The sequence below is a fragment of the Manacus candei genome, unplaced genomic scaffold (genome assembly GCF_025592945.1).
Source record: "Manacus candei isolate 608988 ecotype Guabito, Panama unplaced genomic scaffold, ASM2559294v1 h1tg000081l, whole genome shotgun sequence".
Lineage (NCBI taxonomy): Eukaryota > Metazoa > Chordata > Aves > Passeriformes > Pipridae > Manacus > Manacus candei.
Window position 1 is genome coordinate 2,021,774 of NW_026138129.1, and position 68,318 is coordinate 2,090,091.

The 68,318-nt window shown below is 41.1% G+C and overlaps 1 protein-coding gene and 1 long non-coding RNA gene across 7 annotated transcripts; both read left to right on the plus strand.

Moving 5' to 3' along the window:
* The first annotated feature begins 394 nt into the window (after window positions 1-394).
* LOC127481665 (uncharacterized) lies at window positions 395-2,985 on the plus strand. The gene is made up of 3 exons (XR_007908281.1): window positions 395-565; window positions 1,370-1,469; window positions 1,974-2,985. It is a non-coding gene; the product is annotated as an uncharacterized LOC127481665 (long non-coding RNA).
* Window positions 2,986-18,833: 15,848 nt separating this feature from the next.
* On the plus strand, window positions 18,834-27,643 carry TBXT (T-box transcription factor T). 6 transcript variants are annotated; one of them, XM_051811167.1, is made up of 8 exons: window positions 18,834-19,119; window positions 19,253-19,517; window positions 20,080-20,214; window positions 20,960-21,021; window positions 21,115-21,176; window positions 21,980-22,156; window positions 23,692-23,824; window positions 25,659-27,643. In XM_051811167.1, the coding sequence occupies exons 1-8, from the start codon at window positions 18,914-18,916 to the stop codon at window positions 25,924-25,926; spliced, it is 1,308 nt and encodes a 435-aa protein (XP_051667127.1). In that variant the 5' UTR covers window positions 18,834-18,913; the 3' UTR covers window positions 25,927-27,643. The 6 variants fall into 6 exon arrangements, with proteins under 6 accessions (XP_051667127.1, XP_051667128.1, XP_051667130.1 ...); XM_051811168.1 differs by having other exon boundaries at window positions 23,695-23,824; XM_051811170.1 differs by having other exon boundaries at window positions 21,983-22,156.
* Window positions 27,644-68,318: the final 40,675 nt, after the last annotated feature.

Consider the following 68,318-nt stretch of genomic DNA (forward strand, 5'->3'; position numbering starts at 1 on the left):
TAATAGTTAATTTTGACAGCATTTTTCTTACTTGTTTTTAAGTACCTACTTTAAACATCTAACCTTCTCCCTATCTCAGCTGTCCTCTGTCACTCATGAAGAAGCAGAATTTCACCAAATTTGAGTTAGCCATGAACCTCACTCCCCATGCTAAGTGGCAGAAATACACTTTCTTATTCTTTCAAAAATTCAGTCTAAAACTGTTGTCAAGGCTCAAAGGTAATAAATAGTTCTAGTTACTAACAGAAGTGATCAAAAGCTAGAAAGATGCATTAGTTTCTGAGCATCATCATATTTGATGGCTTTTAGCTGTATTCAGTATTCTGCTGTGAGGGTACAGAATGGTTTTTTGTTACTTAAAATAATTTTGTGTTTCTTTTATTCCAAGGTGGATTATTTATTTCCAAGAGAACATCATAAATCACCAGGTGTCACTGAGAAAGTGATGGAGAATACACAATTCCAGTTTTGGACAGAAAGAATCTGTCCAACACTGCAAGAGATCTTTCAAAGCATGCAAAGTTTTCTGTGAATTGAGAAATGAAGACAATGGGGTCACAGAAATGTGAGTGTATTTTCTCTGCATAATGATTGGAATCAGCATATTTCCTAGATCGCAGTCACTCTTGCAGGAAGTTCTATTTAACTTTATTTCTACAAGAGGAATAGTAGTTCCTGTGAGTAAAATGCCTATGTTCTTTCATTCTCTGACTGAAAGCAGAAACCTGATTTATAATAAACAGTAAGGTCTCCAAAGCCTTTTTCTTTTTGTAACTGTGATTCAGAACAATGCAGTTCTGAAAGTAATCACACATTCAAATACAAGTAGGTGTGAGCTTTCAAATATACTGAAAGTGAATATTCAGAACATCACATCCTGGTGTTTGCTTCTGATGTTAAAAACCTGCTGTGCCAACCAGGATGCATGTTTTCAAAAGTCTATAACTGTGTTATTTTGAAGCCAGATTTCTTCAAACAGAACAAGGCACATATTTACCTTCCAGGGATTTGTGCCATTTGTGCCAACTTTGGCACCTTTAAAAGAAACTGATTCTGAGTTTCCTTGAATGCAGAAGTACATGCAAATAAAATTTTCACAGCTCATTTTTAGATAAATTTAGGTGTTCTGAGTAACATTTTACTAATGGTTTCTTTTCAGTGGAGGACGGAAAGGTTCGATATAGTCCTACCAGAGAAGAGATGTTCCAAATAAATGAAGAGACAGAAATTAATTTATTACTATAGAAAATGTATATCTAACCTAATTATTTTGCAAATATAGCACTATGCCATAAACATTTAAATTAGGTCTATGAAATTAATTGTTTATAGCAAGCCTTTTCAGAAGAGTTTTTCTTGTATCTTGCAGTCCAGGGCATCAGAAATCCAGTGCCAGAGCAGTAGCCCCACAAGAAATAAATCCTGTGCTTCTGACTCTTCAAGACATGGCTCTGAAGCATCTAGTGCTGGTACGTTGCTCCTCACTTATTCTACAACATCAGTTCCATAAGTCTGTTGTACCAACTTGGGAGGCTTTGTCTAATTTGAAGGCAGATCTGGGTTTCATTTTGCACTCAATTCTGAATGCAGCAACACAGAGAGACTTCAACTCTACTGCTCTAATAGGCATGCATATGTTGTTATTAATACTTTCCCCCTAAAATATAGTGTTAGGAACTTTAAAAGTAGAGTTTTTAGGGATCTGAAAGAGTAGATCTAATGAAAAATGAGAATACATGAGTTTTAAAACACGTTCTCCTTCCTAAACAAAGAAAAGTAAAATTTCGTACCACCCAAAGAGGAAATCTCAAGATTTCTGGCAATAGAAAAGCTGCATTTTGACTTCAAAACTAAAAAAAGTCCCTTGACTAAAATGCTGATGTTCTTGGCTCAGTTTTCATTATTTGCTTTCCTTGTAATGACACCAAGTGTTCTGGGTCAGCTTAGTGTTAACCTGTATTCTTCTGACACAGAGGTGCTGTAACTCACATGGAAAGAGAAGCATGGACTACCTCTGTCAGGGTCCCACATCAACCCAGCCTCCTGAGCTACACTCACTCATGAATTCTCCAGTCACCAGAGGAGAGACCTCCTTGCATCACACGTAAATACAGTATGTGAGGTCCAGCCAAGGGAGCCCCATTAGAAATAAGCCACCATCCTTCTGTGGAATCTGGCTCAAAGGTGACCAGGTGTTGTACTTGGCTCCAAATATTTAGACTCTTTTAACAAACAGTACTATTTGGACTCAGATTTGACTTAAAACCATATAATTTTTGCATCAGTTTTTCCAATTGAAATTATACATGTTCTATGAAAATGCTTTCTTCTGTAAATACTGCATTTTTCTCCCTCCTTAAGTAGCAAAGTACTAAAGTATTTTTCAAGAAGCTGATATAACTACAGTGATGATATATCTCTCATTAAGAACTGATACTATTAATTTACATGGCTTCATTTTTCTGTGTAATGGTGAACATTTGTTTGGGGTTTTTTTAACTCTAAGTAGCTAAATAAAGACTTACTTCTTGGACTAATGCAGATAAAGAAGAAGTCTCTTAATCTGGAAAGGAATTACTAGAATGTAGAAGCAAGAAATTACCTTTGTATAATTTCTCAAAAAGCTACATAGGTACAGATTATGTATAAATACTTGGAAGTTTTGGTATTAACAACCATTAATTCATTGCATGAAGACAAGAATTTTTGCCACTGTTTTTCTTCCTCTTCTGTAACAAATCTGTGAAGTAATTTTTCAGAATGGTTGGTATTACTGCAACTCAAAGCTTAAAGATACTATAATGAAACTTGAATTTCTCCATTTGTGCTAATACACTTACAGTAGTGAAAACCACAACCAGCAATTTTTGCTTTATTTTGTACTACAATTAAGTTGGATGAAAATGTTTTCCAATGTAAGACCTTCCAAGTGCCAGTATGTACAAGTAACTAAACTGAATATGAATCAATAAATTGAGCTTCCCAGGAAACAGTATAATAAGTGTATTCAGAATTCTGTTCATATTCTTGGTTTTTGAAGAAAATTGGTTTTCAGTTTCGTTTTATGGAAGTCTTCATATCTCACACTCTCAGTAACTGCTCAGAGAACTAAAGACACCACAGATTAATGTAGCAGAGACAAGACCCTCAGCTGTATGAGAGAACACAATTCTTGCAATGGAAGAGGTGTGAACACTTTAAAGAATCACAGATGGTCAGTGAAGAAGAAAAAACCTCTCATAGATGGATCACTAACTATTTTAAACTAGAAATGTTGACTGAAAGCTTGGAGTTTCAACAAAATGAGAAACTTAATCATTCACGATGGAGAAAGAAATATGTAAACATCAGAAAGTTGTGCAAGATAAAACACCCAAATTTTATATATGTAAAAATTGGTTCCCTCGCTCTTTAGAACATGAAAGGGACAGGCAAAATATTTTTCCTGTCACAACTGAAAATTGCAAGACAAATGTATCCAGATATGTAAACTGCTTTCCTAATCGGTGAGAACTGACTGGCCAACTTTGTTTGTTTACACATGGATGAAGTCAAAGTGCCAGCAACTTACCCACAACTGGTGGAAGAAATACCCTACAGAAGTTATTCCAAGACCATGTATTAGTGGCCACTGCTAAGCAAGCAAGCTTTTGGAGGGTATTTATCACACTGCAACCATGCAGAAGAGATTGGTTTTAAGGCTTGAACACCCTATTTACTAGCAGGGACAGGGATAATTATGTAACTTCATTGCAGAAAAAGGAATCTAGAGAACAAGTTTGTTTCTTACCTCCAGAACTGGCTGCTGGTTTTGTATATCTTGCACAGAAGACAACATGCCTTAAAACAGAGCAACTGAAACGGTAAATGTGTGAAAAGTAAAGTGAGCGATGAGACTTCACAAAAAGGAAAAAAGGGAACTGGTCAGCCTGCTTTGCAAGAACATGACTATTCCAATAAGCAATTCATGTTCACAAGAGGAATCTTCCTGAATTTGATACTGTTCTTTTTTTTTTTCCAGACTCAATCAATAAATTGATGTTTAATCCATTTTTATAACTGAAAATTCAGAGTTTAACCCCATTCACACCAAGATAGCTTCATTTCCAGCTACCAATTTCAGAGTTCCAAGTACAGCAGATAAAGAACTGAAGAAAAAGTTCATCTATGACCAGTGAAGAAAGTTTTCCAACCTTCACTAACCTCTTAAAATAAACTTAAAAAAGAAACCAAAAGTTTTAGCAAAATAAGGTGTCCTGTTTCTTTGCCTTATTCTCCAGGCAATAAGCCAGGGGATAAAAGTGCTATTTACAACAGACATGCAAACTTACAAAAGAAATTAGTAAAGACACATTTTGTTGAAGGCACCTAAAATCCAGAACAAAGGTTGTAAGATTTTTAAATGGTATATTTCTGCACTTAACTGGTAATAAAACTGGCTACTAATTGTTAGGCCCAAGAATTATATGAGAGGGACCATTAACATGTTGTTCTGTTTTTGAAGTATCTGTCTGCATTAACATAGGGCATTGTAGTGCAGATTACATTGAAATGCTGACTACTCTGCTGTAATATTGCTAGGAGGAAAACATTCAGTCCTACAGCAAAGAACTGATATTAGTTAACTTAGAAAAGATGAGTATTGCTCTGTTTCTGATATTTTAGATGGTCTGGTGGATAACTGAAGATATATATTAATTTCCCATGACAATTTGGCATTCTTTTTTCCACAGATAAATGGTTTACACTAGGAGTTGTTAACCTAAAACAAAGCAGTTAGGTATACAAACAATACAAAAGCTGTGACATTAATGCCAACTTCTTCCTGCTAAGTCTTTCAGGATATGTAACAAATTTAAGTTTTAGATTTAGAGAAAAACCAAATCACTTGTAGGTCAGATTAGTTTTCTTTGCAGCAGTCAGCCCTGTCTAAGAGAAGCCAGTACTTCTGAGCTGCTAAAAAATACGTTTAGATCAGTGTGTCAAGATCAACGAAGTCAGCATCTTCTATAGCCTTGCCATATTAGATTTTCTGCTTTACATTTTCATAACTAATACTTTTTAAACAAAGTGCCAAATGAAGAGAGAAACAGGGGAAAAAAGATAGTCACAATCGGAGCAAAAGAAGTACAGTTTGTTTGCATATGCTAATCAGTTTCCTCTGTGTGTTTTAGTTTTCCCCTTGGTAGGTGCAGACTGAGAGTGGATAGGAATAACGAACAACTAACCCAACAGCTATGCTGCTTCTACTATCTCTGCTTCCTTTTTGTTCTCTCATCCAAACAAAGAAGTTTCTCCTACTGGACTTCTCCTCCTTACCAGATCTGTCTCCTTTCTGCTCCCATTCCCCCCACTGCCCCATGGCCCCTTCCCCCACTGCCTTGCCTGTCTCCTGCCTGTTCCCACTGATTTTCCATTCTCCCTCCCGTCAGTCCTGGCTCTTTGTTCCCACAGGGCTCTGCAGATGTGCAGCAGGAGTTCAACTGTCTCTTTTTAATTTTTTTTCCACTTTTTCTCAGGGAGAAAACATGGAACATTTGAAATCCCATTGACAGCAGACAAGAAGATAGAGAAAAGAAGGAACCTGTGAAGGAAAGTGAAGAGAAATTAAACTAAATAGTCAATTTGGGGTGAAGTTGCCTCATGAGGTTTTCAGAGAGCTTTTACACATAGAAATAATGAGTATATTTTCAAATCCATATAAGGATGTTTAGCAAGGAACTAGCTTTCTGCAGTAGAGTACTGAAAGGCCTCAAGTGCATAGTACTAACCTGCTAGTGTAATGGTGGTCCAGATAAGACAGTTACAGTATCTTTAAAGAGGAAGAGAAAGCATAGCTATCATTTTCCAAGCTTTGGAAAGGCGTATGATGAATCTTCCATTAAAACCACAAAAACCAATTTTCGCTGCCACCATAGTGTGATTGGGAAAATAACTGCCCAAATGAGTTTAAGCAATTAAGAAAAAATGTTTACAAAGTGGTGTGTCTCTCTTACCTATTTAAAAATTAACACTATCCCAGCCGAATCCAGGACATAAAGAAAGACTGGAAATGAAGAACCTTTCTAATCAGGTTCTTCAAACAGTTTTTAAAGTCCTGCCTGTTTCTAGACTCTGCTTTAGATAATCATAATGTGTTACTTAAAACTGAGTTAGTGGAACAAGCAGCAGTCAGACCAGTCCAGCTTAGATTGCATGGCAGTGCTGAGGAAGATGAAGGTGCCTACAAATCTGTTATCCCTAATATCAAAGATCAAAAGAGTCAAGTGTTGCTCTGCAGCACAGCACATAAATTACTTTATAAGGGAATTCTCATGCCTCCTGATGGATCTATGAAAACTAGCAGACACTAATAGGCAGTAAAATAATTTCTCTAGAAGTTCACTTCTGCTGTTTGTTTGCATACCTCTCTGAGACAGAGGTGAAATTTGCTAGTATTTCCCCCTGAATCCTCCTCCCACATATTGAAAACAATGAAATTCTACTTGAATTAGGACAACAGGAGAGGCAATTTAAAGGGGCCCTAAAGATTTAGTCTCTTAATCACAACAGTAACAAAATGCTGTTATCCTTGCTGGCAATTCCCTAGCAATTTACAGTACACTAGTGTAAACGGAGAAGACCTTGCATTGCAAAGAAACCTGACTAGATAACCAGGTTTCTGTTTCTGGAAATCTTCTGTTTCCCCTGTCACTGCACTGTTACACAAATCCTAGTGATCACCAGTTGCTCTGCCATCCTGAAGCCACTCGAGAGCTACATTTCGACCCTGACATTGAATCTAAAGTTATTTAGAAACTGAAGTCAGTGCAGACGTTGGCTTCTGAATAACCCATGTAATGAGGAGGGCATTTCAGTAGGACTGTGTGAATGCACACCAGCAGCCCTATTAGGCTGCAATAGCAACTTAAGACTTTTTACTATGGGGGAAACCTAAAATCGCTCTGGCTGAACTGTAGTTTGGGTTGCTACACAAAAGAGACTTCCTTCCTGCGATAAGACAGAAGTTAAATTGTTGGGCAGGTTTTCCCTCCAAGGCCCTGGAACCCAAGGCTGCCCCAAGTCTAGCAGTGGTTTTAGTGTATAAGAAAAGGAATATATAATTAGGAACTTGGGAAAGAGCTGAGGGACTTTAAAGAGAACTTTCCAAAGAAAGAAGACCTAAAGAAAGGGTTAGATTTTTTTCTTTTATGTCATTGCTGGGCTGATTTCCTGCTAAACAATTGCTCAAATATAAAAAGATTTTGTTGGACTGTCAATGGTAGGTTAAATAGAGTCAAATAAAGGTGTATTTTTATTATCTGCATATAAATGAAGGTAATTTCAAATGTAGGGTATAAACAGCTAGTGTAAAGGGCAAGAAAATACCCCAAGGACCAATCTGGTCTTCAAAAGATTGTGAAGTTTCTAACAACTTGTTAATTGCTGGTTTATCAGTAAATCCCAAACCCAAATCAGTGTTCCAAACCAAAAACCATAGAAATGCCAATCTCTGTTAAATACCATAAAGAAAACAAACCTCACATACTTGTGGATGATTTTTGAATTATTGTAATTCTTATGACTCCCATAGTCATAAGAATAGGTTGTATTTACTCTCTCTCAAATCAATCCCTACTTAGCCATTACCACTGCTGTTTTCAAACCTTGAATATCTGAATCTTAGTGTCCTTTCTAAGAGATGCTTAAATAGTTGGAAACTGCTAAAAAAATTTGGTTTTTAGTCTTTAATCTTTTAGCCAGATAAATCTTTTTAAAATGACAGTAGCTGTTAAGGCAAGACTCTTAAGGCATCTATTTCCATATTCCTTTAGGGTAAAAGCATTCTCAAAGAGGATTATCTATTTATTTTTCCTCTCTCTTCATGATCAGTTGATGGGAAAAGGCAGAAGAAATGTTAAGTGTAATTAGTTTATTTTAAAGCATATTGCTAAGTCAGCATGACTTTCCAGAATACCATATTTCTGCTGACAGCCTTTTTTACACAAGATCTTCAGCCAGTCCTACATGAAAAGTTCAGCTTTTAGCAACCTGTAAAGAGAAAGTCTTCCAGAGCTATTAATTTATGTAAAATTAAGAAAGCAATTTCAAAACAGATATGAAACAAACAATTGTCTTTCCCTTCATGAGGTTTCCATGTGTTTGTTCTCTTGAAGGATTTTCTCACCAGAACTTGCAGCAACAGGAGTTTTGCTAGTGCTATGCACGAAGCTCTTCAGCTCTTCAGCTATGGAAGGGAAGTTAGTGCTTTTGCAACCACTTCAGGATTTCTACTTGGAAGCCTAGTACCAAAACACTGAAGTAAAAATATTAGAAGTATTTGGGATTGAATGTCAAACTTAACTGGGACATCTCAGATATATCCACTGAAAACCCACCGTCCTACCTCTTGTTGTTACTGTTCAGTTGCTGTTCAGGATTGTGTTCAAATATTATATTAGTTGGTTTAAAGCTGTGGAAACACCAGTTCTAATAGTTCATACCATCCTTTATATATGATTAGTTTTCTGTAGAATTTCATATTGCTTTGTTAACTCTGAAATAATTTGTAGAAATTTTTGTCTTTTTAAAAAATATTTTAGAACTGTGGTTCCTGTTTTGAATAATGATTGAAGCTTAAACCACATTTTTACAGAGACAGATACAAGTTATGTCCACAAATACTTTAAATATATTGATTTATATTTAAATATGGAGATCACTATTTTCCTCTGATGTTTCTCTGAGTCAGACCATTGACAATATTAAGAAAACTAAGTTTTGCTAAAGTCTTTGGGAAAGACTGAAGAGTAAAATTTTATTCTATATTCATCCTTCAGATGGCTTTTGCAAAGTGCTGTGAAGCATGAAGCCTGGGGCGTCAGTTATGTCATTCCTCTGTCTCTCACGACAGCTGGTTGATATCCATAAGGCTTTCTGGGGCTGTGCTTCCTCTTGGAAGGTGTCACAGTCAGATGAGACTGGACTGTTTGCTAAAGAGGATGAGTTATGAGGTAAACCAAACTCCTCTCTCTCTGCAATTGTAATGTCAAATTAAGGGGCTTTACTCGAGGAAAATGCGGGAAAAAACCAGAAGAAATAACAACCCTTTATTAAAAGATATATTTGTGTTGGCAAAAACAGTAACAAAAACAAACAAACAAAACAACAACAACAACAAGAAGTCTAAATGAGTACTTCTCTGCCCTTTAGCACAGTCCTAATTATGGGGGCGTTGTGGGACCGCTGGAAGGTGCAGGGTCTGCAGTACCCTGTCGTGGTCGGCAGGGGCGCTGTGGGCTCCGGCAGTCACCCGCGGGGAGGGGGGCCGGAGAGAGCGGTCCCGGACCGCGTGGGGAAGCTGAGAAGGAGATGGGGAGGTCCTTCCCTCCGTGGGGACGAAAAGGAAGGCAGGCAGCACACTCCCACGGGAACTCACCGCTGTCTCAAGTGGCGAGGACTCACCGCAGTCTCAGGCGGTGGTGTCTCAAAAAACTCCCCCTCCTCTCCCGCGGGCAAGCACACTCTCCGACGAAGCACAGCAGATCCGGGGAGCGGGACAGTCAGGCAGGTCGAAGCCAGCAGGATGAGAAGTCAAGCTCACCAGGATGAACAGCCAAAAGAAAAACTAGACCTGTCTGCACCCAGGGAGCCAGCCACGCCGTCTGCCCCTCACCTCCCCGAACAAAACCAGCCCCCTCTCTCCTCTCTCCAAAATGGGCCATTAACCTATGCAGGCTACATCTTTTGTAACGCTAATAACCTCCCTTCCTCCGCTCACTCCGTTTTGTTTTTTTCCCTTGGAGTGGGTCAGGGGAAGAAAAATTCCCCTGATTTCCTAATCTATAACAGAAGGAAATCTGTGATTCTGTGTATCTATCTAGTTGTCTTCTTCTATCTTCTTGTTTTCTTTTCCTGTTATGTTTAAGTTAAAAATGTATCAAACTTCTGTGGCTAATTTTAGGCATGAGAATCCAAATCAATAACTTAATTTCTGCAATTGCTTTATCCAGTGTCATTGAGCCTAACACAGTTAGTTTGGTGAGTAAAGCTAGGAATGTGCATACTTCTGTGTCTGAGGGCAGGTGGGAAATGGAAGTTGTGGGGTCTGAATTAATCCTAGTTTTCTACAGTTCTTGACTTCGGTAGGAATCGTAAGTATTTAGCATCACAAATTAACAGGTGACTTATGTAGGTGTTTGATTTTAGGCACCTAGATAGGTTGAATTTTGAGTTGTTTTTCTTTCTTGGGTTTGGATATAAGTGAGGAAAAAGTGGCATTGTATATCTTGTAAGATGTAAAAATATGGAGGGAGAGAACTGGTTCGAGGTTACATATGAGGGCATGTCTAGAAGGAACAGGATTAAAGCCAAGCAGAGTAAAATGTGTGCACCACATGAGAAAAGAAATAGCTTGCAAGCAAGATACATTTGTCTGCAAGAGTGTTTTCCAAGACAAGCAAAGGAAATCTTAGCATGCACAGACATTTGAAAGGAATCTGGGAAAAAAAGAGGCATTTGCTGGACCCTGGTTAGAAATGGTTTTCATGTCTGATATTGTCTCTGGGTATTTGGCATGAAACACAGTGATTTTGCTTGAAAATACATGGGGCAACCAAAAGCTTGTAGCCACTTGTGCCTTGCTGAGAGATCAACTTCCATAAAACTGAGTTCCTTTAAAGAAGGTGCCATGCTGTCAGCACATCTGTCTTGAGAAAGGGAAGGAAGCACTGAAGGTGGAGGATTGCTTTTCATTAATTGCATCATATTGAGCTTCCAGGCAGACAAGTACTTGAGATGGCCAAAAGGTGGAGATTTTTAGGTTCCTCCCCCTGTTTTTTATCTCCTCCCCCCTCCCCAAAAGAAACATTTTGCCAAAACCTCCTTGTGGCAAAGCAAGGGTTTTAAAAGTAAAGCCATGATCAAAGCAAAATTTTTGGAGACTTGGTTAATTCCAATCCTTTATTTTCTCAAAGGAAGACTTGTGATGTGTATACTTTATCAAGTTATACTTCTTTTTCACTGTTATTCAGGGTTCAAATCCCCAACAAAATTAAAAATATAAGCAAAAATGAAATAGGATCACAAGTCATTACCCAGTCTTGTAAATACAGGAGTCTTCAGCTGCCAGCTGTTGCACTGAGAAGAAAAATTGTAAGAACTGGGGAGGTATTCATCCTTCATTTAGTTTTTTTCTTGTATGGATCACTCAGGGAAAAACTTCTTATGCTTTCAGCAGAAATATTTCTGAGGTAAAATCTATAGAAATTAGCTGATGATTAAAAACTTTTTTAGCATAAACGTTCATTAATAAAATGAGTTTGTGGATTTTCTAATTTCTTTGTCAGAAATGTATACCTGACTTATTAACTTAGTATTGTTTCGGTGTTACACACTGTAACCTTGTATTTCTAGATGTAAAATGGGGTGAAAACTTTTCAGTGCATCACGGCAGTTGCTTTTTGAATAGAAACATATTTATCATAAGTGTACACAAATTAACATGTGACACAAGGCATCTTCCAAAGATAAAGTCTTGAATTAAATCTTATTTTTGTCAAAGCTGTCAATGTGTTGAGGCTTGAAGTGAAGGGTTTTCTTCCTAAAGGAAGGTGCCTTGAAATTCTTTTCCTGTGGTTCAGATTGACCCTGTCCTTGACATCTAGACAGACAGGAACAGGAAATTAATTCCTGGGGATACATGGCATCTGCCACAAGATTCTTGAAGTGAAATGCACCTTAAATTACTAACTTGGACAATATTGAAATCCTCCCTTTGGTTTCTTAAGAAAATTTTTGCAAAGCCAGTGTTAAACACAAATAACATGCTGTCAAAGGGATAGAATTCGAGAAGGCTTCAATTGGTGGTGTTTGTGGGGTTTTTACTAGTATAAAACAACAATGAATATAACATGATTGTGCTTTGTTTTAATTCAACTTGTTTTTAAAAAAGCTGAAGAAGGCAAATAAATGCTTGCAATGTGCCTGCAAGGTTATTAGTGAGTTCGGGTATTCCCAGCTTTATTAGTGTTAACACATGCAAGTGTTCCAAAAACATCCAGCAGGAAAAATGCACCCCTGTTAGAAAATCAGACTGAATTTGCATTACCAGAGATCAAAGGTTGTGAATTTTTGTTTTAACATGTAATTACTTTTCATTATGCATTATTAGCTTGTTGGATACTTTCTTGCATTACAAGTGGTTCTAGAGAAAATAAGGATGGGTATTAGCAATGAAAATTTCTGTATAATATTCTCACCCTGACAGTTACCAAAATAGAGGTCCTGAAGACTTGTCCAAAGTGAGACAGTGAGTCAGGAGAGCCCAGAATCAGCTGTGCTGGCATCCAGAATCTTGTGCTGTACATTAGTCAACCATCTTCCCATAGTTAAACTTGTTAGATTGCATAAGGTGAAAAAATATGGTCAAGACCCAATTAACATTTGCTGAATTCAAAACAGGAAACCGAAGGAAACATTTGTGTTTGTCAGAGCTTGATGGGTATGTTTAATGCAGAGAGATTGAAGTTTGCAAAACATTTTACACTCCTGGTCATGAAACCACAAGTAGAGGACACAAGCATGTCTGTAGGTTCCAGAAGGTGCTCTTCAGGTCTGAGGCCTGTATAGCAGGCAGAAGCTGGCATTCATTTTGCCCGTTGTCTCCCTGAGATGACCAACAGGAACTTCCTTAAGGAGCTGTTGTGTCAGCAGTTTCTCATTTCTCTGCAATTTCCACTTTCCAATGAGTGTTACTTTCTTAATTCCTTGTCCAGATTTATGAGTGGTTGTCACAGTCCTGCTCTTCTTCTCTATGTGGTCCTTATTCCATGTGTTTTCCTCTGAACAGACCTGTCCATGATGGGAGCAACATAAATGTTGTATACATAATGGGGAATAGATTTACAGGAAAATATGGTGGTGACTCGATTAGTTTGTGAGTTTTTCACTTTCTTAAAACTAATAATACAAAAATATTTATATCAGATGTGGGGAAGACTCTGTTGGTGAAGGAAATATGGGTAAGATGAAGAATTGGTTGTAAGAGTACAGATAGGTCACATACAGCTTGGAAGAAAGAAGTTAATTGAGTCAGTGGAGGTTAACTCAAATGAAGTAAAGAAGAAAAGAGTTTTCTATCCGAGAGCTTCCTTGCTGATAAGAGGCAAAGAATTTGCTTTCAGTACCCCCGCAGTGCTGAAGGTGTCCAAGTGCTTTTATTTTATCTGGATGAGGGAGTTACCTAGAGCAAGAAATCAGAAAATAATCTTGGGTTCAGAAGGGTCTGTAAGGTTTGAGGCTACATTCAAATCAATTACTAATTCCAAAACATAAGATAATCTAGATTTAGGCACGAGTTGCCAGGTGAATACTAAAAATGTTATCCTTATTTATAAAATATAAATTAGTGCTCGTTAGCACTGTATATTTGCCTTTCCTGTGGACCAATGAGGAGGAGGAAGAAAAGCTCTAAAACAGTAAAGGAGGGGAAAAAACTCCTCACAAAACAATGGAAAAGAGTTTGATTTGGTTTTAAAAATTCTGCAGTTACAAATTAGGACTTACATCTCTTTTTCTAGAGGTGTTAACATTGTCTATCCGTGAAGCACCCAATTTGTCTTATGCCTTATAGTAATTTTCATGAAATGCTCAAAGGAGAGAGAAAGGAAGAATTATGGATTTTCAACTGCCTTAAATCTTTCATTGATGGTGAAAGTTTGATTCTTAGCACTGCATAATTTTATAAGGATAGATAATGCTTAGGGCAAAGATGAATATTCCCAGTAAAAGTCTGTTCTTTTGGTTCTTAATGCCAGAAAATCTGAGGACTTCTGTATTTGAGACCTCAACATTAGCTTTTTAACTTACCCCAACCTATCTCAACAAGAAAGGTTGAGTTCACATTATTGCCCTTTGGGAACTATATGGATTGAACTATAAGAAAAGGTGGTGTTTATGGTAGAGTCTCCCAACAGGACTCCTGCTAGGTCATTTATAACAATGCTAGTGCTTTCTGTCATCAGATTCCTATGGTCCCTGTTTGAAGCAGAATATGTCTTCATTGTGGGGTTGGGTATTTTTATTTTGGTTTGTTGTTTTGTTCTTGTTTGATTGGGGTTTTTTTTAGAGTTATCCTTTAGACCAGGATAATGCAGTAAACAGTATCTATTATTCCACTACTTCTCTGCATCCCCTGTAGTCCCTGTGGTGCCTGTCTCTCTTTGCAGCTTTTAACGAAATAACTTGTTAAGAATGGTGGGTGGCTCTTGTTTGTGTCATCACTTGTTCCCAGCAGTTCACTCAGGATAATTTGGTTTAAATAACACTAGTCATCTAAGCAATACTGTTAAGATATTGAAAAAGATATTCTAGCTCAAAATTTTGAGTTTGGATCAAAAAAACTCTGCTCTCAAGTTTGCTGTTTTCATCTATCTTTGTTCCGGACTCAGCCTTATGGGCTTTTGTGGGAGCTTCAGTTTGTTTTGCTGTTTTTCCTGTTGGTGCAGAAGTCGCTGAAGTCATTGGAAGTTTGATCATTGATTTGATCATTGACTTTCATGAGGGAAACCTCAGGATCTGAGCATTTGAGCTGGAGAGGGTGCTTAGCAGTACTCAAGCAAAGATCTGACTAAGTCAACGAGAGTTTTGCCACCTTCCCAAAATGCAGGATGGCACTCTGCCTTGCTCTCCCAAATCCTAAAGGGGGAAAGCAAAACAAACCAAAATCAACATGTTGTGCTCTGCTCAGACTACTTGAAAAGAAAATGTTTTTTAAAAATATGTATGCATCTAAACCTGTGGAGAAAATCATCCTATTAAATACTAAAAGCAGAGAACATGAAGCATACTTATTCCACAGGCTTAATGCTCACAATGTATGAACTTAAAATGGATAAAACCACTGTGTGTTTTCCCAGGTTATCATGTCTTGTGTGGGTATATGTTAGCACAATGGGGTTACAAAATGGTGAGTTCTTATATAAAGCTCTTCCAGCATGACATTTAGGCTTTTTCTTGTTTAAGCCTTGTATATAAGGAAAAATGATATGCCAGATTAAATGAAGTCCAGAAGCTTCCCAGGAAAATGGCATTTACATCCACATTAATGCCTCAATAGTAGTAGTATCAGTAGGAGATTCCTTCCCGGTGTCCAGGAAAAAGCAACTGACAAGTAGAGATATACATCTGTTACATATGTATCATAATCAATGTATTAGTTTTTATTAGTGTGGTGGTGGGGGAAGCAAAAAGCTAAGCAGTGGGAAAGAAGGTGTTTATTCTTCAGGGGTGGGAAGTTTTGACTTTTGGAAGGTGGGTTTCATTCCCAGGCGCAGTGGGTGCCGGCCCTGCCCACGGCTGCTGCCCGGGGCAGGATGGGATGGGGTTGGAGTGCTGCAAAGACGCAGGTCTGGCACCAAGGGCAGTGTTAATGGCATGTGTCTCCCCCCAGAACTGCAAGTTGAAGGATAAAACAAATACCTCCAATACTTAAACACGCTCTCACATTTTCTCACGGCATCCCCAGGCGGTTAAAGCTGCACGGGGGCAGCTGGTACCCGAGGGCTGTGGGACCTCGGGTACGGACGGGTTCCCGCTGAGAAGGTGTCTGGGGGTTTGCGATGTCCCGGGGAATAAGGTAGAGAATGACTGACAGGCCTTCTGAACCCGAAGTAACAGCTGGAGGCTACTGTTCTTCCCATGCAAGAGGAAAAGTATTGCTATAAATCGGGAATCTTTATAGCTGTTCAGCTGAAGGAAGTTTTTTGGCTGTAAACTGTCATGCACTGCAGCTCCCGGTGAAAAGACTGTGGAACTGGGGAGTCCTCTCTCCTGAGAACCAAAGAACAATTAAGATCAGAAAGAGGGGAAAGGAAACAAAATAAAAGAAAGACAACAGAAATCTAAATTGGGGGGAAACTTTAGGGTTTGGGCTTGTTGGATATTTTGGGCTGGTTGTTAGGTTGGTCTTGGTTTTTTCCCCGTTCAAAAGATTATGTATAAACTCCTGGAAATGGGTGTTTTCTTCATGGTCATTTTAAAATTGATAGCTGGAGAAGCTTCATTTTTGAAAGACCAACTAAATTTGAGAGCATACATCATTTGTCTGGGATGAGTGGCTCGCTCATTTGCTAAGTATTAAATAAAACATGAAATATATCAAATCAAATTGAACTTCAACTCTCCTCCCTTTGTCTAAAGAGAGCGATCAGTGCAAAAAGTATCAACTGTGTGGATAAGTGTCTGCTGCCGAAGGGTTTCCCATTCCTTGAGTGCATATATGTATATATGTGTAAGGAATTAGTCCTTCCTTGGAGCATCGATCTGGAAGAATTAAATGGTGTTTTAAAAACTCACATCACCTAAACTCACATTTAGATCGTCTCTAATTATTTTATTTCTTCATTTTCGGCATGGTTCATTTTTCCACCGAAACCGCTCTGTCGCTTTCAATTCCAGCTGTTCCCGCTGCTTTCGGCTCTTAAACACGTCCATTGTCAGGTGGGGTAGAGCTGAGGAAGAGCTGAGGCTGAAGTTTGCCTACACGGGACCCACCATCACCAACCCCACCACTCTCGTCCCCTTTCCCCTCCGCGGACCATACCCTAAAAGCGATGCGACTTCTGCAAGAGTTGAAAAGTCTCTCCCTGTCACCTGTACGGAGCGAGCGACTGTCTGTGCGAGTCCTTCTTCGGGGTTAGCCTGTCCTGGTGCTCAGCTTTTTGTTTAAGGATTAAGATGTTTGAAATGTCGCCTTCAAAGCAACAACCCCAAAGATAGGGCTGCCGGCCCACTCGAAAGACAGCGTGCCGTGCCCTGGCGGGGCTTAAGTGCTCGTGGCTTTTGTTAGGTCGTGTTTGCTTGTTTTGAGTGGAGCGCCTTCAGTGAAATAAATACTTGATAGTCGAAAAGATCATTTCCAACTACCGCTAGCAGTGACTACGTATCAACTTAGTAAACTTTGTCCATAATTTCTTTGCAAATGCTGCTTTCCCCTTCCAAAGAGGACAAAAAGCAGGCGGTGGTCAGGCAGAAAGAACTTTAAGATTTAACACAGGTATTACTCTGAAGGGTTAACATTTTTTTCGCGTGTTTCTGCACAGTGGTTGAAGAGAGATGGCTTGCGGAATTCGGCACATCAGGTTGAAAGGGAAAAAAAAAGCTCTGCGGAGTTAAGTTAATGATATATGAGCCCGATGGTGCTGTGTAATGAAAATACAGCCCAAAGCCGTAGCTCCTAAACCAAAAAGAAACCGAAAGTAATAGCGGGGCATTATTTGAAGTTTGACGAGGGCAGATACGCTCAGGCTGCTGCTCCGCTGGGTGCTGAGCGTGGAATGGCAGGACGTGGAGGCAGGGGGTGTCTCTCTTCAGAAAGAGCCGGTGCCCGGATTGAACCACCGTCTGCATCCCGCAAAAAGGACCTTCAGTGTGCCTTCCCCTGGCAGCCCTGACTTCCAGCTCCTTCTGCTGCCAGACAGCTCGACAGTGTAACAGGGGTACTTTCTCCTAAAATGTGAAAAATCCCGGCAGAGATGATGCGCGGTGTTTGGAGGAGATGCCTATTTTAGAAACAACTCTGATTTTTACACCGCTCCCCTTCTTTTTCCCTCTCCTTTGCTCCCGTTTAAAGGACTCGTTATTGTTTAAAGAGACCCCATTGAACTATTTCCTGCTCATTGTCACCTCTCTCCCCCTCACCCTCTATCCAGGGATTCTCACGGAAAGGTAATAAACTGTTTCCCTCACACCACAGACCGCCACAGCCCTGGAGAATGCAAACTATTACAACACCGGCGGGCGGGAGTGCTTCAGAGCATCTCTTCTCTCCCTCATCCCGGCTCTTGTTTTTGTGTCAAATAACTTTACAAGAAATTCAGCCCGTTGCAAAGTTTCACCCGTGAGGCTCAGCCTCCACTCTTGACCGCCGGAACTCCCGGGGGTTTCTCCTTGTTACACGAAATGAAGCCTTTAGCTGTCGATCTGTTTTTTCAGAAGTATGTTTTTATTTAGGTGGGATGGCAGGTAACCATCGATATGATTTTTAGATTTTTTTTTTTTAAATGTTTTATTTAGGTAGGGAGGCTCGAAACTATCGCTGTCGAGCGCGCTGCCCGTGCTGGTGGTGCTATGTGGCAAACTGCGACTTTTCTCACGGGTGGGCTCCTAGGCTCACTTAAAATCGGGGAGCTGCTGGCGGGGAGTGCCCGTGCTGTGCCAGGTTCGTGGTCAGCCGCTTAACAGTGCTGTTTCGGCTCTTTGGCTAAATTTTACTGCAAGGGTTGTCGTTGCCAACTGCATTCTTCACTGCAGCAGAAGTTTCTGTCAAGGGGGCAGGGGCAGCGCGGGAACGGGGGTGGGTGTGGGTGCTGACAGCCTGCGGCTGCTTGTGGAGAAGGACTTCCCGTTTTTTCCCCTAAACATGGATCAGCGGAGGAGGTGTCTCCCGCCGAGGACTGACTGCCTAAAAGCGGACCGGGGGGCTCGCTGCGGCGAGAGGCGGGAGGGTGCCGCTCTCGCAGGTTGTGAGGCAGTTGCCGAGATGGGCCATTTCCTCCGCGGCTGCCGGAGCCCAGGCCCCGGCGGCTTTGATAGAGGTGCAAACATTTGGGGGCAGATTTACATAAAATAGCCGCGTTCAATCCCGCGGGCCGCAATTAAACATCACAGGCCCCCGCGGGCCCCGCTGTGATATGGCCGCGGGCAGCCAATGGCGAGGCCCGGCCCGCGGGATCAAAGGCGCCGCCGGCCAATCAACGGGGCCCCCCCGCGGGCGCGGTGATGTCACCGGGGGGGCGTTTATGGCGGGCTATAACAGCGGCCCGGCCCCGCCGCCCTCGCTGGGGCCGCCCAGGGCCAGGGGAGGTAGTGCCTGGCCCGGCTCCTCTCGGGGCTGTGCCACGGAGCTGCCCCGCCGGGCGGGCGCGGGGCCAGCATGAGCTCCCCCGGCCCGGAGGGCGCGGGCAAGCCCCCGCAATACCGCGTGGATCACCTGCTGAGCGCCGTGGAGAGCGAGCTGCAGGCGGGCAGCGAGAAGGGCGACCCCACGGAGCGGGAGCTGCGCGTCTCACTGGAGGACAGCGACCTGTGGCTGCGCTTCAAGGAGCTCACCAACGAGATGATTGTCACCAAGAACGGCAGGTAGGGAGAGAGAGAGAGGGAAGGGCTGCCGCCGGCCCCGCTCCCGGCCGCCCGCGGGGGGGCGAGGGGGGTCCCGGTGCCGCGGGTTGCGGGATGGCCCCGCTGCACCTCGCGCCTCCGCGTCGCCCCGCAGGAGGATGTTCCCGGTGCTGAAGGTGAGCGTGTCGGGGCTGGATCCCAACGCCATGTACTCCTTCCTGCTGGACTTCGTGGCGGCCGACGGGCACCGCTGGAAGTACGTGAACGGGGAGTGGGTGCCGGGCGGGAAGCCGGAGCCGCAGGCGCCCAGCTGCGTCTACATCCACCCCGACTCGCCTAATTTCGGCGCCCACTGGATGAAGGCGCCCGTCTCCTTCAGCAAAGTCAAACTCACCAACAAGCTCAACGGCGGCGGGCAGGTAAGCACCGGCATAGGCACCGGGACACGTCGGTCAGCGGGGCTGAACCGACCCGGCCCGGCTCGGTTCTTGCGGGGCGGCGGGTCCTGCCAAGCCCCCTGCTTGCTCACCCTCTCCTTAAAGCTCGTTTTCATCCTGCTGTTATCAAACGTGCTGGGGTGGGTCGCGCTTCCGCCTCCATCTTCCCCCCCACGACTTCATTCCTTCAGGAGACTTGCTCTTTCTACCGAAGACGGGTGCCTTTTATGACTTTCCTTTTCAGAAGTCTGTTTCTGATCTGAATAATGCCAACGATGTGGTAGATGAATCTTTCTGGCTAGCATATCACTGAAGCATTAGTGACTCTGCAAGCACCCTGTCAAGTAACAGGGATAAGGATAACCATGCACAAAGTTGTGGTCTGTTCTCAGTGCACTTCTTCTCTTACAGCTTCAGTTTTAGGGTTTATTCATACCTGTTGCTTTTTTCTTTTAGATAACTTTAAAACCTGTGTGCTCTCTGTACATGCTAGCATCTGCCACTGTTCTGTCCCTGCTCACCTGCTCTGTCCACTTGCTCACAGATCATGTTGAACTCCCTGCATAAGTATGAGCCAAGGATTCATATAGTGCGAGTGGGTGGCCCACAACGGATGATCACCAGCCATTCCTTCCCAGAGACCCAGTTTATAGCCGTGACGGCCTACCAGAACGAGGAGGTATGCACAGCAGGGAAGAAAGGATGCCACTACCAGGAAATTTTAAGTAGCAAAGTGCATGCTGCAGAGCAAAATAATGGATCTCTTTTCACGTTTTTCAGTTCTTACCATGTTTTTTTTTTTTAAGCTAAATATAAAAAATTGAATTATTGTATGTAAAAGCCGTATAAATGTGTTATGGCACAAAGTTCTGATCACTGTCTCAATATGTACTGCAAATTCATTGTAGGAGAGTAATTCTTAAAAGATTTTGTGGGGCAAACAACTATGATAAAAAGTATGGTTGTCATTTTCAACTACACAGTGAAATAACTGGATGTGCCAGTTTTGGGACCGCCCTTTTTCTGTTAGCCTAAATCTGCATCTATGTTGAATGAATCTGCAAACTACCAATCTTTCTGAGATTTCTTTGGTGTCTGTTCTGCTCTGGCGTGAAATATGAAGATTTTCATAACTCTTTAGTGCAGTACCTTTTTTAGGTATTTCCTTAGATGATCAATAAACCTGGGCAATTCAATATCTTAGAATTTGGCAGAGAAACTAATTCCTAGCCCTTTGATGCTACTTCAGACCTTAATGAGCTGTTTATCTGATGTCTGTAGGTTGCTATTATGGCCCTACTTTTATTTCTTAAAAAGTCAGTGATTTTTACCAACTTCAGTGGATAGGCCTAATTCAAATCCTAATGTCAGTGTGATAATGAATGGTGATACTTGTAAATAAAGATATTTGTTGTTGTTTTTAGATCACAGCTTTAAAAATTAAATACAATCCGTTTGCAAAGGCATTTCTTGATGCAAAAGAAAGGTGAGAGCTCTTAATTTAATTTTAAAGTGTGGATTTTTAACGTAGATTTGTAGAGGCATATTCTTGACTAATACAACACGGTTTCTTTTATAGAAGTGATCACAAAGACATGATGGAGGAAGTGGGAGACAATCAGCAGTCTGGGTATTCACAGTGTACGTTTCCTTTCATTACACATCATGAGCATAACTTTGATTTCTTCTATCTCATCTGTTACATTAAGCAAAACTTTGGGACTGCTGTTTGCTGGCTGGCTTGTTAGTTCATAGGGAGAATAGTATTAACAGTCCTTGTGATTGTGGTTTGTGCAGGTTTATGATTATATAAACATTATGATCTCTGTGGTTAAGACTTCTTTACTTATGTTCAAAATAATTTAATAGAATCTTGCAATTGCCTTCATGTCCAAAAAGACAACTACCTTTGTATATAAGGACAGCAATGTTCACGTGGATATGGCGACAAAAGTTTATTTCATAGAATTATTGAAACAGTACTTATGGTTTAAGTATTCTAAGAAAAATATGGGCATTCACCTAAAGTTTTTTCAGATGATTAAAAAGCATTAGTGTTTTAATGATTTCGGTTTTAACAGATGATTGACAAAACAGTGCAGCCTATAAAGGGGGCGAGTTGATTTGCAGTAGGAATTATTTTGTTTCGGAGAAAATAATTAATTTTTAAGAGGAATTCTTAGCAGTCTGAGAAACTTCAGAGCTTAGCTACAGATTGAGTTCAAAGAGCAATTTAAAACTGAATAACATGCTAACAATTACTGAGCACACACTACCTGCGTATGGGAGGGTTTAACAATTTCTGTATTTCTTTATTGTGATTGTAATGAAATGGTAATTTAAAAAAAATGTTGGCTTGACACGGGGCTTCTTTTAAGCTGTTGTTTCTCTTCCTGCCTGGCTGCATTACATAGCCCTCTCACAGACCTCTTGCTTCCCCCCAGTAGGTAGTTGGCTTATTCCTGGGACTGGAACTCTGTGCCCACCTGCCAATCCTCATGCCCAGTTTGGAGCCCCCCTGTCACTCTCCCCTGCTCACAGCTGTGAAAGGTACTCATCGCTGAGGAACCACCGCCCTGCCCCCTATGCCACCCCCTACACTCACAGAAACAACTCACCAAGTAAGTCTGATGTTGCAGCCCTGTAAAAAGGTGGGGGATGAGCCGAGGGATTTGAGCTTTGAGTAGAGGCATCGAGTGTGATGCCCCAGAAATTAAGGTCGTTAAGTAGCTCAGTTTTTGCAGAGGGCTTAGGGTCAGCACTGTGAAGAAAAGGGGGTGGTGGGTACATGTCTTCAGTCTCTTTATGATGGAAAAACTGTCCCCTGGTAATTGATTGGATTATGTTGTGCTGGCTTTGTGTTGTGCTCTTGACTTCTTGAAACCATTTAGCTTAAACTTACTTTTTTTTTTTTTTAAGTTTGAAAACAAGGACTTAAATGATTATTTATAGGCAATACACTGAAATGAAGATGTATATCTGGTTGTGTTAGTATCACTTATTATTAACACGTAATAATTGAGGGCCTGATTATGTTAGTTTCAGTTGCCAGTAACTGTAGTTAATGTCCATGCCATAGCTGCATAAAAAGAAATAATATAGAGTAAATTGCAGAGCTATTAAAAGCTGTGCTCAGAAATAGGCAAATATCTTAAGGCTTAGTGTTTCAAGCACTAGATACTTAAGGGAGAAAAGAGCATTTTTAAGTGTTTTTTTTTTTTTTTAAATATATTTTCTTTCTTGCAAAGAATGGTTAACAATTTTTGCCTTTAAGGCTATGTGGATATTGTAGGTTCCCATAAAAATTATTTAATATTTTGAATTATGAAGTAATACACAGGCTTCTAGATGCAGCCTGTCCAATCTCGTATGTAGCTTTGTAGTTCATTTGGAAGTGAAAAACTAGCTTTCTGTGAACTTTTCTTGCATCGTGGAAGTTTCATGCAAGTTTTGTAATTTAAATAATAAAAGAAGAAAACACCTCTGGTGTTCCTTCTTGTTCCCTGGTCCTCAGCGAGGAACCTCTTCTTCACTTAGGCAGCTGCCACAGCAACTTCTTTCTCACTATGGATGGTTGTATGGGATTCCCTTTATAGCTTCCTAGAGCCTCCGCTGTATTGGCCAGCCAGTTTTGGTCACAAGCTGAGTAGTCTAAGCCACAGTCCAATCACTCCTAATGGTGCCCAAGGTGGACTTCAAAGCCCGTGGCAACTCAGCTCAAAACTGGTGTGTGTAATTCAGTGATATGCTTGTTATCCAGGTCTGCCAGAGTGTTACTGCCAGTGTAGGTGATGGAGATAAAGCAAGTGCCCTAGAAGGTCCCCAAGTGACTGCAATAGTGTCAATAAAGAGCCTGCCTCTTCCCACAGACTGAATAAAGAAGCACGGGCTAAATTAGCAGGTGGTTTGCAGATAGCTTTTTGCCTATAGCTCCTTCACAGAAATAAGACTTTGCAGTTGTGAGTTGAGCAAAACTGAATGTCAGGGCAATGCCGGTGAAAGGTTGAGCTTGACACAACTGGTTGCAGCTCCATTTTTTTTCCTCTCTGTGTGGGTAATTCTGTTGAGGGAGGTGGTTTAAAGCTATAGATTGCATTTAAATACAAGATTATGTGGCCTGATTCTAGAGTGTTTAAGTGACTATTTGTTTTCTCAGCAGCCTATGCTGATAACTCCTCTACCTGCCTATCCATGCTGCAGTCCCATGACAACTGGTCTTCTCTAGGAGTTACTACACACACAACGATGCTGCCCATGAGTCACAGCACTGGCACAGCTACGAGCTCCAGGTAGGATTCTGTCCCTCAGCAGCCCTCAAAGTCTTAGTACTTTCTAGGAAGAGGGGGCTGAAAAAGGAGATAGTCATCAGCAAATTAGAAATCCCTATGGCCACGTGTGAATCGTTAGTTCTTTGTGGGGCACTGAGAAGGACTATTCACAAGGAAAACAGAATTGAAGAAACAAAATTTTTCTTTAACGTTTTGGTTTTGGAGATGTAGTTACTTGTGACAGCAATATTTGATAGATTAAGGATTGAAAATCACTTAGACAATTGAATACATTGAATTTGAGGATGCTTTCTGAAGTTTCATCTGCTTTCAGCATAATGGTGTTTTAAAGAGTTTATTTTTTTATTTCTTTCATTTTGCTCAGTAACTGCTTTCTCAGCCATCTCCATAAACCCTTGTTCTGCTACAAATGTTGGAGCAGTGAACTGTATTGAGGAGAAGGAGCACGCAGTTGGGGCAGTAATTCTTTACTTAAACGTTGCCACTCTAACCAGCCCAGCATGGGATTATACATGTGGTGAAAGTCTTGTTATTTTGTGTTCCTAAAAATGTATCTTTTCTCCTCTTTTTACTTATTATCTTAATTAAACTTTTGGATCCTTTAACAGAGATTTAGCTTACAGTTAGTCTCTTGGAACTAAACTTGAAAATTCAAAGACATACAGAAAAGGTGGTAAAATATTTGCTATTAACCACAGAGGGACAAGGTTTGAACATCTTCCTCAAGAATTCAGACTTACTTCCTCAACAATTCAATTTCCACTTACTATTTGTGGAAAGCATTTTTATTTGAACCATGCACATGGACACTTGGCTGTTAATCAGACTATGTGCTACTACTCAGTATGAGTTACCGGTATTACTGAACGTAAGCTTTAGTCCTGAACAAGATTAATTGAGTAAACAGGTCTTCCCAGCACTTCTTTCTATGTCTGACTCCCAGGATATATATTTAGAAAGTTGCAAAGTCCACTGAGTTTCACTTGCTGCATTGAGCTGTCCAGTAGATAAAACTAGTAGAAATGGAACTGTGGGACTCAAAGAAGGCATTTCTGCCACCCCTTTTGTCTAAACCCCTATTTGTAAAGTAAGAATAATATTTTTCTTTCTTATTAAACTGCTTGGGATCAATAGGTAGAAAGTGCTGTGTAGTATTATACATCAGAACTTTACTTTTACTCATTTCTCTTTAATCGTCCTATTTTTTTTAATGTTTAGCTGTGTTTGTTTATAGTTAGAAGAGAGACAGTGCAGAGGCTCTAGTGTCCTGATGAAGCTTTTTTCCTTCCAAGCAACCCTTTCTGCAGTATCTGTGTGATCTGCAGTCTGGCGCTTCCCCTTCTAACATGGGCTGATGAACAAGGAGGGCTGAGTTGCTGTATGGAGGCATCCCTCCCTGTCTGACTACAGAGGAACCCAAGGGACTCCATCACTCGTGGAAGTGTATTCAAACCTGCCTGCCTCCAACAGCTGCTGTGTCCAGCCACCTCTACCATGTGCCTTTCCCCCTAATGCCATCATGGCTCAGGAATCAGCTCTCAAACCTCTGCATTTTTCAGCCAGCCTGTGCATTCCTCAGCTTGGCTTAAAATTGGCTAGTATACCTAGTGCTGGAACCTGGAAAACAGGGAGATTAGATTTATTTGTGAGGTGCCATGAACACGAATCCTGCCTGGGGGTCTTTCCTACCTCACAGTGGCTGGGGACAGCTTAGTGAATTTCATCATCTCCAGCAAATGGACCCAGCTTGGACTCTGTGTTGTGACCTGAGAAACTGCCAGCAGGCACTAGAGTCACTAATAACTTGTTTTGTTTATCACTTTTCCTCTTTCAGTCAGTACCCCAACTTATGGTCTGTGAGTAACAGCACCATCACGCCGGTGTCTCAGTCAAGCGGGATGTCCAACGGCCTGAGCTCCCAGTTTTTGCGTGGCTCTCCTGCACACTACACTGCTCTTCCTCACCCAGTTGCAGCCACCTCCTCTGCCTCCCCCCTGTATGACGGTGGGGCCTCCACGGACCTGCCCGACAGCCAGTATGATGCCTCCACACATGCCAGGCTGGCATCCACGTGGACGCCTGTCACGCCCCCTTCCATGTAAACCTTGACCTTTTCCTCTAAGGCAGACTTCTTAGCTACTGAATTACTTTTAAGTGCTTAATCCTCAAGGAAGACAAAAAGGAGACATGAAAGAAACTGCAAACAAAGCATCTGCACTGCTTTGCATAGAGCATCTACATTATACCTCTTATAGTGAACAGTGCATCACTGACTTCATATAGAGTTTACAAACTGGTGAGTGTGCAATTATGAGAGCAGATTCGCTGCTTTTAAACTTTTTCATTTTTTGAAGTTTGATAGATCTAAGTTTTAAGGTTTTTACTTAGGTTTCAAATTTCTCAGTGTTCTCATATATTTGGACCTGAAGTTTGGCGTCATTCTTGAGTAAATTACTCATAACTGTTTTTCAGTTAATTTTTTTAAGTGGCAAACTTAGCTATAGGCATGAGAAGACATTTATTAACCATCTAGTTAGAAGCATTCTGATATATGCACAAATGTAGCTGAGGAGAGAAGTTTTTGGAAAATCATGTGCACTAACACGTATTTGCCTCACAAATACGTTGTGTTCTTAACTGTATGCTTATTTCCTTGCTGCTGAATTAATGTTGAGACAATCTGCAAGAACTATAATCGTCCCAATAAAAACAGTATTAATGTTTGGTCTAAAAAGTTTTACCCAAAAGACTCCTCTTAGAGGTAAGTTTTGCTGTTTGATCATATGGATTTCAAATACCCATCAGCTTAACTAAACATCTCATTTCAAACAGCTGGTGTCTAATTAGGAGCCCTATCCAAAGCGTTGTGAGACATTGAAAATACATCACTGGTTTTTGTTGGGTTTTTTTTTTTTAATGGTCTTTGTCTCAGGCCTTAAGGGAGGGAGTTCAAACACCTAGAGAATCATTCTAATTTATTACAGTCTTCTTCTCTGATCTATATTTATTATTTGGTAAATTACAACTTTATTTTCTACATGTTAAGATATGTAAATAATTCCTCAACCTACAGTGTACTCTTTTAAGACAATCATGTGGGATATTGAACAACATGGATGTAAGTAGTTAACTTATTGTAAGAGGGAAATCTGTAGTTACTAAGAATTTTGGGGAACAGTGCAGATACCCTAAGATTTAAAATACACTGACTGCTTGACTTGCTGGAACAAACAGGTCTTGATAAAATACCTCCTTCATGACTGATATTAAGTAATGTGATCCAAATCTCTAATGCAGGCTAATCCAAAACGTTGGCTTAAAGTGTGCCCTTAGACACGTCTCTTTCTCCCACTGGCAAATACATGTCCTGGGGTAAGGGAGTTCTTTTGCATAAGCCATAATAAACAACTTTTATAATGAAGTGCCTAAATAGTGAAGCAAAATTCTGTATCAGGGAATTCCTTAAATAACTGATTGTGTGCTCATGTGCTACAGTGGCAACTTTAAGATGGAAAAACAAGTATTTGCCACCATTTTGGGCTCTTTGGCACCCTAGGGGCAGGTCCCTGCACCTCGAAAGGCTTTGGCAGGGCTTTCTCCCCGCAGAGGGATCTGTGTGCAACTGCAGGCTCCGGTCTCCTGGAGGTGGTACTCCAGCAGGAGAAGGCACCAGAAGTGAATGACTGCACGGCCGCATCCTCTGTCAATATGTAAATATTGATCTAAGTGCTCCTGTTTTATTGTGAAGGTACATTATGTAAATGATGTAAGTGCATTATTATTTAGACTATTTTGTAGAAATTAGCAACATATTTCATTGTGAGGTTTTATACTTTGGAAGTATAATTTAAATTAAAAAAAAAAGTAAAGATTCTTAAAACCCAGTGCTTGATTTTTTTTTTTGGTTTATGGGAGTGGTGGGACAGGTGAAACAAATACACATCAGCCATACCTGCAGTATGTTGACCTTCCATGGAGCGGTTTCACAAATGGTTCCTGCTGCAAGGTGACTCATGTCTGTGTGTGAAGGTTCAGAGAGTTCTTCCCTGTTTCCCCCCCCTCTTTGTTTGTCCTTCCTTTTGGTAAATCCTTGATTGCCTGGTATTCAGAGGTGGTACCTGCACTTGTGTTGGGTGAAAGCTCTTTTCCCACAGTGACCAGTCTGTAGGGTAAATGCTGGATGCAAGCCAGGCAGCTGCTGTGTTTTACCTTGATAACCAGATTGTCAAGTGTGTTTCTGAATCCCTGCTCCCAGTAATAAATACTGAATTGCTGCCTGGTCCCTTCAGCTACTGAAGGAGTTTGTTATCAGCTGACCTAGCGCTACACTGACTCTGCACGTAGCTGAGCACACAAATGCTGCTTCTGAGAGCTGCCGTAGTGGGGGACCTCAGCCTGTGTTGCAGAGGGAGCCAGGTTTATCCCATGCCCTCAAAGCAGACATGTCACGAGAAGAGGATGATCAATGTGCCACAGAATCATTTAAGTTGGAAATGACCTTTAAAATCATGGAGTTCAACTCCTAACCCACCACTGCCAACCACATCCCTAAGCACCACATCGACATGTCTCTTAAATACTTCCAGCGATGGTGACTCCACCATCTCCCTGTACAGCAAAAGGGAACCATAAAGCAGGAGACAGGTGATAGAGCTGGTTGTGTAGAGGACAGCCCCCAGATACTGCCCAGCACAGAGGTCAGCAGTTTCTCAGGTTCTTGCAGAGTTTGTACTGAAGTAGTGATTCCATGTCCATGTGGACAAAAATAGTTGGGGCTATTTATTATAAGAATGAGCTGTAGCTTGTTGAACTAACAGGCCTGTAGCTGGGGCCTTTGGGCCGTGAAGTGGAGGAACCTGGTCCTGCTCAATGCTGGTACCAGATGGATCTTACCTAATTGGCTTTTTTTGGTGTGAGATTTTTTTTTCCCCTCCCATACTTTCAAATTAAAGAACTCAAAACCTTTCACGCCATTGAATGCAATTTGCATGCCACTTTAAAGCAGACTGAGTGTTTCAATATCTATCTGTTCCCACCTGCTCTGCCACCATCTTCGTCCTAAACTGTGCTTTTTCTCTTACTGGGTTAGTGTAGCCAAGCAGCCATCAAAGGTATCTCAGACTCACAAATACCATCAGGGTTGTAGTTGCTGGAGGGGCTGAGCAATCGGACCCAGATGACTCTACAAATACTTAAGCCAGCATGAAAATGAACTTTGTGTGACTCATCTGGAGAGGCTTTTTCTCACCTGTGGGTTCACAACAGCAGCACTGTGCTGTGCTCCTTCCCTGGCTGCCCAGTGGTGCACCTCTGGGGCTGCTGGCAGAGGCAAGGTGGAGGCACAAACGTAGCAGACATTTCCAAATGCTGAGGAAAACTGGTGTGAGATGGCTTGCCTCAAACAACCCACCGGTGAGTGTGGCTCTGCTGTTTCCCTGCACCACCTCTGCTCTGCCTCTTCACTGCTCCTGTCACTGTGCTATACAGCAGACAAACGCTGGGGCTACAGACCACTGTGAGGCTGGGAGAGGTCCTAATGCTCAGTGACTAAGCTGTCAGCAAATGCTCAGGACTCTTAGGAAACCTATACTGTTTTCTATCTCAATATGTTAATGCTTTTTTCCTTTCTTTGTTTTCCTTTGGGTAATGAACAATTGCTGGCAGTAAAAATCTCCGTAGACCCTTCAGCCCAATTGTGCAGAAATGCCTTGCTCTGCCTACAAAAACCATGTGAATGCTCAGTCCCAGGCAGGAATAAAATGTGAGATTGGGTATTCCCATGCTTGTCTCCAGCCTAACTCTCCCTCATAGATGTAAATTAGATTTGTGAGTTAAGTGAGATTATGCACATTAAGGTACTGCATCATTGATGTAAATATAAATAAAAGTAATAAAAAATTAGAATTAAACACCCCTTCTTTACAGCCTTCTTAGGTGTAAAGAAGACAGAAGCGAAAACATATATGTTTTTTAAATCACACAGAGACCCATTGCAGGAGCTTAGATCTGTGGAGAAAATAATTTCCTCTTTGGAGATTCTGGCTTTAGTTGCTCCTGGATTTCTGTGCCTTTGGAAAATGAGATAAAAACAATGAGGGAACCAGTCTGAGTGGTACATGGTGCAGTTCCAGTAATTTTCATAGTGTCTAATAGCACCTTACAGATGCCTTTATTTCTGACAATGTCAAAGATTCTTTGAGAAGATAACGATCCAGACTCAGGTTCTCCCACTGCACACACCACCGTGATATTGAGGATCTGGACATTGTGGACTTTAAAGCCCAAGGTTATATGACTGGCTACAGCAATTGCTTTTGTAAACAGAGAAGCCACAGGGCTTCTCAGAGATCTCCTCCTGTAGCCCCCAGTGCTTTTCCATGCCCAAAATTTTTCCTTCTGTTCTTTGTATTCATTTGCATTCCTTGCTCTCCCAAGTGGACACTTCCAGTTTTATTTCTGAGGACCACAGCAAACCATCCATACACTGAGAGAGTCTTTGTTAGCTAAAGTGCTGGATTATGTTTATTGTGTTTGTCATGTTTATTAAGTCTCAAGTCTGTCTACAGTGCCAATAGGAGCAGGGTGGGTGCTGAAGCCCAGTGCCAATGATGGCATCCCAGAAGTGGATGTTGGCTGGCTGCATCCTTGAGTCAGTGTGGAAGCAAACAGTTTCCATATACTGTATACCTCCTGTATGATCATATAGCTCACTGCAATTCAAATTTCAAATCAATTAAGGCTTCCTGCCCTCCCCACTCCCCCCCTTTTTTTTTTTTTTTTTTTTTTGAATGGCACAGTTATACTTCTGGTGCTGCACTCCTGATGCATCTCTGAGCCTTGTCTCTAAAGGAACCACTCGAGGTGGTGCCACAGGTATGTGATCAGAGGACTCCTATAGATGACCATATGTACCTTCTGGGCAAGCAGCTTGCAGTTTTACTTGCTTTTCCCACTCTTCTCACAGTCTTGCTGCACTACAAAAGTGGGTTACTGTTTCTTGATGCTAGTAAACTAATTAATTGCCTCAGTAAGTCCATCAATGCCAATAATTCTTCTGTGATATGCAATTACTGGATTTGTACCATGGAGGGTTGGAAGGGTTCTCTTGAATCTAGTTCCTTAATTATAGAAAATCTCTTCACTGAGACCTTTTTATCTTAAAAGACCTTTTTGTCTTAAAATTGAGTAGTGAGATTCTGGGGAGGTTTTTGTGTATGCCTATATACCTGTGGCAAGTGGTGTTGCTTTTTGATTGGCAGACAGTTGCAGCTCCCTTGCTTCTTATTGCTTAGGAGGTATCTTTTAATTGCCAGCTGAAATTTATCTGTAATAGTCTTATGACTGACTGATCTTGAGCCAAAACCTATTCCCATCTTAAATAGTTCTTTTCCCTTGATAGTGTTTAAGCTGATATGTATTGCTAGGAAGTAATTTCTCAGCCTCTCGATAGGTTGTAAAAACCCTCTCTTCTTCTCAGGTAGCTGTCCCTCTCCTACTGGCCCTTTGTCCCTGTATGGCTCGATGAAACCAGGTATACATGGTATAAGAGCCTATGCAATGGCATACTGCTTCCCTATTTCCACTGAAATTAGCCATTTTGATAACTTTGAAGAACACATTTCCATTATGTAGAGTTCCATCAGTGATTGACTGGTCATGGTGATCCATGTCCTTCTTTAGCTATTTTTTGCTGATGAACTCCCATCTTTTGTCAGAAAGTATTATTAATATCGTGACTATGACTTGGTGCCCTTGTCCCAGTCAGCTGTATACCACTTGCATTGCTCCCCAGTTTTCTAGCTTGTCCTGTGAGATATCTCCATTTTGCTCTGTATTAATGACATCTCTCAACCTCACATCTTGAGCAGGTCTTGTCAATGATGTCTTCACTTTTAGACTAAGATATAAATGAAAGTGCTAAACCAAGACTGATCCAACTCCTCTGCTGGTAAACTTTTTTGAACCCGGCCCTTCTCCAATAGCTAGGCCCTTACCTAGTCTACAGATTTGCAAGTTGCTTGCTAATCTCCTTTTGTGATTTTAGAGGACAGTCTCCGTCCTGTGCGCATGGGAATGGGAGCTGCCTTGCTGGCAGTCACCTGTGAGGGTCAGAGCTAGCAGGGAGAAATGCTGCTGGAGGGAGGAGATGCATTTCTATAACACACCCCTACCCCACCCTTCCCCTCTAAAATTTGGCTGATTGTCCTTGTCCCTGACGGTGGCAGGGGAGGTTCAGAGGGTTGGAGGGAAATTGTGACATCTAAGTGCTTCAACTGAGGCCAGGTAACAGTAAACCCAAAGGCCATATCAGCTTTCAATTCTATTCCTATCCTTCATTATCGTTTCTTTCAAACTTTGTACTGAAGCTGTTTGTTCTGGAAGATGAACCGCCCAATGTCTGTCATGTATGATTGCATCTGTACCTCTGCAAGCCTTGGCCTTGCTCCAGAGGCTTTCTTCCCCTTCCTTGTAGCATAACTCCCACATCTGCTATTTGCTCCATATGCTACACTGGGCCTGATATGAGGAATGTTTCCTGCTGGGTCACAATTTCAAATCTCCAAATTCTAGAAGAGAAATGATGTATTTATTCCCTGAGCTTGAGCGCACTCACTTGCTCAAGCCTTCTTTGCATTTTAGAGGTGACTGACTATTCCCAAGCCTTAGCTTCCATTGGCTTTTCTGACTTTACCTCCTCATTATACCTTCTCCTCCTCAGTGAGAACAGAAGCGGGGTAATGAACGCTTGTGGAAAAAAACCCCTATATTAGCCTTAATTCCCATCAGGCTCTAATGGTACAGCTACTCCACTTCTCTCTCTTCTCTCTGTATATGTGGGCTGTGGACGCTCTGGTCCTCACCCTTGGCAGAGGCTAACACAACGTGGGGTGTGTCTGATTTGCAGTGCCTGGGCTCTCTGAATATTGTTCAGTGACTTCTTGAAATGTCTTCCAAGGCCCAAGTTATGTCGGTCCGTATGGGAAAAGTTACATGCTTTACACAGGCAACCAGGAAAAAACTGACTTGCTGAATGGAGGAAAAACCCAGAGAAGCCTGACAAGGCACATGGAAATGAAACTGGAACACTCATGATCAAGATCTGCCTGTTTGTTCACATTTGTGATCCAGGATCCCATACTGTGTGTGCAAGGTGGACAGCTTGTGGTCCATTACAAAAGGCATTGTGACCATGCAGAATCTGGACTGCTTTAGCCCCTGGATCTGGCACGCAGGTGGCACAAACCCGCCTCACCACTGGCTGGCCTCTCTGGGCTCTGAGGGGGAGCAGGCAGGTGATGCTAGTTTGGGTTGGCACAGGTGGGGATTTTGGAATAGGCAGAGCTAGCTGACTGTGGAGGGGCTTGATCTACCAGTGGGGAAGAGAGGAAATTGCAGATATATTTGGGATGTGCAGAGTAGTAGTGAGTCTGTCTTTCATCTCAGAAGCAGTCAGCCTGGCATTTCCAGGTAAGTTGTGGGAGGTCTCCTGAGCTGGGGTTATGCTGTGGGGCTGACAGTGCTGGGAGAAATGAGCAGCTGCGGGCTGGTGAGGTCTTTTTCACTATGTCCTGCTGGGATAGAGGAGCGGCTTGACCATACTTCTGTGGGATGGCTAGGAGAGCCTGCAGCTTTGTCCTGGGGGCTGCCCTGTGGTGCAGAGCCCAGAGGGGAAGCTTGCCCCAGTGTGGTCTTGGTGATCATTACACTGGCGTCCCCAGTGAAGGGGAACTGGCTGGTAGCTGGAACCTGGAGACTGCCAGCCTTCAAAAATACAGACTTGTCTCAGTGTCAGAAAACCCTGATGCCTCCCAGCAGAGGAGGTTCCTCTAAGAGAAGCTGAAATTAGCTGGTCGCTTGTCTTAGCTTCATCTGGACTGCATGAATTTAATGTTATTTTAGATTCAAGGTGGCTGCTGCTAGTTACCTTGTACAATAATTGACACTGTTTTGCAAAAGGTTTCGGCTTGTTGAGTTGGGCTCTGGGGACTGTACTAAATGTGTGAAACTTAATTCTTGTTCTATCCTTCACTTTAATACAACATTTGTAGTGGTAATTGTGAAACTTCAATAACTTCCCACATGAAAGCTTTTGTTCCAATACACTAGAAGTGGTGTCCCATGCTGTGTTCTGTGCCTGAATTCATGTCCGAAGGTGTATGGTCTGTGTGAGACGTAGTTGTAATACTTGTAATCCAGAATAATTATGTGTACTGGTTGTCCCACTCCTACTGGATGGCTCATATAAGTTTCCATCATCTATCACTTTTTTGCCCAGTTATATGTTGACTGTGGTGGGCAGAAGCGGAAAGAGAAATTTCCACTTGCCCCAGCAGCAGGTTTGTGCATTTCCTGTAGTTATTTTACGTCTCTACAATATGAAATGCAGTCTTGCTATCGGTGCCTGTGGAAACTTCTGGGTTTTTCCTCTTCCCTTGGTTTTGACACATGCAAACTCTCAAAAACCCCACAAAGTAGCCACAGGTTGATGCACACTTTTCTTATGCCCTTGGCAGCCATAGAATCTGTCACCTTTTGGTGGTGCTTTGGCTGCTGTGCAGCTGCTGCCGGGATGCATGCAGGGCTGGAGCTGGGGATCTGTGCAGAGGAAGGGGGAAATCCAGGCTTGGGGCAAGATGTAGAAGAGGAGCACTGAGTCAGGAAACTTGAGAAAATGAGTCCTGTAACTTTTTGACATCATGTATTTATGGAAATTTTCTTGTATCTCTGAGTGGATTGTTTGTAGTGATCTCTTCTATAGTGTGTAAAGAGGACTGCCACACAGTCACTGGGGTCTTGATGTAGATACTAACATAAAATTAATGAGGGTAAGTGTAACTACCCTAAGCTAGGATTATTTTTTACCACACCAAAAATAACCAGCAACTGGACACTAACTTGAATATAAGCCTGGTGGCACTTTCCATTCCTGGATAAATAAAAAGAGATGAACTTTGGCAGCTGGACATGCAGCAGTCTCTCCTGTATGTATTTTTTTTACCTACAAGCACATTTTGCTATGTAGGTGAGAAATGGTGCTCATCTTGAAAGCATTTGCTTCTGTAAACCACAGTGCTCTTGTTGGGGGATGCCAGGCAATTCTGCAAATATAGTGACTGCTAAAAAATGGTAGCAATTAATCTGCCCTTGAAAAATTGCCTGTCAGAATTTGGGTTTTTAAATTTAGTGGCAGCAAAAAAGCTAACTTTTAATTTTGACTTGGCTTTTTGATTTTTGCTAGTGAATAAAGGACAGCATTCCCCTCAGCCTTCTAATTTGTCAGTTTAAGGAGTAGCTTTCTTTGTTGAATTTCTGCTGTTTGGTAATTAAATAAGGCAAACCTCATCTGCAGTTCAAGGAGAGCTTCAGAAGCTGGGTTTCAGAAGATAGCCAAGGGCTGGGGCGAACCTTTCTCTTTTTCGTTGTATGAATTTGCTATAGTGAAGCTTGGCTGACGACATGCAGAAAATCCATGCTCAGAAAGGCTGCTAGTATGGTCTATTTTGCTTTGACAGACTTGGTATCAAATGGTTGTTTCTAATCCTCAGTTTTACTCCAGCTCTGAGTCATGTGATTGTGGTGGTCCCAGTTAATTTAAAAATCGAAATTTTTCACTGAAATGTGCATTTTATCCTGAAACTTGAATTTCTTAGTTGTGTGTATGTTCTGGGTTTTGGTTTTTTTGGTTGTTGTTGTTGTTTGGGTTTTTGTTCGGTTTGGTTTTTTGGTTTGGTTTTTTGGTTTGGTTTTTTGGTTTGGTTTTTTGGTTTGGTTTTTTGGTTTGGTTTTTTGGTTTGGTTTTTTGGTTTGGTTTTTTGGTTTGGTTTTTTGGTTTGGTTTTTTGGTTTGGTTTTTTGGTTTGGTTTTTTGGTTTGGTTTTTTGGTTTGGTTTTTTGGTTTGGTTTTTTGGTTTGGTTTTTTGGTTTGGTTTTTTGGTTTGGTTTTTTGGTTTGGTTTTTTGGTTTGGTTTTTTTAAGAAAAATTTGAAGGCTCCAACAGACACATTCTTCTCTGCTTTAGCTTTTGCTCCATCCCTCTGGTATGGGTTACAGTGTGCTGCTGTCAATGAGACAGTCCTCTTAAGCATATCTGTGTGGGGTGCCAGGTTCACCCCGTTGTCTCTACTTGCAACACCATTCATGCTACTTTCTGGTGCATTGCTACAGGGAAGTGATCTGGACTAAAATCAGGATTTGGAGAATGGATTTTTGTAGGGACCTCCTTCTGAAGACTGCATCACCCTGAAATGTTTGGAAACACTTTGCTCTTTTCTGTTTGGCTGGTTTTTGTGTGTGTATGTGTGTTTTTTGTTTTTCTTTTGGGGGTTTTTGTTTTTCTTTTGGGGGTTTTTGTTTTTCTTTTGGGGGTTTTTGTTTTTCTTTTGGGGGTTTTTGTTTTTCTTTTGGGGGTTTTTGTTTTTCTTTTGGGGGTTTTTGTTTTTCTTTTGGGGGTTTTTGTTTTTCTTTTGGGGGTTTTTGTTTTTCTTTTGGGGGTTTTTGTTTTTCTTTTGGGGGTTTTTGTTTTTCTTTTGGGGGTTTTTGTTTTTCTTTTGGGGGTTTTTGTTTTTCTTTTGGGGGTTTTTGTTTTTCTTTTGGGGGTTTTTGTTTTTCTTTTGGGGGTTTTTGTTTTTCTTTTGGGGGTTTTTGTTTTTCTTTTGGGGGTTTTTGTTTTTCTTTTGGGGGTTTTTGTTTTTCTTTTGGGGGTTTTTGTTTTTCTTTTGGGGGTTTTTGTTTTTCTTTTGGGGGTTTTTGTTTTTCTTTTGGGGGTTTTTGTTTTTCTTTTGGGGGTTTTTGTTTTTCTTTTGGGGGTTTTTGTTTTTCTTTTGGGGGTTTTTGTTTTTCTTTTGGGGGTTTTTGTTTTTCTTTTGGGGGTTTTTGTTTGTTTGTTTGGTTTTGTGTTTGTTTTTTTTTGTTTTTACTGTGAATTTCTGTAGGGTTCAGGGGGCCACTGCTGGCACTTATCAAGCACTTACACCTGGAAAAATTAAGACAATTATTGTGGAAATTATACTGTCATGTGAAAAGCTGATTCTGAGAGAACAAATCTGGAGCTTACAAAGCCCTAAATAAGGATTCCCTGGCCCGGAATCCCATCTTCCTGCCTGGGAGTGCCAATTATGTCAATGTCCATGTGTATCTCTGCAGTTGGGCATCAGGCAGCTGCAGATTACCTTTGTCAGGGATGAAGACCTCCCTGATGTGTGTAGCCTCTGCCACTGCCTAAACCGTGCCTAGCCCTATGTCTCTCCATTTTGGAGGTGAGGATGACATATTCCATTTACTGGTGGTACCTGGACCTCAAGTAACCTTTTCCAAGTTCAAAGTCACATGGCCAATCTTTAAATGTAATTTTTCTTTTTCTTTTCTCCTGGTGCAGGGTATGCTTGTCCTGCTATGGCAGATTCTCCTTGCATGTTCTAGCATATGTAATGAGCTGAGCTGAGGTTTAGCTTAAGGCTTCTGCTTTGGGAGCACAACCTGACCCAGGAGAAGAAGATCTTGGCTGTGTGTGCCCCAGGGTTGGAGAGTGAATCTCACATGGGATGCACCAACAGGTCTGCAGCTACTGCTGGGGAAAAATTTCAGATGCATTGTACATGCAAGTGTGGGTGCAGTGGCAGAGCTGGGCAGAAGCTGCCAGCTTACTCCTGCTGGTAAAGAGTGTTCTGCCAATGTGGACAGCAAGCAATGCTAATAAAAGTGTCCCTGGTTTCACCTATGGAGCACAGATAGTTTCTGTTCTCAGACCTCTGGTACAGCGCATTGGGGTAGTGCAATAAGAAAACATTAAAAAATAAATGCTTTAGTATATTTTGGATAATATGAAACACTTTTGACTGATAAATAGCCCTGATGTAGCATCAGGCCTCCTCTTTGGGCTACTGTTGCAAACGAAGTTTACCAGTCATAGTTTGAACACCTCCTCTTTGCCTGCCTTCAACATGATCAAAATTACTTTTTTTAGACCAAATACTCAAAAAAACCCCAAAGTTACCTGACAAAGCACCAGTTGTTTTGAGCCAATTTACTATCTGCCTGCTCAGATCCAGTTTCAGAAGTTCAAAGCAAGCAAGTCTACTGGGTACTTCATTACACTCTAAAGTGCTTCTTTCCTTCCTGCTAAGCCCCCTTCTGCCCTTCCCCTTCCACACCCCGTAGGATGCTTTCTAAGTTGTAGGGGAGGGCTCACCTCTCTGAGCCTGGGACTGTAGCAGCCTCTTAGTGTACAACTGTACCGGAGCAAAAGACTTTACTGTTGGTCTGTTATCCCCCTCTTGTGGACAAATTTCTCTTTCCTTCCTATGAGCAGGTGAGGTTGCAGTGGTATGTGTGGCTTGGCACATCTCGAAACTGATATAAATTAATTGCTAGACAAACATATTGTGTACTAATTACTAAAGCACGCTGGGTTCGTCTTCTCTGGGGGTGTAACTTCATAGTGTGAACCAACCTCAAAACTGGCCCTATGAATAAATGCTGCTGCAGAAAAAACTGATCATTGCATTTACATTTACATTTGACAAAGCAGAACTAAAATTAAGAGCTGCCTTTCATGTTTCTGCTCCTACTTGCTCCTTTTTTCTATTGCTATTAAGTCCTATCTAAAAAAGCAATTGAAATAATAATGATTCTTACAGTGCTGTCTAAGTTTGGGATTTTTAACAAGGAGAAGAACAAAACTAAACTTAGTTTAAAAGTGCATAAGCTACAAGAGCAGCAACTTCAGGTTTGCCTGTGGTGTAGTCACTCTATTTTTTTTGTTGTCTTACATATGATAAACTGCAATAAATCCATCCCTTACTTCTATACGTGGTCTGCTAGGATTGCCTTGCTGAAAGTCTTGTCCTTTTTACCTTTGCTTTAATGGCATCTGTGGCTGATGTTCTTGACCACTTAAATCTCTTTTGATTGGAGTTTTGAAGAGAAGAGCTGAGCCAAGGACAGGTGATGGCATTTTGCTGGGTAGGCTTTCATAAATGCAACAAAGTACAGCAACTCTTGCACCAGTTAACTGCCGAGATTTTATTTTCTGAATAAGCCTGTTAATGAACACAGGCCTTCCCACTTTAGGTCATTTACTTTAGATCAAGCACCCTTAAAATGCATCCTTTCTTTTTTGTAACTCTTGGCCTGCCTGGAATGCAAAAAGCCATGGGAGAGGAGATTGTGAAGCACCCCTTTGGGCTGGGTCTCTGGTCTGGCACTGACAGTGGCAAGGGCTTTCATTTTGGGGCTCTTCAGTGCTACACAAGAGGCTTTTCTTGCTTGGAAAGAAACATCCTAGACATTTTATAACATTGATAATAACATAATATTATAATTATTATAATAACATAATATTATAATTATAATAATAATTTATAATAATATAATGAGAAGACAGTGATCCTCAGTCAGCTCAGGTCTTTGGACTGTTCCAGCTGGTTCTTTTTGCCTTACAGAGCTAAGAATCCTTTTCTTGCAAAAAGCAAATGCACTATCTCACCAAGTGACGTCACACTGAGATATGAAGCTAGGAGGCAGAGATGAGTTGCTGCAGTTACAATTTCCATGCTATAGTGCAGTTTTCTAGCTTGTTACCAGTCTCTGACAGCATATGAGGCTTCCTGCTGGCCCTGACAGCAATGTTTGTGAGTGATATGGGAGTAAGGGAACTTATGTTTGCCATTAGCAAATACTCCATACAGTGTTTGACCAATAAAGGCCTTTACAAATGTGTTCATTACTGCATATTTATTCAGGTTTTTTATCTCTATTTTGCTAGAGGGAAATACACCAGTTTACACTGAGTGCAAACACTGTATAAAAGTATATTCTGAGGCTAAGCATGCTTTTTTAAAAAGTACAGATAACTAACCAACAGGGTAGGATCAGACACACTAGTTAAAATGCTTGTCTAATAACTTAGAGCTTTGTGTTGGATCAGTACATGACTTGTTTAAAAGCTGCATCTCTTGGAGCCAGCTCAGGTTTTCCAGAGGAGCACTTTGACAAAGAGGTAAATCTTTTGAGAAGTCTGTAATCTGATTAGGTAATCTAATGTTAACTTTGTCATTGCTTTTATTTACTGTTCAGAGAAGAGAGAGCTGCTTTGCTGACAAAATCTGCCATGAGTAGAAATTTGTGATCCAGGATAAAGGATTATTTCAGCTAAAAGGTACTAGGAGCATTTAGTGGTCAGGCAGTGGATGCACATGCAAAATCTGTGTCAATATTGTTCCTTCCTTTTGTGAAATTTCCTTTAAAACTAAAGCACATGACTATCATGCCCAGTAGTGCCTTCTGATTCATGTTTTCACTGCAGTTTGTTCTTCTACTGCCATGCCCATGGTGTTTCTCCGGCTTAACAAAGAATTCTCCTCTTCTACATGTAATGATTATTATGGATTTTTCTTTTCCCTTTTCCTGCTTTGCAACTGTGTCTTCCCAGTGCTTCCCCTCAGTACAGGTTCCATGTGCTGCTGACAGGGAATTCTTAACCTCTATTCCAGGGAGGATAATTGTTCACAGAAATAGACAACTAAACCCTTTTTTTCTGGAAAACCAGGCTAGGGTTTTGAAAATAAAACAATTTATTCAGCAATCCTTTTATCATAATTCCTTGGCCAGGCCTTGCCTTCAGAGTTGGGGGGAAGAGTATGGCACAGGCACACCAAGGTAAAATGTCACATTCACAGTGAGTGAGCATGTATTGTTCTTGTCCTGTGTGTTTTCTTCTAGGGACAGGAAGAGATTTTATAACCTTCTATGAAGAGTAGCCTTACCTTCTGCAGCTTCTGAGCTCAAACACACTCACAGTGTTTGAGTTTCCTCCCCTGAGCTTCCTCAAGAGCTGTTTCAGCCACAGATGCTTTGCATATGTGGAAAAAGTATGTGTTTGTTTAGGAATGGAGCACCTTGGCCTTCAAAAACTTTGACTTTCTGCTGTCAGTGCTGCTTATGAATTTATTGTTTCTTATATGACAGAGAGGGTAGAAAACTTGGAAAGGGTAGAAAACTTGGAAAAAGATGAGTTTTCAAAATCAATAAAATGGTTATTGTAAGAAACACATATGTTTAACAGCAAGATCAAAGAACAGAAAACAGCTCTCTAGCACACTCCTCCCTTCTCCTCTTCCCCATGAAGCCTGGAGGTTCCAGTCATTCAGTGTAACCTTTCTGAAATGTTCATTCTTGCTTGCTAAGGAAACAGTGCTGGAGGGGCTCTTACTGGTTGCTGCCTTTCAATCTGCTAGTATTATCCCAAAAGCTTTTGAACCAATTGCTCAGTTTGTTGCATGTTAGCAAGGGAGTCAGAGACATCCCAAAGCAACTGAGCCTTGAGGAACCTTCTCACTGGGGAGAAGACCTGGAGCAGGTCTCCTGGCCAAGAGGCTGCTGCACACCTGCAACAGCCACTCCTCTGTCTGACCCTCTCTGTGTGTGCAGACCAGGCGCCTTAGGGTGTATTGGAGCAAGGAAGCAAGGGGACCTGGTGTGATGGGAGGGTGTAGGTGTATGGGCTCGGGAATCTGTCTGAAACTGAGCTGTCTTAGTTCTGTTGTGCAGGGAACAAGCTAACTGTGCTGTGTGAAATATCACCGCTTGTGTGCTTCTGAAGTAAAGGAGGTTGCAAGTAGAGAGAATGTGTGGTTTTTACTATTGGCAAAAGGGTATATACTGCACCAAAGTTGAATTAAATAGGAAATAAAAGACCAAAGAGCTAAGACTTGGGTTTATTTTTTTTTCTAGCATAAGTGTTACTAAGGTAAGCTTACCTATTCCTTTCTTCACAAAGATTTCACCATGATACTTAATTTTTCATAATAAAGCTGTAATTACCTTATAAAGCTTGAAGGCAATGCTGATTACCAGCTCTGATTCTGTTAGTAATAAATTTAATTAATACCCCACTTTGAGTCTGTTTTGCCTGTAAAGGTGATCAGTAAGTGACCTCTCTCACATTTTATCTCAACTCATGAATCCTTTGCTGTTTTTTTTCTCTCCTCTGTCCAGTTGCAGATGGAGAGTGACAGAGTGGCTTTGGTGGATACCTGGCATTCAGCCAGGGTCAACCCACTACAGTGGTTTGAGTGCATGGCTGTGACTTCAGCTGAGATCAACTGATTAATCAGCTTCAGCTATTGCAAGTTATTTTTCAGCCTATCAAATATTGTGATAGTATCTTCAGAAATAACTTGGATTGTTAACCTGACCAAAATACCAATTTTTTTTTTCTGAGGGATGAAGAAAAAACTAATGTTTTGGTAGTAATAGCAAACTATTGGAAGCAAGCATTGCTTTATTCCACAGTGAGGCAGTCATGGTTTACCTAGTGACTTGTTTTAATTTCTTTAACATGTACACAGGGATGAAATGGAAGTTTTGCAACGTGCATGACTATTCCAGGGAGACTTGTGGTTTGAAACTTTTTCACAAGTGTAAGTTACATCCATTTAGTAATATTGAATATAAGTTTCTGTCCATTTTATTAGAGAAGTCTGTTAACCACATGTTTTTCCTTTATTAATCGTGGGGAAATATTGATTATGTGTGCCTTGTTAGTGAGTTACTACTTACAGTAGATTTTTATTTGAAAAAAAAACATCTGAGAGGGAGCATAAAAAATCCTTTGCTGAAGTGCTGGGCACTGCAAAGCTCTGTCTGGGGGTGTATGGCTACAGAACATGTTGCTTTAAAGTAGTTCTTTGAAGGTAGGTAAGGGAGAAAGCTGGCACAATTGCTGAAGAATAGCTGGCATGGAAACTGTGTGGTTTTCTCTGTCTCACAGCACAGCACAGTCGTTTTAGGAAAAAGAGTCAAGGGTCTTTAATCAAGAGACTTATAGGGATAGATATAAGGTTTCTGTAGGCAAACTTTGATCTTCTGGTAGTGAGTCAGTATTAGCATCCTACTTGAATAGAAGTATTAACGAGAGAAGCTGCATATGCTTCTCAGAAGAATGGGAGTAGAAGGAACTTTCATTTAAAAGCTGTGGATAAGGATCAGCAAGGCACTCTGAGCTGGTTATGTGCTGTAGTTCAATTTTGTGGGAAAAGTGGTCTGTCATTTGCTGCAAACTCATAAAGAATCCTTTAGCACTGCACCTTGTTCACATTAGGCTTTGTCCTTGTTATTTCCTCATGCCAGCATGTATTAAAACTTGCCTGGGTTTACTGCTGCAAAGAGACTCTTCTATTACACAGCCCTGGTTTGAGTGTGAGTTTGGAGTGCTGATATCTCTCCCACTTCACTCTCAGTTGCAGACCTTAAGAGCTGTAGTTGGACTTTCTCCAGGAATTTAACTGTTCATATTTTAAGGTTGGACATTCAAATATATGCAAGCTGGAAATAATTGTTGAAATGTTTTTTCAATGAAGAAGAAATGGATGCAGCATAAGATTATTTGCTTGGAAAAGAATTGCAGCATTCAAGTGGACAGTTTCTAAACCTACCAACTTTTATTACATATTAATATGAATCGCTTTTACTTGGTTGAGTTTGAACTATGTCAGATTGTTGCCTTGTATTAAAAATATCTATGGCATGAGATAGATATATTTTCATGAGACCATATGTCTAACCGCTTGCTGCTTCCAAGTTGCAGTCTGTTTATGCTTCTGCACCTCACTGAGAAGTGTGCAATTGCCCTCTGTGCCCATGTTGCACCGTCTTCAAATAATAGGGTTTCTGGGCAAGTAAAATTTCCCTGGCACCATGTACAATATGGAGTTGAGGTCTTTGATTGCCAGCTTTTTGGAGGAGAGACCTGTTCCTTCTATTTATATCTAAGGCATCTGTTGACATAAAGTGTCTGCTAACCTACTGCATTTTACAAGAGGACCTGGTTACTCAGGTCTAGACCTGAGACCTTCTGATGTTGTGCAAACAACATGAGCTGCTTCCTGTTCCAAGTATTTGTAATCAAACACTAGAAAGATAGAGCAAGTTAGGAGAATATCCACTCACCAGTGTGATTACTTTATTGCTGGAATACTAAAAAAAATTCCTTAAAAATTTGTGATTTAACAGCATTTGGCATAAAAAAGCACAAAAAAGAATCTGCTGTTCTAACTATAAAAGTCAGCTCTCTGATTCGAAGTACTACAATGCTGTGTCTTCTGAAACATATCTGTTCTATTAATACCTTATTCTAATAAAATGGAAAGCACTGAAAACTGTCAGAGGGTCAAATGGCTGGATAGCTATCATATTGTTTATTGGTATTTATTCACTTGACTCTGAGATGGTATACTTCTAATTGGCAGGCAGGCAGACAAATGAATTGGCAATAGCTCTTTCTGCAATGTTCTCAGCAGCATGCAAGGGAACAGGAGAGGGAAGGAGAACCTCTAATAATATCATGCCTAGGGGAGAAATAACAATACAGAAATTCCAGAAACCAGAGCTGAAAGAATAAAGGAAACTTCAGAGGAGGAAAAACTATGTGTGTGGAAAGTTCCATTGCACTGATAGCAGCTTGAGAGAATGAATTAGAGACAACCTTCACTGTTCTCCAGCAGACTGAGTTTTATAATCTCTTCTGTGCAGGGATCTCTCATGGAAAGCAGTGAGGAGCTCTCTGCATGAAAAAATGGCTCTAAGCCTGGAGCTACAACTGGTCCAAGTTCAAAACAATGAAGGTTTGTTTGATTTTGAGTTTTACATTGTCCTCAGGGTTGTGGCAGACCCATGCCAACCATGTCTTTTTCTTACACTTGGATTAATGTGGAGCATAAAGAGTCCTCTAGACTAACATAGTAGAAGACAGTCAGGTTCTCTTTCATGTGCATAGGTACATCTCTGTGTCAGTTAAGCTGCTTTTGAGTTTTGAGGTACATCCTTCAGTAATCACAATAAAATTGAAGGTGAGAATTTGATAGTAGTGGGACGCAGTCTTAGATCCAGGTCACAAATTCCTTCTTAAATTTGAAAACTGAGAACTGGCAGCATTTGCTAGTTGTCTACAGTATCTTACTGAGACTTGGAGCATGAGGAAATTTAACATGAATGCAGTTGGTGCCCAACGGAACACTCAGTCATTCTAGCACTGAAGAGGTTTAATGGGACCCAGCCTTTCTTCCTGGAAGGAAAAGCAAAGGAAAATGAGTTCTGCTGGTGATACTGACTGCTTTAAGACAGAGAAGAGCATAAAGGAAGAAACCAGATACTTCACTGTGGGGAAGGAGATTAAATAAAAAACAACAAACAAACAGGGAAATATAAGAAGGTTTTTAGAGATTTTCCAGGAATTTCGGTCAACAACGAGAAACCCAAATGTATAACAATACTGGATCCATATGCTAAGGAAAATGTTTGTTAAAAAACAAGTGGAAAAATGGTGCTTCAAATTGGTGTCCTCAAATCATATTAAAAACTCAACTTTTTGAATGCTGGTTCCAGCAATAGAAGATGACTGCCAAAACCTTGTAATGTCTATCCATCATGATGATTACCACTGCTATTAACCGTTCTCTTGTTCATTACCCTTTATTTCAGACAAAAAAAAAAGGAAAAAAAAAGCTGTCTCAGTAGTGAAATTTCATGTATTCTTTCGAGAGATAGTAAGCAGAGATTGGACAGAAGGTAGACCGGGGAGTGACTGCTCTATTTACTGCCTCAGACACTGATGCTTGCTTATTTCATGTCTAACAGACTTCCAGAAGGGCTTAAGGAAAGAAATAACTTTACACAGACATAACAGGCCCCAGAAGATTACCCTGAGTTACTTTAAATTTGATTAAACTCATGCCAGGATATTGCTTTCAGATACTCTGTTCAAGGGGAAAGTGATTTAAAAAGTGTATGAAATTTGGGACACAAATTAGCATTTTTGCTCCGCTGTTCTCCTTCCTCTCTGGTTAGTAAATTGTAGCATGATTTTGACAACTCACCATGTACAACAACTGCAGGAATAGCCCATATTAAAATCTGGTGACCCTTCCATGCAAGACATACACTGTTTGTGATATTCTTTGCTGTATCTCAGTCACCAGCTGTGTGACCTCTATGAGAAAGACTCTTACTGAACACAACTCTACAGGTGATGTGTTCATTTCCACTGCTGCTCTTTCCTGATTTTTCCCAGTATGAGCATTGCTAAAATAGATATCTACATAATGTCAGCTGCCATTTTAAGTCTCAACAACATAAACTCAAAGAAATCTATTTTATTGCAGTCTTCTAGTATCTTTTTGTAAAAAGCTTGGAAATTGATTCTCTAAATCATGCCCTAAGTAATGGTAGGAAAATGTTTGTGATATGAAATGAATTCACCCAATATATAATTTTTCGGGTATTTTATTCTCCCAACACCTCTCCAGAATAATAGGACAAGAATAAGCTAGGTGAGCCCAGCTGAGGTTAAAGTGGAGACTTGTGACAGAGCATAAACTAAGCTCAGATCTCTCATAAGAGAAACAAATATCCTTGTTTTCTAGATTTTAAATGAAGTTTCAGAATTGCTTCTTGTCTTTAAAAGGTGCATCTTGGATGGTTTCCATTAGGCAAAAGCGTAAGCTGGTGTTAGCGTGGGAGGGAGTGTAAGAAAAGGAAGAAACAAAAGACATTTTTTATAATCCCTGGAAAGTTTTCAAAAAAGAAAATATTAATGCACTAGGGGGAAAAGCATGAAGAAAGCACACACAGCTGCTATCAAGAAAATGATGCAGGGCTGATCACATGACAAATGCTGGAATATGCTTCAGGGACTGTAACTGCATTGCCAAAGGATATCTGGTAGAAGTTGCATAAGTAAGCAGGAGATTTTGTTGATGACAATCTGTTCTGCTGATGTACTTTTAGTTATAAAATCATGTTCAAGCTCTGTGTGCTGTTGGATCCTCATCTAGGGAAGTTCTTACTGGAATTTAGATGAGTTTCTAGCATTAAAGAAAACTGCAAGTAACACTAATGTTTGCATATTCTGGTTTACAATTTTGATGCCTATTTATGTGCAGAATCTCCAGATCCTGGGAATCAGGGAAATTCAAGTCCTGTCATATTGTCGTGGGGTAAAGGGCTTTGTCATGTTCAGAAAAAGGTTCTTCTAACACACCCACTAAGCAAAGGGAAGGGCTGTGAAAAGCATGGCCTATCTGTGGGCAAAAGGATGATTGTCACTGAGAAAGGCAAACAGCTGTTCTGAGGTGGGGCTGGAGTTAGCTGTTGTGTGCAGGTTGTGACAGTTCTGCAGCAGCACCCTGAGAGGGAAGTTGCATGTTTCTGAAGGGATAATGTGGGGTTTTTTTTGGTGTTGTTGTGTATTGCTTCCAGTGTCCTTCTACTACTCACTTCTCCAGTGCGAAGGCCCATAGGAGGAACAGGCAAGATTTTTTTTTTCTTTTTTTTTTTTTTTGCAAGCTTTGACTTATCTAAAAAAAAATCCATAAGTCAAGAGGCAGTGGGCACAAATGGAAATACGAAGTATTTTATTTAACTATAATACAAATACTTTTTATGGTGAAGATGGTCAAGCAATGGACCAGGTTGCCCAGAGAGGCTGTACAGTCTCCATCTTTAGAAAACTTTAAAACCAGTTCTGACCAATCTGCTGTAGCTGACTCTGCTTTTAGCAGTGGAGTTAGAGTAGATGACCTCTAGAAGTTACTTCCCAATGCAGAATTTCTCTGTTTTTTTGTGAAGTAGGATAAGGCCTAAGCACTTAGCCTCTTGATCACCTATTGAATAACCAGTCCTAGTGATATTTCAATGTGTCACTTAGAGGAAATAAATAAGAATAACTATTGGCCAATTTCCAAGTTTCAGTGTGTTGAGGTTAACAGAAACATATCTGTGCCTTAAAGTCTCACTCTCCAGTGATAGGCTCTGCAAAATGAGTTTACAAGAAATGGAGAAGTGCCATTAATTCAAGATTCTTGAAGTAAGTATTTTGACACCAAAAGCAGCATTTCAGTTCTATTTAATTGCCTAGATCAAAGACAGCAATCTAGACAGTCCACACTTTTTAGCTGCCTTGCTAGAAATGTGTAAAACTAAGGAAGTTCCTTCCTGTTTGGTCCAAAAGCTGTACACGTAAAGTTGGATGTGCAAACACACACCCATGCAGCCAAGTATAGGGAACCAAGTCTCTTGTGACAACCTGGGGGCCTTTATGATCCATAGTTGAGGTAGTGTTTGTGATTGAAAACTCCTGAGGTGTTGGCTTCCCAAACGGTGCCCAGAGCACACATGAACACAAGGCACCCAGCTGCCCTTGCTGTGTTCATTCAAAAAAGCAGAGAGGGAAGCATTGTTCACCTCTTTCATAGTGACTTGGCGGCTGCTTGCAACTCTTCCCTAGGAAGTGATAGTTCTGATTCAGCTCTTTCTGCAGTCTCTCCAACCACATCCCTACTTCAACAGCTGGGAAGTTGTCCAGGCTGGACCTGGACTGTGGCCTAGTTTTGCTGCAAGGAAGTGAAGAGATCAAATTATGGCCAGGCAAAGGCAACATAATGAAAGATTGTACAAGTTTTGAGAACAGTAGGGAAGCGTTTTAGGTTGTGCCTAGAAAATCATAGGGTATGATTTTGGTAACTTGAGGCAGAAGAACTTTTTGATAGCAGTGAGAGAAAAGCTTCTCTTTCCCTTGTATGGTGATGAACGTAACCCATGTAGCATTGAGCTTTGCAATTTTCACTCACTATCACAGCAGTCATGGTCGTAAGCCATCTTATTACAGCATTCACCTGTTGATTGCTTTGTTAGAGCAACCAGACACTTCAGCCTGGCAGTGAAATAATTAAGACTGTGTATAATAACACTGATCAGCAACCCCATAGCCATGTGAAAACACAGGGAACCAGGTCTCACTATACTGAACTATTCTGCTGACTGGGCTGGCTGTAGTTTTGTTCTGACACTGAATTTCAGCTGTTTTTTGGTAGGTTATCTGTCACAGCAATAGGAGCTGTGCATTCTTCATCTAGATTATTAACATCAGAATATAGATTTCGTGTATTTGATTTCGTCAGTAAACTATTCTCAGCCTTCAGCACTGTTTGAAGGACATCTGGCTGACGGGTGCCTGATCCAGAACTGAGGTTTCCAGGCAGAATTGCAGTAAGATCAACAGTTCCATTTTCAGGCAGAATACTGGGTGATGTAGGAGAAGGTTGTCCTTCACTGCTTTCTCACAGTGCAATGATTACTGATAAATCAGTTAATGACAGTACAATGGTAATCCCTTCAGCAGGTAGGTAGGCTGAATTCAGTATTTCTGTACTTCTTATGCCTCCTTTTAACTGAAAATAAAAACCCCAAACCAACCAACAAACACACAAGAAATATTCTTAGATTTATTTTAATTGCTGGCATTCTTGAAGGAAGATTGATAAAGCTGTGTCTAGGCATAGCTTAAGGCTTCTCCATTTACACCTATAAAAACTGTCTAATTCGAGGTGGTCTGTAGTATCCACTTTGTTGCATTTCAGGGCTGACTTGTAAGCACAGTACTGTAGCAATGTGTGTGTCTAGATATCAGATCTGGCTGGGATTTTAGGTAAGAGAATGAGAGCAGCCGCCTCTTTGAAGGCAAGAAAGTGCCAGCGATTTAAAAGGAGACCATAAGTGTAAAGGAGACTGTACGAAATGGTATCAAATCAAACAGGCCTTGTAAGAAATACGAAGTCTGATCTGTGGGTCATTCACCAGTATCAGAAAAGCTGTGTGCTTACTTATGTGAGAATACAGTTATAAAAACACTAGTCCAAAGTACAGTTTGGACTTTATTTTTCTGCATTTTTTTTCTACAATCAATGCTGGCTTGCATTGACTATAGAATTAGGTCAGTTGCTTTGTGGCATCCTGATGGAATTCACTTTATCATGTGTGTTCATCTGATGACCATCATCTCTGTTACCCATGAGGACTGAATAGCAGAACCACAGAGCCAAGTAAATTATTTTTTTGCATCTTGAAGTAAGATTTAACAGGCTTGTTTCCTTGCCATAGGCAAATTTTTCTTTCCTAACCTGATTTTAAAAGAAAATTAGAATATACATTTTTGTTTCTCCTATTGGGTTTTACAAAGCTGAGTATTTGCAAACTGCAAGAGTGATTTGGATGGGACATGAGCTAAATGCTGACTCATGTAAAAACAATCCAGATAAAAAGTCACTTCAAAACTGATTATTGAAGATTTTTTTTTTGCTTCTTTTCAGAAGCCGATGGGTCTGATGTAGGGCAGCAATTTTTGTGAATATGAGTTCTTTAATTATAAATACAACTCTTCATTTTGCATTCTAAATGGACACCATTGTCCGTGTAATACTCAGAAGAGAAAGCAGTCAGATTTAATAGAATCATAGAATGATTTAGGTTGGAAGGGACCTTAAAGATCACCTAGTTCCAACCCTCCTGCCGTGGGCAGTAGACTAGGTTGCTCAGAGCACCATCCAACCTGACCCTGAACACTTCCAGTGATGTGGAATCCACAACTTCTCTGGGCAGCCTGTTCCAGTGCCTCGCCACTCACAGTATTTCTTCCTAATATCTAATCTAAATCTATTCTCTTGCAGTTTGAATCTGTTCTCCCTTGTCCTGTCACTACATGCTCTTATAAAAAATTCGTCTCCAGCTTTCTTGTAGATCCTTTTTAGATACTAGGAGGCTACTATATGATTCTATGAGGCAGATGCATTGACAATATAATACAGAATGAAAAGTGAGCTGGATAAGACTGCAGTTGTAATACAGTAGAACAGACCCTACACTTTCCTGAGTGCCCTTAATGTAAAATATTGCAGAACAACTTGGAAGTTTCAAATTCACCAAACGATGGAGAAGCTAAGATGAAACGAAAATGTTTTATGTAAGCACTGCATATGCAATTTTTTTAACGAAGACTCTGTTAAAATATGCTTTGCTAAAGTAAACGGTTCAGTGTGCGTCCATGAAACATAAACAGAAAATGGTAAATTTCTGAGGGCTATTTTGCACTTAGTAGCAAGTTTAAAGCTGGATGACAAGATACAGATAGAAGAATTTTGATAGTCTTTTATCTAGCACTGTTTTAAGCACTGTTGAGCAAGGTCCTTTATAAAAATGAGTGACACCAACTTTTACAAACACGGAAGCTGGGTGTGAAAGTTACAGGAAAATCGTATGCCATAAGCGATTGAGCAAGCGGTGAAACTTGTATCCCAATTTCTGGACCAAAGCAGGAAAATTTGACAGTTACAACTTGGAATCTTCATTTAACGTGGGGTGTGGGGAGGCTAAATTGTAACAGATTATGAACTCTGGTTTCTTGACTATGTGATAAAGTGGATAACGAACTATAGAGGTTTTGCATCCAGTTTTTCCTAATATCGATAACTTCAAAAGAAGTCACTATTGGGGATGAGCAAGTATTCATTTGTCTAGGAGATCTGGTACCATTCACATCTTTTTGTAATGGCAGAGGGAATTTTTCATGCTCTGGTGGATTGGGTCAACCAGAATTAGCCATGAAGTCACACTGAATGTGATGAGTAGTTTCTATTATCTCTAAAATAATGTTATAAATAATTCTGGAAAGAACTGAATTTTGAATTTTAAGTTTGGGGCATTTGTTTTGTTTTAGGAATGTATTTAATCTAAAGCAATCAGGAAAAGTAAACATCTCACAAATAATAAAAGAAACATTATATATTCATCCTCAAACTAATTTCTTTAAAATTCAATTTAGCAATAAATCCCAGACCCACTTACTTGCCCCCTACCTCTAACTTAAAGATTTGACCCACTAATTTATCAAAAAGGCTAAAGGCCCCAGTAATGAATGTTAGGATATTTACACCCTTTTGTGAATCAAAGGCAGACTTCTCCAAGCTCCGGCTGTGCTGAAGGTCTGGAAAATATTTTTCTTTGGCATCTAGCACCAGTGGAGCCCCTTACAGTAGAATTGCTCCAATTAATGTCGATCCTGGAGGGTTTCGACAACCTCTACCTGAAGCAGGGCAAAATTGGGAATACATTTTCCTGTCTTTGTGGAGAAAATTGTTCTGATTCATATCAGTATTGCCCCTGGCACATGCAACAGGATCATGTCAGGAAGAAATGCTACAACTCTGGTTGACTTCACTGAGTAATTTTACTGGGTTTACAGAGTTACTTGGAGAATTGAGAACTTTAGTCTGTTAGATGGACTAGTGCCCAGTGTGGCTAGTAAAAGTAAGAACACTGTTAAAGTCATTATCAGAGAAAAAACACACCATCTAATTTCAAATAGGCTGTTAGTTTCTTGAGACAGGGCCAAACTTCTTTTGATACTGAATATCCTACCAGTTACCCACCCTTTATACACGTATATATAAAAAGTTCCTTTTAGCCTGTACTGTGAAAACAAGACATGTGAGCTCACTGTCTGTTTATCTATCATCATTCCTTTCCCTCTCATAGCTTTTTAGCCCCATTGCTCAATTTCTACCAACTTTGAAAGAAGATTTCAGTGGTCATTAAACTCTTACTGATTTGGGGGACACCAGGAACTGAATTGAGGAAGGAGCTGCTGCTGTCACCACTCTGCCAGGAGAGTAGGGAGCTCAGGACCCTGAGCAGCAGTAGGCCAGTGGGCTTGCTGGTCATCTAGGAAGTGACTGGCCAAAGTGTGGACTATCACCCCACAAGGTGCTGGGTAGATGCTGGAGGAAGCTGAGTTGTTGCCAGGAAAAGTGGTTGAGAAGTAATGTTTGCAGTGTGCCAGCAGGAAATCAGGCATTGCAAGCTGCGCTTCTTGCAGAAAAACTTCTTGTGAGACTAGGTGTGGAGATGCACTGCTCAGTCATTTGCTGTGCCTGCTTTGCTGCCTCTGGCTATGTGCAGGGCTGCACTTATCTTGCTATTCAAGAAGATCTCATACTTTGAAATAACAGCAAAAATAGTCTTGGTCACACTGAAACCAACAGCAAAACCCTGGCCTTACTACTGTGTTTGGTGTCAGCAGGGGGCCTATTTGCTTATTGTGTTAGGGCCATGAGCCTTTGAAATCATTATAGATAATATGAACCTTTCTGTGTCAGGGATAACTGGATTTGTCTTTAAAGGGCTCCCTTTTCTGATGAAGAGGTCTGAGAAGGGAACGTTTTGAGGGATAATGAATTGGCCAAGGGAAGGTCTTTTGGGTAGAAATCATAGGATCTTGTCTGGTTTTGCTCCCTCCTATTCCTTATGTGTATGATGACCCACTTAAGTGTGTTAAATTCTGTTCTGTAAAAGTTACAGGCCATGGGGTTTCTCTTCAAAGATGTCCAACTTCACTATGTCTCTGAGTTTTCGATTGTGACTTATTCCTACTAGATGTTGCCACCAGAAATTCTCTGAAGAATTTTCTGACCATTTTCTATTGAAGGCCCTATTTGTAAAATGGGCTTCTGCTAGTCTAGCAATGGATGTATACCATTCAGAGGAAATGCCAAGATGAACAGATGATGGATCTTGCCTGATGTTACTTATCTGACTCCTTATTTATCAAGGAGAACCTACTGAGATGATAATGCTTCTCTTGAGTTTCTGGACATATATTTGTATGGGTTTATATTTTCCATACACTTTCAATTTTTTAATATATACAAACATCCTTTCTTTTTTCTCTGGGAGAAGAAGTACAACAAGCCAACCAGCAATTTTCTTTTTCTTGTTGAGATGTTTACATGACTTGCAGTCTTACTGTAAGTGGGGCGGAAAGACACGTGTTGAAGTGATTAGGTGTAAAGAATCTTTTCCAGCATGTAATCCCTACACTCTTTTTATAAACACTAATTCATGTGCTCTGTCTTATGGAAACTACTGGTTAGGATTTAACAGGATTTTTGTGGAAAAAGTGAGCGGAAATCTAAGAAGGAAACAGTAAAGGAGCTAGATCCTGATGAATTAACATAAAAGAAAACAGGCACATCATGAAATGCTTCCTGAAAAACTATCTTCCTAACTAAAATGACTAAGTACTTCACTAAGCAGCCTCCACATGATCCTGAAACGATCCACTTTGAATTAAAAATGCACACATATGCTTTGAAATGAAGATATTTTCTTTGTCACTACCAAGTCTGCAGCTACAGTACCACAGAATTAGTCTGCTGTAGCTGGTAGAACTGGTTGTAAATCAGTAATTCCATTCAGAGGGAACCTTCTGTTTCAATACTCGTTTTTTTATCTGTCTATGCCTTGGTCAGACTGACCACACACTGCACTTCTGTGCACCAAGGCATTGTACACAAATCGGTCCTTTTTTTGGCAAGTACAGGGACACGACACCCAAAGTATGCTTGGGATGCATTATCCTTTTCAACAGAAAATTGAAGACCTTAAAATGAACAAAATGAAGTATTTAATTTCTAAAATTAAAAATTTTCCCAACAGTGAGAAGATGTTACTAAGAGGACTAGTATCTTGCAATGGACTTTGAAACATACTGTGATATTTTGTGAAGGCTAATTTTTTTCTTTTTAATGCCTTAAAAGTGTCTTTCTGAGGGTATGGGAGGACTGAGCCTGTACTGTCACTGTGTCAAAGGTGAGCTGTGGAAAAAAAATAAGATATTCAAGAAGTAACATCCTGGCATTTAAATTTCCAGGCAGCTGTGTGAGCTGCTGTTTCTTCCTACATCAGCAGTGTCTCATGGGAAATGGCTGGGACAAGCTGCTGGGTGTTTTTACGTCACTGTAGTGAATCTGCTCTTCCTGAAAAGCTGGAACCTATTTATTTTTAACAGCCCCACTTATTTCCCAAGGGTCAGCATGTTTTCACATGCTGCATTTTAACAATTTCTGAAGCAGAAATGATGATTAGACCTGTCAGTCCTTTCACAATGGAAGATTTTTTTTGCCACCAGCTCCCTTACCTTCTTTCAGTGTGGTAAGACATAAGGTTTTAGACAAGAATACAGTAAGTGACATATTTTCACTTTTTGACACTCCCTCCATTTTGCTATAATCATAGCCTTGTTCTAGTATCCTGTTTTCTGAGCTAGTTTAGCAATAAAAGTTATACACTAGCATGTGTAAGGTGAGTATGTGGATAGGCTGTGCAGGTAGTCTACCTGAGCATTATTAGAAGGCTTCTGGGCTTGTCCTTAATCTCTTATGTGCTAATTGATTTCTACTGCAATTGGTAGTCCTCTTCCCTCCCCCTATACATGGTTTGCTGGTTCTCCTGTTAAAGGCACAGGATGCTGTGGCACGTGAGAAAGGATGTAGCTGGAGCATAGGCTGTAGAAGAAAAGAGGGTTAAAGTCACCCAAAATACTGTTCCCATGAAATACAGCATCTGATCAAGGGCATTCAAATGAAACTGAAGAGAATGTGCTAGGCTGTTGTCTTAACTGACTGCTTTCACAGTTTGCTTGTGAGAAATTCTGAAGTTGCAGTTGTTTGTTGTAATATGCAACAAAAACACGAGGATTTTCTGTAAGACTGGGATTCTAGTTTGTAATCAGCTCTAATTGCAGTTCTTCTGCTCTTTTTGTGCAGCACATTCTTGACATGTGAAGTGTGGGCTCTCACTACAGGGATGTTTATCAGTGACGATGCTGCTCTTCCAATATGCATGGACTTTTCTGTGAAACTGTGAAAGCATGTGATAGTCACTATTTTTCCTCTGTCTACATCTATGAGAATTAGAGCTTCAGCAAAACAGTGTCTCCCAACACCACAAGGAGGTATCCATCTAAGCCTGCTGTGGGAGAAAAAAATCTTCGTTTAAGGTAGCACGTAACTTTCCTGACTCTGCCATCATTATCTTTCTTCTGAAAACTCTTCATTCCATTTAGGTGTAAATAGTTTCGAGGAGGCTTTCAAGACTTGAGTACAACAGTTGCTACTGCCCAGAACAAGAGCTTTTATATATAAGTCTTACTAGAACAGTTCCAAATATTTTCCTATTTTAATTAATTTTTCTTAGAACTATATTCAGGATGTATTCCTTACTATAGATATATTAGGGTATTAGATGACTATTCCACAAGTGCAAACAAAAGTGATTCTAAAGATCTATTGGCTACTTAAAATAATTTGTGACTAAAGTGAATGAGGAGATTAGTATTAGTAAAAGTGGGAAATGTTTATGTATTTAAGAGTTCCTCTACTGTAAATGTCAAGCTTTTGAAATGAGTTGCTCTGCAACCCGGATAATGGGTTGCTTTTAATTTATTACTTCAGGTAAAGAGCCAAACTAAGTACTTTGCTGCAGCAAGTAAGTTGAAGTTTTGTTTTTTTTAATTCAATACATCCATCCTGGCCAAATATCTACAGGGAATTGACAAACCACCCAAAATGTCCTGATCCTGAAGCAGCCCAATATGGACTAAAACCTGGGGTGGATCATTCAGGCTTAGTCTTTGCTTTGGTTGTTCTAAAAGCCTTTCTGGAGGAGATATTTTTTTATTATGATTATTTTATTAAAAATAAATGGTAGTAAAAGACAGGGACAAATGCTCCTATTTTTGTTTTTCTAGCTTTGCTAAAATACCAAAATGAGTTATTTCAAAGATATTAGCATACTCTATCATTGTTAAGGACACAGAGGAGTTACATTGCTAATGTAAAGTCCCAGCCCAGTGGCTCTTTTCCAGGAAAGTCAATAACCTAAGGTAAATATCTCCTTGGAAAATACTGTTGATTACAGACTTCCTAAAATTTGAGCTAGCTCTGAACTTACTTGTAATGAAATTTCTTAGTTGAAATGTCATCATAACTACCATAATATTCCAGATCAGGAAGAATGTGTGCCTAATAAGTACAGTTGGTGAAAATTATGATGCATGTTTGTAACTAAATCTTTGGGACTTACTACTATCAAAACAATAAAGCTGTTCTTTGGATACTTGAGATACTTGAAGGAATGTAATGCATGAGGCTGAATGCTGTTTTCATACACAGCATGAAAAACTTCCTTAATTTAATGTCTTCAAGGGTCTTTTATGTGGAACCCTTCACTGGTAATGGTAATAGGTAAAGTATCCTGCAGGCACAAGCACTGAGTCAAAGTCAAGGCAGTGGTAGAACATTATTCCAATATCTTTCTGTTGCTACCATTGGCACTGTCCTGGTTACAGTACTGTGTTATACTAGACTAAGCTTAAATACCCTTGATTCTCACAGTGCAGTACAACTGGTACAGGAAAAAGGTACTGTACATTCAGTCAGGTGACGAAGATTCATTCATGACACAATAGACTTTGATGGACTTGCATGGGGTAAGGTAGTGTACCAACTTTGATAACTTCTATCTAGGATAACCTCACAGCTTAGATCTGAATTTAATACAAAACTGTGGTTTTTTCCCTTTAGGAAGAACAGAAGGAAAGCTTGTGCTTTTAAGTCAGAAATGTCTTTTCTTAGCACACCTTGCCCCAGATAGTAGCAGCTATCTATATAGTGGTTTTAGTCTCCTCTCTTACCAAGGAATGAATGGGCAAGATTGTTCTGGGTGTGACTCAACCTCAGTTAACTTCAGTGATCAGGATTATGCTGGTCCATTGAGGTTCTCTCAGGTTTGGTGGGCCACCAAAATGAATCATGGCAATATGAGGGCTTCTTACAAGTAAGGCTTGAACTCAAATTCATTCATTTATCTTAATTTCACTGGGAAACCACACAGTTGCTTACACTGCCACCTCTAAACAGAATGGTGAGAATCCTCCACAAAGTGTTTCTCTACACAGATTTCTTGAGAATATATCTCTCAACCTGTTGCCCTAATCATTGCAGGAAATGTTCAGCTTAAATTTTCTAGATAAAATTTAGCTTCTTATTTCCCTTTCAGAACAATGACCTTCACAATTAGCTCACTTCATAATTTCTTTTGATAAATTTAGCTCCAGTTAGAAGGGTTAAGATTCATTTATATTACAGTAAATAACTCGATCTTAGAAGCTAGGAGATTTCAGATCACTCTGAGACTTGGAGAAATGTGTGAAAATCCCAGCGACAGAAGGCACAGAAAATTCTGGCAGCGCACTGGTTTAGAAAGATCAAGTCAGCTGATAGATCTCATTTGGCTCTCTTGTTACTCTTGGGCTGACACGAGAAGGAAAGGAGAAGGGGAGAACAGTAACTAAATCAATATCCTTGGAGGCTGAAGTCTTCCTTCAACAGAAAAAGCAGTGGATGCTGCAGTGCAAACTTCCTTGCTTGATACAATGTCACAAGGGCACCTTCAAACTCATTCTCAAGGGATTTCTCTAGAGGAGAAAAGTACTTGCTCCTGCACCTGTGACATTGCTGCTTACATTGTTGGAATAGACTGCAAACTCAACCTGTTTTGAGCTAGAGGTGCCTACCTTAGTCTGAACTGTGGACTTGATATTGTTCCTGACATGGGCCTTGGAACACTAGCTACCTCCTCATCTACCAAAAAATAACACTGCATATTTCCTTCTGCTGCTGTTATCTCTTCCCCAGGAAAATAATCCTCTGAAGCAGCTGATTGGGGTGCATTAATGTTTGATTGCATTAGTGTTTGAGCTTGGGCCAGTATTTCTATTATCCTTCCTTCGTCCTGATGTCCGAAATCTCCTACTTCATTCTAGATGCACGTTGTTATATGAATACTGACCTCACCTGCACGGTCACAGGGATTATTTTGTTGTGATTAGATAGTTGTAACTAGTATAATCCCTGTGCTTTCTTACGTAAAACCAGTTCAGCGCTTCCCAGTTCTTGTCCTTCTTGCAGAAGCATAAACGCAGAGTTGCTTGGCCTTTGTTTATTGGGTGATGGTAGGGAACAGCTGGGCTCCAACTGCAATTTTGGATAGTTCCCAAGCTGGAGAGTTGGCATCTGTGAATGTAGAAAGTTTGATTACTGCTGGAGCTAGCACGTGCATGTGTTTATGTGCACTGAGAACAGGCACAGGCTGAACTTGGAAGGCAATGTGCTAAGAGGTTGAAGGAACAAGGCTGTAGCCTTACTGCAATATCCTGCTGCTGATTGCTGCAGAGCCTGTGACAACTGGCTGAAGCAGCTCAGGGCCATAAGAAATGGAGGGCACACATGATGTTTCAAAGCCCTCAAGTAGGTATGCATCAAATCTTAGTCTTCTGTCCCTCAGCTGATGGTGCATCTAAATCTGTGCTTGCACACGTGGATTCAGCAGGCTCTGGTTCATGGACAGAACTCCAAAGGTATCTCCACAGAGCATGGCACCATGCAGCTTGCTCAGTCCCTCCTTGTGGAGATGCAGGTGTGACATGCTGCATGCAGTCCCACCTTGCGGTGGAGCCTATACCTTTGCCGGGCCTCTGGAAATAGACTGGAACCAGCTGTGCTTACAATGCAAGGGAGAATATACCACAGTATTATGTGCTGCCCTGTTTTCACACTTCCTAATCAGTGATAGGGTGCAGCCCGAACAATCCAGCCTCTTCAGTACTGGATCAGGGAGGTATTTTCAACATTGTTTCTCATGGTAATTTGCACATTCAAAGCTGCTTTTAAAGACCATCTAACCAAAACTGCCAAAATAAAATGCTCACTTAAGAAACCAAACTTAAGGAATTAAATGAAATAAGGTTTTGTTAGGGAAGGGTCCAGAGAGAACAGGAGGAAATGTAAACAGTATATATAATCTACTCTCCATCCCAGTTTTATGCTCCCTCTTGGCAAGGACGGGCTAGTTCACTTTCTCCTGAAGAAGTTAGTATCTATAACCTCTCTCCAGATTCAGGATTTCCTGATTCACAGATGCTGTTGGAAGACAGAAGGCAGCTAGATGTCTCCACTCCACTGCAGTTCTCACCAGATTTTTGTATGGACATTTGTTCGGTTTAATTCCATCTCTTTCTTAATCCAGTAGATGTGAGGGAGGACTGCACCACACCAAACTGAAGTCCCTTCTGGAATTTATGTTGTTTTCTCTCTCTTCTCCTGTGAGTTTGACCTTTTGTCCATCAACCTACTGCCTCCTTGTGATATGAAGACAATGCATGATTTGTTAGAGTTATTTTTAAGATCTATGTGCAAATCATACAGATGCAAATGTACACAAGAGGAGAAGCTGAACTTTTCTCAAGGGACTCCTTATTTTAGAGGTAAAAAGAGTAGGCTAACCTATGCTTACTGTTCACCAACTACTGAGGTGTCATGTGCTCAGAGTCAGAAGGACCATTAGGATAACTGTCTGACTTCCCAAGTAGTGAGCCTAGAGAATCTCAACTGCGAACTTCTGCAGCAAGATTACAATTTCTAGAAAGATATCCAGTAAGTCTTGTGTTAAAAATTCCAGGTGGAGAAAACTGTGTCTGGGGAAGTGGTTGCAAAGCCTAATTAGTTTCTTTAAAACACAGAAGACTGTTTAGCTCCACTTTTTCAAACACTGCATCTCAGTCTGACTCTTTAGTATGTGTTATACTGCTTATTGTTTATAGCATTTTAAATCGGTGTTACATGGAACCGAATTCAAAAGACTTACTGAAGCCTGTTATCTCAAGATGGTTCTCTTTCAACATATGCATTTATAAACTGGAGGAAAAAAAAAACCAACAAAATTTCAAGTATTGTTTATTTGACCTGTTAGGCCATTACTAAAAAACAATGGTGACTAGCACTGATCACCTTATTATCCTCTATTTTACATAGTTACCAGTTGAGCTACAGTAACCTCATGTACACGCTCTTAATCAACGGCAAATGAGAAAGAATACTGGCTAAGCTGGCCAGCAATGAGAAAGAGGTAAGATAAATACACTTATTTTTGATTTATTGTAGTCTCTACACATTCACATGAAAATTGGCAGCTGCAGTGATACACAATTGATGACCCTGTGTCTATTCCTTTGCCCTTCCACAGTTTTGCCTAGGATCAACGCCAAGCTGAATGACCAATGGCTACATCCTGTATAAATTTTTATTAATTTTTTAAAAATTGGCTCTACAGTAGCTTTTTCCAGTAATCTGGAACTTCCAACTGACTTTCCATTGATTTTAGTGCATTTTGGATCAGATGTTAAAATGAACATCTGGTGGCAAATTCATTAGCCACGGACAAACAAGACTGCTTCTGAGAATACCTTCAGGCTTCTTGCTTTGATACTCTTCGAATGTCTTACTGTAAAAATTTGGTGGTCTCAGGAACTGTAACATAATGTCTCCAACAGCAACATCAGCGTGGTGTTGACAATGTGCTCACCTGCTGTTCTCTGATCCTGTTATTTCCTCTTCAGAAGTACAGCTCCGCATAGTTCTGGCTGTGTCACCCAATACACAGGATTTACAGCTCAGCTGAGCTGATGTTAGTATTGGAAAGCTACCTTCTTAATTTCTTCTCTTTCCTGTTAGTCAAGAAATTGTGCTGGATTTTTCTATAATGATTCCAGGCTTTCGGTGAGCATTAAGGAAGAGAATTCCCCTGCTCTCCCCCAACAACAGGTCAGCAGCAGACATTGGCACCACCATTTTTAAGTAACTAACAAGTCTTGCTTTAGAACTTGGAAGGGACCTAAGTGGTATTTTAGGTCTTGAGAGCTCATTTCATCTGCAGAGGAGATATTTAACTTTCTAAAATTTCCCCTAAAATGGGAATCAATCTCAGCTAGATATGTTTGTATTTATTATAAATACACAAGCATATAAAGCCAGGGGAAGTAAAACTTGACCCATTTTTATCTATCCTTTTTTTACTTTCCTTACAGTAGTTTGCACAAGTAGGAAAAAACATGAGGATGCAAGGGAAAATAGGCTTCTAAAGAGGTTGCATAAATCTGGAGGAAAAAAACCAAAATCCCAATGCACATTAAGAAAGCTAAATTTGATCATTCATTTAGCAAAGACATCAGTGCCTGTAGACACAGAATTTTTACAGCCCTGTTGGATTCCACCCTTTAAAACTTTTGTTGTTGTTGAAACCATAAATTTATAATTGTTGTTCTTGTCCTTTTTTGAACATTTTCTATTTAATCACTTTAAAGTACATGCAGATTATCTAGATCCCTCCTGGTGTTGATTTTTCTGACTAGCAGTGCATTTATAGTTAAACAAGTGAGGCATTTGGACTGTAGTCATTTTGATTTATAGCAGCAGGAACAAAGCAAGAGAGTACAGACGTCAGCGCTGCTGCTGCTGATCTGGCAACAGAGACTTCCTAATGTACAAATTACGTCTTTCACCACACAATTCCCTGTGTACCCTAACTAGAGACAGGGAAGCAAGCTTATTTAATACAGTGTGTGCAATCTATACAAAGGTGTATGTACAGTACTAAGTGGATGTTATAGCACTCATTTTAGGCACGCAGTTTATATTTCACTGTGTTTTATGCATTTTAAAATGAATTCTCCATAATGGCAAATATGCAGTAATTCATTATTCTTGCCTCTTCTAGACAGAACAGTCAAGTGTGAGTTAAAGCCAGGAGATGGCTGCAGTGCTTTTACAAGCACCAGTCCATGAGAACTTGCAGCAAAAATATTAATTCTTTGTCTATAGATGACCAAAACACCATGGTGTTTTATTCATGTCTGGTCATGGAGGCCTTTGAATAACTACCCCATAGGTGAAAGGCTCTAGATGTTCATGGTCAGCTCCCTGCATCACCGAGGGGAAGGAGGACTGTTTTGATAATTAGTATTGAATATGGGTGGCGGAACAAAGCAAGACTCCAGAGAATATCTAGTCTCAGTGGTGGCATTCCAAATTCCAGAGCTGACTGTGACTGTCCATACCTACTTTCTGTATGTAAAGGTCCGGACAGTTTTCATTTTCAAATAGTATGAAGTATTCCACTAACCAAAAAACAGACTCAATTCAGCTGGATAAAACAAAATCTTCTGGCAGTCATCATGGCCAGGGACCAGGCCTCACACAACTCTGGTTAATAGGTGTTTGCATTTCATTAGTGGCTGGAGTGATTCCTGTGCGTATAGCACCATAGCCTGTATACCTACTAAGCCTTTAAAGCATTTCAGGATGAAAATAGCTCAATACAAAGTAATGGTTTCAATTTAGCACTGTAATCGGCAGGCCAAGACTTGGAGCAAGTTACTCCGAAGGCAGAGCAAAGGCTGACTGGTTTCAAACCTGCTTCTTCAAAGGGAGATCTAGGGAGGGCAGTGTTGTGCTCTATCCAAAAGGTAGGGAGCTACCCTGTTCCTTAGGCAGGCACTGCTCCCCTCTGCCATGCTGACAGGAAAGTGACTGTTTCTGCACAGACAACAGTCCCCTTCTACTCCACGGGCATCATTCCATATTCAGTATCATACGGCATACACTGGCAATAGCTACCTTTGCTCTCATAAGGTCAGATTTTAATGTAGGGAAATGAATAGCAAACTCACCCTTATTAATGTGTACTAATGCATGATATTTTTCCCATCTCCTATTTGCATACTTGGATACTGGGAGTTGCACCCTTCATAACATGAAAAACATGCACAAATGCATCCCAAGGTTGGCTTTGCTGCACTGAAACAAAATGGTAAAAAAAACTTCAATAAAGTACAGTCACCATGGTAGAATATAAATGACCATGGGTGAAGGCAGGCTGCTTGCCATCCCTGGGACTCTGCAGGAGCCTTTCTGAATGCCTGCCTTTCCTCACGTGTCCCGTGACTGGGGCAGATTTCTGAGCCACTCACATGCTTGAATCATATCAATATAGTGAGTCCTGGGCTTGATTGAGACCATCAAAACCTCTGTCCTGTGTAGCTTTTTGGTCTATCTGTTAAATGGGTATTTATTGAGAATCCTCACTGGCACAACTAAGTAAAATATAGCCGAACAAAGAAATAATATAAATGCAACTTTTATGTATCAGACTGGTATTAAAATGCATAAGCTTGTTCCTGTTGTCATGAGGATCCCTATTGCCATCCAGCACTGTTTTTATGATAGTGGATTTGTTTCCCCCTTTTTTTTGTGTAAAAAATGCAAATAATGAATTTCAAATGCTCAGTGAAGCTCTTGCTGTGTACAAATTATTCAGTATCCCTTTCTCTCTTCAGAAATTTAGTTTGTTGTCTAATTGCTTACCCTTTTAAATTTTTTTTTCCTTGTATTTTGAAGCAAAATGGTTATTCAAAGTATTTGGAGCTACAGAGCCAAACTGTCTGAAACTGTTGGATTTTGGATTGACAGAAAAAAAAAAAGGATTTGCTACCATACAATCGTTAGTACACCCAGCCCTGAGCTGGAGGGAAGCAGGGGTAAGTGCAGCTGGAAGGATGCAGAAATGGCTGTACCTCATACCACTGGGACTTGGACAGCCCCAGGCTCATTTGCAGTATTAATTAATATGGTCTTTAGGCTTCTCTAATTTATCTAGCCAATCTCGACCTCGAAGAGCCTTTATCTGCTGGGGAAGTGCCAGGAGGTGGAAGCTAGGTTTGGGTTCCTTGCGTGGCAACAGCAGGAGGTGCAGGATCTGTTCCAGCTGTTTAACGTCACCAAGGATTCCTGTACGAGAGGGCAGCGCTGCGCCAGCATCACAAGCCAGCTTTGCAGCAGCTTGGCACGTACTGCAGCTAAGCTGAATTGAAACGGGGCAGGGTTTGGCCAGAGCGTGGCTGTGCATGCTCTGGCAGCCAAATCCGGTGACGCTTGAATTCACTGATTGCCATTGACTTTAATAGGACTGGGATATTGTCCTCTCTGCCGAGCTAAGCATAGATACATTCTGAAGTAGGGCCATTTCTGACCCCACAGAAATCCGGGGAGCTTGGCCATCAAATTCTCCAGAGGAAAAGAAAACAGGTGGAAGGAGACAGTCAGAAAGAAAACAAAATTAAATATGTTTGGGGTTTAACTGTGCCCTCAAGTCTCTCTCTGACCTTGATGTGCAGGAGAGGAACACAGACAGGAGGTTGGGGTTATGCGTGCAACTGAGGACATGCACAGGCAACCATTTTATAAACCATTATTCTTTAGAGCCCAGGACTTGATTAATGGAGGGGGGGGGATGGGGAGAAGGGGTGGTGAAGGCAATGGGAAGAGAAGAAATAACGGTGTGTGTGCAGATAATGCAAAAATGCTGAATGAGTGGGCTGTTAAACACGAGGGTAGAAAAAAAAGGTTGCTTTTCTGGGAAGAGGGGAAATCCGTTATAATATAGTAAGAGGATAACAATGTGCTGGTACAGCCTCCTGTTTCCAGTCTCCCTGTGCGCTGCAGTGACAGGGAGATGGGGGGGGAAGGTGTGCTTGGGGGTCGGCACCTGAGGAGACCCATGTCCGTACATGACACAGGACCTGCGTGAAATAAATAAAATAGTAATTATTCCTCAAATTATTATTCTTTAAAAATAAAAAAGGGCAGGTGTAGGGAGGAAGGATTGAAATCCCCTCACACAAAGGAACCGTAAATGCGCCAGTGGTACCCTCTTTATGAGCAGAATCACAAAAATAAATAAATAAATCCCATTAAGGCGTCTCGGTGAGGGGAGAAGAGTTAAAAAAAAAGAGAGAGAATTTGAAAAAAAAAAAAAAAAAGAAAGAAAAAAAGCCAGCCACGGGAGCAGAGGGGGATGGGGTGTGGGAGCTCTGGGCCCCGGTGCGTGTCGCTGAGGCAGCATTGACGCAGGCAGCTCTGACGGCAGCAGCCGCCGCGGCGGGGACGGGGGAGGGGGCGCCGCGCTTGTGTCCCCCCCCCGTCCCCCTTGCCAATCCCCATCCGCATCTTCCCGCAGCTGAGGGCGAGGCGCTGCCTCCCTGCCCTGCCTTGCGCTTCTGTGCGGTGGGTCACCTCAGACCTCGGTAAGGGGTGGGGGATTTTTTTTGCGTCCCCCCAACCACCCTCATGCCTTTCCCACCCCTGCATCAAGGGCGGCGGCTGTGTCCCTCCCGCCCAGCCCCGGTGTGTGCAGGCGTGGTCCTGCGGGCTCACGGGGTGCCACAGCATCTGCCTTCATGGGTCTGAGCAGTGAAGTCTGATCGCTGTGGGCAGGAAGTGCGGATTTTCTGGGAGTTACCGCTTTACTACTTGGGAAGAGAAGGTTTGAGCACCCTACTGAAAACTGCCTGCTCATCTCTTCAGTTTGTTTTTCACAGCATATAGGAAATTCGGGGATTATGGCTTTTGGGGAGGAGAAGTTCATCTTTCCTGCGAGTTTCTCAAGGCTTTTCCCATACAGTCTCTCTAAGATGCAAAAGCAAACGATGACCATATTGCTGATAATACAAACACTTAGAGTTTTCTTGTCTTTGCAGCCAACTTTTTTGCCTGTTAAGAAAGGAGAAGTCTAATCCTATTCCCACACTTTTCTCTGCAACTACAATGTGATTTTTCCTTCAGCAGGTCTGAAGGTGACAATAAGCAGAATGGTGTGGTTGACACACCTGAAGGACGGCAAAGTTTGAGAAGGGGGCCCATGGGCATCTTGTGCAGTTTAGTAAGACCAAACATAAGATGCTGCACCTGGATCAGGACAACCCCCAGTATGAATATCGGCTGGGGGATGAGCAGATCAAAAGCAGCCCTGAAGAGAAGAACTTGGGGGTGCTGGTGGGTGAGAGGCTAGACATGAGCCAGCAATGTGTACTTGCATCCCAGGAAGCCAGTCATGACCTGGTTTGCATCACAAGTGTGTCCAGTGGGTCGAGGGAGGTGTTTCTGCCCCTCTGCTCTTGTGAGACCCCACCTGGAGCACTGCATCCAGCTCAGGGGTCCCTAGCACAGGAAAGACATCGAGGTGTTGGAACAAGTCCAAAGGAGGGCCACCAAGATGATTAGAGGGATCTGGAGCACCTCTTGTACAAGGAAAGGCTGACACAATTGGGTTTGTTCAGACTGCAAAAGAAAAGCCTTTGGGGTGACCTAATTGCAGCCTTCCAGTACCTGAAGGGAGCCTACAAGAAAGATGGAGACGGACTTTTTACAAGAACATGTAGTGGCAGGACAAGGAGGACTGGATTCAAACTGAAAGACAGTAGATATTAGGAAGAAATTCTTTACTGTGGTGGGCACAGGAGGTGAAGCGAGGGTGAGGGTGGTGAGGTACTGGAACAGGTTGCCCAGAGAACTTGTGGACGGCCCATCCCTGTGGGTGTTCAAGGATCTGAACAACCTCATCTAGTGAAAAGTGTCCCTGTCCATGGCAGGGGGGTTGGAATTAGATGATTGTTAAGGTCCCTTCCAACCCAAAGCAGTCTATGATTCTACGATTTGTCTTCAGGACCAGGAGACTTTTCATAAAACAGTGAAAGGTGGCAATACTAAATTTTTTGCTGTGCTTCCCTACCTTTGGTGCTAAGCAACCCTGAAAATACCTCCTTGTCTGTGTGACTGATGTTGTGCTGTTCCCAAACACTACTTAGAAAGGACTTCACATTTTGGGGTCATCGATCTGGTAACTTTCAGCTCTGTATTCACTACAACCTTTTTATGAAAAGGATGGTACAAGGAAAGAGGTTTTCCCTTCTGTGAAGCAGGATGATTTCTGAAGGGAAGCAAAAATGTAACGCACAGGCCCTGACTGGAAAAATAGAGGTGAATACAGCATCAGAATCTGTGGAAGGAAACTGAGAAGGCAGCTGCTGGTGGCTGTATCCTAACCAGTGCTAAACCATTAACTATGTTACTTTTTCTTCAAGCAACTAGGGCATAAATAGGAGTATGGATGACGCCATGCCATGTAACTGTACTCCCACATCCATCAGAGCAACCTGGGGGCTTTTTTGGTCAAATGTGTAGATTAACACTGGTGGAAGAGGACGATCCTTTCTTTCCTCCTCTCTGCTCTCCCCAGAAAGGTCTCTGTCCTGTGTCCTACCAAACTTGTGAATGCAAAACTTCTGGTCTGTCCTTGAAGAAATGACATTTGCTGAAGGTTTTCATGGAGTTTTCAAATCAGAAGTTCCATCTGGAACATCACTGAGCCTTGTTAATATGACGCTGCTGTTCCTGCCTTACATTTTGACTTTTACACGCATGGAAGTAGTGAAGCAGATGTACCAGTGTAACAGTTCTACTAGACAGATATAGTTTGCTCAAATGGTCATACAAAAAGAAGTGAAGGCATAACATTTTGATTTGAAAAAACAATCTCCAACACAAAGTCCACCACAAAACCCCAGTATGTTTAGAGAATCTGAGTCTGTTCCCATTAAATTCACCAGCAAAGATGAACTTACACAGCAGAACTTCAGGTTCAGGAGGGGAGGGGCCTCAGAAAGTGTCCAGTCCAAACTTCTGCTCAAAGATGAGTCAGCTGAGAGATCAGACCAGATTGCTCAGCTCACCCTGCCCTCTTCTCTCATGCATAGTAGTTTGTCTAGCAGAGCTGCCACCAGGCTTCAATGGTAGGAGTCAGATCCTTTCCTCTCTCACTTATGCTAATTTTGTACTTTTTGGGAGTGAATGCAGTTACTCCTGCTCTATACTAGTATAAGGAATAGGAGAAAACAGTGCTGCTGAATCAAGAAGGAAAACACTGGTGGATGAGAGGCTGGACATGAGCCAGCAATGTGTGCTTGCACTCTGGAAAGCCAACTGTATCCTGCGCTGCATCAAAAGCAGCGTGGCCAGCCAGTCAAGGGAGATGTGTCTGCCCCTCTATTCCACTCTTGTGAGACCCCACCTGGAGTGCTACATCCAACTTTGGGGTCCTCA

What these genes read in the sequence shown, in the direction of transcription:
- TBXT (XM_051811167.1), top strand. Translation starts at nt 18,914, where the DNA reads ATGAGCTCCCCCGGCCCGGAGGGCGCGGGCAAGCCCCCGCAATACCGC. An exon ending in ATTGTCACCAAGAACGGCAG is followed by an intron (nt 19,120 to 19,252) that starts GTAGGGAGAGAG and finishes GTCGCCCCGCAG; the next exon opens with GAGGATGTTCCCGGTGCTGA. An exon ending in TCACAGAAACAACTCACCAA is followed by an intron (nt 22,157 to 23,691) that starts GTAAGTCTGATG and finishes TTGTTTTCTCAG; the next exon opens with CAGCCTATGCTGATAACTCC.